The 72,089-nt window shown below is 42.0% G+C and overlaps 2 pseudogenes; one reads left to right on the forward strand and one right to left on the reverse strand.

The window, feature by feature from the left end:
- Positions 1-29,735: 29,735 nt before the first annotated feature.
- LOC107536713 (suppressor of cytokine signaling 2 pseudogene) lies at positions 29,736-30,326 on the reverse strand (annotated as a pseudogene).
- A 6,988-nt stretch (positions 30,327-37,314) lies between these two features.
- Positions 37,315-37,590, forward strand: LOC107536714 (HIG1 domain family member 1A, mitochondrial pseudogene; annotated as a pseudogene).
- The last annotated feature ends 34,499 nt before the right edge of the window (positions 37,591-72,089 follow it).

Here is a 72,089-nt window from a genome sequence, read left to right on the forward strand (position 1 = left end):
GGAAGAAAAGTGGAGACTTCATAGAGACTGGCAGGAAGTACAGAGGCTCGAGAGGGCTGGCTGGGCTCCCACAGGCAGCAGCTGGAGGTCCGCAGGGATATCTCAGCTGTGGGGGTTCCCGCTGAGGACTCTGGGGCCTGAACCCCAGGCTGGCTTCCCAGCCAACAGCACCAGCACTGAGAAAGGCGCCCACATAACATCTGGCTGTGAAGAGCAACCCTGTTTCTCTCTGCCAGGGAGAGAGGGCTGGAAATGCAGGCACCCTCTTAAAGGGCCAACACACAAAGTCTCCTGTGCAGCCACTCACCTGTGCTCCAGCAGAGGGAGGGCAGAGTGGACTGGAGCTGTGTGGGGAGAACCAAGAGGTGCTGACTCAGGGATTAGAGCTCAGAGGGCGCCCATCTGGATTCCTGTGCTGAGTCATTCCCCCGTAAGGCAAAGGACATCTTTCTCAAGCAGACATTTACCTTCCAAGCAGCTTTTGCCAGGGCGGGAAGCAACTGCCCCACCCTGCTAGAAAACCTCTCACCCTACCCCGTGGAGTTTCTACAGCCTGAGGCTCCTTAAGAGACTGATAGCAATCAGCCGGCCACTCGGTGGAGTTTCTACCGCCTGAGGCTCACTAAGAGATTGAATAGCAGCCTCAGGGTGCTTTGAGTCTTTGCCTGATTTGCTTCTGGAGCCAGGCCTTGGAAAAGCAGACCTTGGTTCACATCTTGGTCCTGTCCAAACACACTCAACCCCGCAGAGGAAACCAGAAGCTGTGGAGTGTGGAGAACTTCAAATAGGGTACTCAAGGCCAGTCAGAGAAACCCAAAATACTAATTCAAAAGAATATATGCACCCCTATGTTCATTGCAGCATTACTTACAATAGCCAAGATTTGAAAACAGCCTAACTGCGCATTAGTAGATGGGTAGATAAAAAAGCTGTGGTACATTTACACAGTGGAGCACTACTCAGCATAAAAAAAAAAAAAAAAAGGAAATCTTACCCTTTGCAACAGCATGGATGGACCTGGAGAGCATAATGCTAAGTGAAATAAACCAGTCAGAGAAAGACAAGTACCATATGATTTCACTTATATGTGGAATCTAATGAACAAAATAAGCTAACAAAATAAAAACAGACTCATAGATAGAGAACAGGCTGACAGCTATCAGAGGGGAGAGGGTGTTGCAGGGGTGGGTGAAAAAGGTGAAGGGATTAAGAAAAAATCAAAACAAAAACCTCATAGACAACAATAGGGTGATTACAAGAGGGAAAGTGGGATAGGGGAAGGTAGACAACTGTAAATGGAGGGTAAATGATGATGAAAAGAGACTTGACTTTGGGTGGTGAACATATGATACAGCATTCGGATAATGTATTATAGAATTGTACACCTGCAACCTATATAACTTTATTAACCAATGTCACTCTAATAAATTCAATAAAAATTTTTAAAAGAAAAGAAAGTTAAACAGTTAGTTTAATCACTTTCAGAAGTTTTGGATACATCTCTCTCATTAGGTCTAGATTATTGAAAATTCAACCTGACTTGTCATTGTCTTGTTCTAATTGAAGATCTAACAAGTTGGCACAGATACCGTTTTGTCCATTTCTAACTTCAATTTGTATTAGAATGCAAAATCCAATATTGGTAGACACAGTAAGACACAGTAATGAATTATTACTGTAATAAATTACAGTAATAAATTATTACTGTGTCTAGCCCAGGAAAAATTCAGTGAATTAAAAAACCATTTGACCAACATCTACAAATTTCATATTTGATTAAGTCCCTGATTTTATACTTTAGGTAAAGATTGAAGTTTGCTTATTAATCTTTGTTCTTGATTACCAATTGTTGTCTGACTTACAGCATAATAGAGGACTGGCTGTCCTCCCTCTTCATTCATTAAGTCCAAGTTGAAACGTACGATCATTATTAGGAGGTTTTATAGTTATAATGACTCCATGGTAGTTCCATGTCTAGTAAAGGTTCAAAAACCCTCTTCGGTCATAAGATTTTTGAGCAGCATGGTGACTGCATTTTGGTGCTGTATTTATTTTGCATTTGAATTTTTAAATTATTTTCCTAGGACTTTACAGAAAAAATACCCACAAAATTTTAAGCCACTTTTATACCAAGATTACAGAATAAGTATATTCTAATTAGGTGATACTATCATTTGAATGATAATGAAAATGGCAGTGGTATAAAAACAACAACAACAAACTATTCTTTAAAAATCAAATCCCTTCTGTAATAGATCAATTCAGGTGCTCATTTTTATTTCAGCTCCCTATAAAGTCTCAACATTTCAACTATTTCTAGGTAATCTACTGTAATGGAAATATTATCACCTTCAATTTATCATTCCAGCACTGCCTTTATTACTTTAAATCTTTACTGGTTTTTTTTAATTATAAACATTGTCTTTTTAAATTAAAACATACACATATATAATAGGTTTATCAATGATATTGCTTAGAGAATAACCACTTATCTTGGGAGAAAAAAAACACTGTATTTCAAAATTTACCCAGTTGTAGGTTTTTGAAGTGAATGTTTCTGTAAAGAGATTACTTGAAACTTTAAAACCAGCTCATCACTTAAATATATTTCACAAAGTTTGTAGTTTTTGTTCAGATAATGAGGGTTTAGATGGCAAATTTAATATTTTTAGGAAGTCAGCCTTTATCGAAAACAATACTGCTACATGCGTAATCCCTGTTTAGAAGTACAATGCATCAAAGAAGGAAAAAGCTCTTCTTTTATGAGAAATCCAATAAGTATGCATGGTACAAATTTTCTAATCAAATAATATATGTATAAAGATATAAAATGAAAGGTACAACATTCCATAACTCCCAAATCCCCAGCCCCATTTGTCTGAGGTAACTATTGTTAACAGTTTCTTATATGTTTTTACAGAAATAGTGTGTGCATATACAAGTATATATCTGGCGTCTTAATTTTTAATCACTTGGATAATACCAATTTATTTTTGCTTTTTCTACTTAATATACCTTGGACTTCTTTCTATGTTAATACATCTAAAGTGATGGGTATACATATTAAGTATCCTATTGATGAATATTTAGGTGGTTTCCTATTTTGGCTGGAATGTTGAAGTGAAGTATTAGATAGAGATACAGATTACACTTTGTGAATGAGTATATTGGCAGAATAAAGTTCTAGTGACAGGAACATGTACATTGAAAATTTGACACATATTCCTATGCTGCCCCTTGAAGAGTATTTAACCCTACCAACAGGGTATAAGACAGCCTGTTTCTCCACACTCTTGACCACATTGTATATTATTGTACATTTTCATCTTTACCAATCTGATAGGTGAAAAATGGTATCTTACTCTTTTATTGTCTTTCTTTTGAGTAAATTAAATATCTTTTCATATTTAAAACCCACTTGCTTATTTTATAAACTGAAAGTTCACATCTTTCCCCATTTCCATTTTTGTTTTCTTGCATTGGACTTCATCATCTTGATTTATGAGTTCTTTCAATAATGAGAAAATTAGCTACCTTTTATATTATGTGTATTGAAAATATTTTCCCTAGGTTTTTCTTGTTTCTGCCATATAAAAATTTTAAATTTTTATGGATTTAAATTTATCACTTATTCCTGCTGATGTTAGTGTTTAGTAGCTAACTTAGGAAAGACTTCACCATTCTAGAAGATTCTTTATTTTGTTTTCTTCTAGTACTATATCAGTTTCTTTTTTTTAAATCCTCACCCAAGGATATTTTTTCCATTGCTTTTCAGAGAGAGTGGAATGGAGAAAGAGAGAAACTTTGATATAAGAGAGACACATCAGTTGGTTGCCTCCCTCAGTCTGTGGGCCAGTGATCTAACCACTGAGCCAAACTGGCTAGGGCTATCAACTTCATTTTTAAAAAATATACATTAAGATCTTTGAGCTGTCTAATGGAAGAAGTAATACAGCCTTATTTTCCCCCAAAATGTTAGTTATTTTAAAACCATTTATTTGAATAATGTGTTTTCCTCTCTGATTTGAAAAGTCTTCTATTATCATATACTAAACACCCATATAAGTCCACTTGGATATAAGTTTATTTCTAGACTATCACGTATTGTTTTTTTCCTTTCCATGCCAGAACAAAATTGTTTAATTGCTATAGTTTTCAATTTTAATTTCTATATGAGGTAGTCCAGTCATTAGAACTCTTATTTTTTAGTCAGACTTTAGCCTTTTAAGGTTAATTTTTAAATTTATTTTATTTTTCTTTATGGAATTTCAAACCAGCTTGTCAGGTTCTGAAGAAGAAAGACAAAGAGAGAGCAAGAGAGGGAGGGAGGGAGAGAGAGAGGAAAAGAGGGAGAGAGGGAGAAAGGGAGGGAGGAACGTTATTGTGATGAAGATCACTTTTGGTTCAATTGAGGGTGAATTAATATCTCTACAATATTAAGTGTGCATGCTGATGGTACAGTTTCTATTTACCCAGGTTTTCTTTTTAGAAGTAGAGTCACTCAGAGCTTTTTAGAAGTAGAGTTTTAAGGTTGTCTTTGTATATTGTATATATATTTGGCTAAGTTTATTTCAGATATTTTAAATTTTTATTACTTTTATAAAGGTGATGTGTGTGATTCCTAAATTATTGTACTATAAGTTACTTTTCTTGTGCCAACCTATATTGACTATTAACAATTTTTATTGGATACTGAAGTCTATCAAATGGATTTTTGGTGTCTGTACAAAAATGGTCAAATGGCTTTTCTCCTTTGACTTATGGCTATGGTTAATTATATTAATACATTTACTATTATTAAACCATCCTTGCATTACTTGAATATATCCCACTCTATTAGTATGTATTATGCTGTACATGTGCTGCCTGGTTCTATTTGCTAGTGTTTCAGTTGCAAGCCACCCCAAGTTTTCAGAGCAAGCAAGAGCCATATCTGTTTTATTCACTACTTCATATTCAGCACATAATACCTGGCCTTGTATCTGATGCACAGAAAATTCTCAGTAAAAATTTGTGAAAGTAAGGGTGGTTCCATGAGTCATTTGATTTGGTTCTCTCTTAACTCTTCTGGTCTGTTCTAGAAAGAGAATCTATGACCAAAAGTAGCATAAAGGTCAGTGAGTACATCCAGGTCCTTTGAAAAATTCTTTGTGTGTTCACATGACCCTTTTAATTACTCATAACCCTTCTGGGTCCTTTCTCCCCTGTTATGAGTAACTAGACATGTTTTTCTCCTTGAGCAATCTTCTAGACATCAACAAAGATATATCTGACAAGAGCAAGCCTAAATTTCAAAACAAGCTGTTCTGAGCTCCGGATAGGGTGTCTGGCCTGGACCAGACCCATGTGGAGCTGAGAAGAGAGCTTGGGCCTGACCTGGGCAGATGCCTGTGTTGGGTCAGTGGCCATTATTTTATTTTATTTTATTATTTTATTTTATTATTTTTTTGAGAGAGAGAGAGAAAGGGAGAGGGATAGAGAGATAGAAAGATTGATGAGAGAGAAACATTGATCAGCTGCCTTATGCACACCCCTCGCCGGTGATTGATGCCTGCAACCCGGGCGTGCATATTGACTCCTATATGCCCTGACTGGGAATCAAACTGGTGAACTCTTGGTTCAGGGGTTGATGCTAAACCACTGGCCCACATGGGCAGGGCAAGTGGCCAAAATTTAATTGGCATAGCTAAATTACCTGGACAGGATTTCCAGCAGCAGCTTAGAGGCCTCACCAGTTAGCTTCCAGCAATTGAAATGGAAATCTGTCCTTGGTGGCTCCATGAGCATCTCCATTAACACCTCTGAAGAGCTCACTGGCCTGGGTGTGCAGCCCAATTCTCTAACTAAAGTCACATGTAGAAACCAGAAGGGTAAAGAAAAGATATGACTAAAGATTACTTTGTGGTAAAACAGCTGTGAGAACTGAGGCTAGGAATGAGCAGTTACTAATTATGACCAATCAGCCCTCTCAATTATTATTCAGATACTCCCTCAGTTTTTCTTTTTAATATCGATTATAATGTTTATAATTAAAATAGGAATGTTTATCTCCATTGTACCCTATAATATTGTGATTATATATTTATTACTTTTATAAATGGGATATGTTTGATTCTTATAGTACTTGTGGCAAACTATAATGACTATTAACAATTTTTACTGGATACTGAATTCTATCAAATGGATTTCTGGCGCCTGTACAGAAATGGTCAAGTGGCTTTTCTCCTTTGGCCTATGGCTAGCTATGGTTAATTATATTAATACATTTACTATTATTAAACCATCCTTGCATTACTTGAATATATATTTGATCATTCAGGTGGTTGAAATATATTTCTCAGATATATTTGATCTTCAGTCACAGTTCCTGGCTCACAGCTCCCTCCCTCAGTTTCTCATATACTATTGTGTTTCTTTTCTCAGCCTTTCCCCATGATTTCTGTCTTATGGTCACCAAATTAACTCAAATTTTTCGAAGACTTCCATGTATCTCCTGTTTCCTTTTCCTAGTGTCCCTCAATTCTATCTAGTTCTCCTCTTCTGATGTTTCTTGTGGCCAGTTATATTTACTATCTGGTTTCAGTCACTACCCATGGGAGTCTTGTACCCAGACATATAATACTTCAATTACACAGACTGTCCAGTTGAAAATTCTGTTTTCAATGAAATCTAATCTGTTGTTTGTTATTTCTGATTTAATAAATAGGGACATATTTAAGGAAATCGTATCAAAACGCTTATAGCTAGTTAAAGGGCAATTAATATTGCTGAATAAATGAATACATTATTTGAAAGTCTAATGCAATGTTAATTTCCTTCCTAGGTATAGGGCCACATAAATTCTAGGGCAAATACCTTTATAACCAAGAATACTCTGAAATGTCACTGTGTTGACATCTGTTCGGGGACGACAACTCTTTGTATACAAAGTGAAATACATTATTGCGTTGGTTATTGGGATAATTAAAGCTACAAATGGCTATTTCAAGGAACATTCTGATAAACTGGTGAGTTCAGAGCCAGATTATTCAGTCTTTAAACCTATACTTCTGAACAAGAATTATCTATGTATTTTGTTTATATGGGTCACATTAGCTGAAAGATTCCCAAATTTTTGTTTCATCTTATGGTGCAGACTTGGCATGGTACCACTTAGCCTGCTACCCCTAACATCTTCAGTTTCAGCAGGAACCACAGCCAGCAGATGATTGCTGTGGAGTCACTCCTGCTTCAAAGATGAAGCCCTGCTGTCCAGTGCCAATACTCAGTTTTTCCACATTACATAATGCTCTTTGTTTCCCAGCATTTCCAAGTGGCTGTCTTATAAGTGGAACCAGGAATGTGGTTTGCTTAATGCTTCACATTGATATCGATGGACTTGGACTACAGAATAGTAGGTCCCTTGTTGCCTAGCAACTAAGCACAGTGCCTCAGGCTACTGACCTCAGTATGGGTACCACTTGCACACGATAAAGCTCCCTCATTGAATGGATTGTTGCTGCCCTGTTTCTGATAATCCCCAGCCATATTTAGTTCCTCAGCCCACCCTGGTGAAGCTTCTGATGGAATTGTAATTATTGTTCTGCTTTCCCCCCTCATAGTCTGAGTTTAATCATAAAACAAATATCATAAACTAATGTAAATGTTTTTATTTACTAACTCTGTTGTCACTGGACCTGAGACCAGGCAGCTTGATTTAGAGACATTGATGGAGAAGGAGGGACCATTTGCTTATCAACCTAAACAGAGGGATTAAAATTTACTTGGTACAGGGCTTCTTTGCTACTAATTTTCTTTTTTAATTTTCATTAAAATTTCCACAACAAGAACAACTGACTTGCTGACTTCGTGCTAAGCATTTAATATATGTTATCCTTTCAATTGTCACAACAACACTATGAGGAAGATACTAGTATTAGCCCCACTTTTAGATAAGAAAGTTGAAGGTTAGTGAGATTTTGCTGTTGAGACAAAACCACAAATGTCGTTAGATAGCAGAGCTGTGGCTCAAATGCAGGTTTCCTTGACTCTAAAGCATGTATGTATACATTATATATCATACCAGAAGGTTAAGGGCCAATGACAAAAATTATGCACAATGGTAGAAATTATATTTCTAAGAACTCATCCTCTTTCCCAAATCAGAATAGTTAACATTACCAGTTTTCAAAGTTCTTACTGGCAGTGCCAGCTTACAGTGGCAAACGTTGGAGCAGATGATGGACCTCTGTGAGGCTAATTGTTCAAGAGTAAGTCAGAACAGCCCAGCCTAGCGTGGCTCAGTTGGTTGAGTGTTGCCCCGTGCACCAAAAGGTGGCCAGTTCGATTCCTGGTCAGGGCACATACCCAGGTTGAAGCTCGATTTTCAGTAGGGGGCGTGCAGGAGGCAGCTGATCAGTGTTTCTCTCTTTCTCTCCCTCTCCCTTCCTCTCTCTAAAATCAATATAAAAATAAATAAATATAAAAATAAATAAAGCCCTAGAAAAGGGCTTTAACTCAACCATTAAAAAAAATAAGAGTAAGTCAGAACTAACTAAAAGGAAATTCAAATTCATTTAACAATAGTTATCAGTAATATTACTGTGTGCCATCAGAACCAGCCTCCCCTGACAGATACTTTGTTTTCCACAGTTACAGAGAATTAACTGGGATTTTACTTGGAGGAAACTGAGACTCAGCAACTCTTCCTAAGTTACACTGTTAATAAGTAGTAAAATGGATATTTAAATCCAGGATTGTCAAACTCTAAAGATGACCTTTGGGTGTTTTGGATTTACTCATGAGAAAAAGAAAACAAAAATCGCTGGCAGAACACGTGGACATTGTTCAGAGAGGGAACATTCTTAACGCTCTTGAGTTACTTTGTAGCTATGGGACATCACTAATTATCATAATAATTATAATAACAACCAGGGGGGAATATTCGCCCAGCACTTTACTGTCTGGGTATCTGAGCCACAACCGAGCAGTTGCACGTACCATATCTCTGGAGCTCCACAGCCACCTTGGGCTTTAGGTACTGGTGAGATCCCCATTCTGTAACTGAGGGAGATAATTGTCCTAGGCCACAGGGTAGCAAACATGAAGTTGGGGTTAGCATCCAAATCAGTCAAGCCCAAACCCCAGCTTTCAACCCTGACATTCACTGCCGCTGAATGCCAGAAGATCCACAGGGTCCCCTAGGTCTCTCTAAGGAAGTGTGAGAATGTTTTTTGCTTTTTCTATTTAAAAGCCACTTCTCTCAAGAACACTTTTGCCCATTGGATCCACTTTAGCACTGGACACAATACTGGATGAGAGAGCACATCTCTGTGGGTAGGAAACAGCCAGAGAGAGGCTGCCCACACGGGTGCGTTAACCAAGGAGAGGCAAGTTCACGTTGGACAATGCCATGACTTTCTCTGAAGCACAGACAAGTGAGACCAAGATCCAGCAAGGGAGATTTCTACTCAACCCATCTGCAAACCACAAGTTGGCAGGCCCTTCCCCATACAGTTTATTAAGTTCAAATAAAATGTCCAAACTGCGCAGCACTAAGTGAGCATACTTATTGCTCTTGCAAACCATTACCATTTAAAGTGGAATGAAAATTATCCTGGGAACACTGGCTCTGTTACTATGAAATTATTTGTGCCTGACTCACTGAAGGAGGCTCAAGGGCCCCAAAGCTACATGACCAAGATTTATGTTCCGATCTTTCTGTCCCTGCTGACTACAGGTGAGAGAGTAGAGCAACAAAAGGTGGCATTATTTTCCCAGGAGCCAGAGAATGCCCTCTGTCTCTTTGTTGGCTTGGGATGGGATGGCCAGATAACCAAGTTTATTAAAATTGTTTGATACAAAATCAGAAATGGTTTCTGGGTGAGAACTGAGGAACTCCCTTATTAGTTAAGGGTACACAGTTCACTGCTGGGACATGGTAACATCTGTTTTGTTGCTGAAAGAAATCTTATGCTTCTTTAAGACCAGTGGTTTCAGATGTGCTCCTCAGTTCCTAAGAGCTCCCAGGAGATGCTTAAAGGGTTTGTTTTGGGTGAGGGGTGCAGGAGAAGAGCTCCAGACAGGCCCCTGCTACACCCATAGCAAGCAACGCCTTTTCTCTGAAACCCATTGTATGAAATAGGGTTCTGCTGGGGTACCTGTTATTTCACTACCTTTCTTCTGGTAAAAGCACCCTGGTTTTCTTCTAGAGATATACCCCCCCTGCCTACGTGTGTGGATTCCTCTGCCAGGTGCAGGAATGAGCGTGCATCCTCCTCAAACTTAACTAATCAGAGTCTCTAATCCATTTCATCCCAGACGCTGTCCCAGAAAGGGCAGTTGACCCAGTGAGCACTGGGCTTACCCAGGTTCCAATCTCGGCCCATTACCTTTCCAGCTGTCTGATATGGCTAGTGCCCTGCTTTCCTTATCTGTAAACCAGGGGTGATGCTACTTATGGTTAGATGGTTCCTGGTAAGTAGTATATATTTTACAAAACATGAGCTATTATTTATGAACCTGCGTGGACAATTCATTGCTCAATTTTATTAGATTCTTAATTTTTCCATTTAACAGTTACCCAAAATGCCCTTTATAACATCCCCTTCCTCCCAAAAAAAAAAAAAAATCACAGCATCTAATTTTCAAGCCAACTGTCTCTCCACCCACTCGAATTCCTGTCCAGTTTGCTTTCACTTCTCGTCTCCTGATCCTTCTCCTTCCTGTTTTGTGTGCTCTGTGCATCAGGGATGTAGCGAAAGTCTGCTGGCCATGCGATGCTCACGGTACCTCCCTGCCCAACGTGACGATTCCTCATCTCTTCATTCATCCCCACCCTCAGGTTGATGCGTTTCATTTGCTACATCATCTTGAAGGTATAACCATGGTTATACACAATGCCCAATTCCCTGGCTGAAATTCCACCTGTGTCCAGCATTATCTTGGATCCACTTCAGTTTACTTCAGTTTTGCCCTCTGCACATTTTCCAAAGCCCTTCTCTCAATCTTTGTATTCCATGCCAGTTGATGGGCCTTTAGTATGTCCTTGGCTTGGAGAGCAGAAAAAAACAGAAGCCCTTTGAAGACAAGGGTTCCTCCTGTCTTGGAAAAGTTGAAACTCTCTGAGGATATGATGCTAGATGTCCTGAGAAAGGAAGAGGGGGCAAGCAGAGAAATGCCCTTGAGCATGGGGCAAGAGAAAGGGGACATGTTGTTGAGTCTGGAAAGCGGAAAAGTGACATGGCTTTTAAGGAGCCAGCATTCAGTGTCACCCCACAGGGGTGGTAGGACTGGGAAAGGATGGCTGCCTGGTACACCTGAGGAAGCTGGCCCTGAGCAAGGGTTCCCCAGCCTTGGCAAAGTTCCCTTGCCATGGGTGGGACACAAAAGTAGAGACTACAGGATTTTATGAGAACTCAAGGCCCAGATCATGAGGATGTTAACAGCAACTATGATGAACTGGTGACTGGGCATGATTTTAGCCCCCTGTTACCCAAGGAGGGAAGTGTCCCAACAATGACTGAGGTTAGCTTCCTTGCCATGCTGGCTGGTACAGTGGACACTGAGTCAGAGAGTTGAAATAAAGCACAGTAAACAGAGGATGCCTGCACACGCTGGGATTGATACCCACATGTCAGCAGCCACAGCTTGCTGGGAGGCACCAACACGTGTGGACATTTCTGTGAAGGGCTGTATCAGGGACATCCCCAGCCAGGAATGTGGACGCACACCACCTCTCTCAGCTAAGACATCTTCATCAGAGGTCCCAGGACTAGCTCTCATGTGGGTAAGAGTGCCGACAGCGAAAATACCACCTTAGGGAAAAAATCCATTTTCTAACCCCCAGGAAATTCTTCCAATGTCATCCATCTGGAATTTTCTGAAGCCAAACCCACTCATCAATGCCAAAACCAGAATGAGAGGAAGCTTTTTGGAGAAACACCCTCCCATCCTCTTATGTCACAGGTGAAAAATGGCCAGCTTTGTTTACTTTGCTTGTGAAGGGAAAAAAATCAAGGCAGATCAGGATGCTTAGTCTCAAGTTGCCTCACTTCCAGATCCCTTTATCGTCCCACCAAACTGAGTTACAGCCCTATTAAAGTGCCACACTTAGTATTTTCTGTCTAATCCCCTAATACTCCAATCTCTGTCAGCAGACATGCCAGGACACTCCCCTCTCCAGAGGATTTGGTTTGGGTTTATTCTGGCCAGAAAAAGAAAGGAAAGGAAGAAAGACTCAGAGAGAACAGGGCGGTTGGCAGTGGGGAATCACTGGCCTTATTTATTCCGGCAGTCTCTGCAACCCATGGCCCTTCAGGCTGCTGACATTACAGGCAGGCAGTTAGCACCTACCTCCCCTCCCCGAGAACCATTTGAAGGAGAGATGTGACCAGACTGATGGAGAACCCATTTGCCTCCCAGTGGAGGGCATGAAACCTGTTAACCATTCATCAGCTCCTCGCTGGGGAGAGGGGGCAGGTGGCCCCAGGGTGACTCAGCCCAGCAGATCCTACCCAAGGACAGTTATGGAATGCAAATATTTACAGATCCCATGGCACTGAGCACACAGGCCGAGGCTCAAACCAAGATAAGCGAGTCCTGCCTCTGAAATCCCATAGCCTGGCAGGATTAAAGGAAAGAAACTCAGACAAGGGTCTGTTTTCTTCCCCAGTTTGTGCTTATGAATCTCTGTCACACATGATTGTTTCCGGGCTCTAGGTGTCTTCCTGGTGGGGGCAGGTGGCTTTGTCTGTGGGGACTTATCAGCGTTCCAGTGACTGCCTGGCTTTCCTGGGGAAGGAATTTTGAGTAGGAGCAGGAGGAGGAGGGTAAAGGACTAGAAATTTCCACTTGTTCTCTGCATACCTCTCTGAGCGCAGAGGATGCGTTTCAGCGCCTGTATCTGCAGAATCATGCCTGGCCCTCTGCCTGGGTGACAAAGGGCACCTGATGGGTTAGAAGAGAGGCAGGTGGCAGAGCTCTGTGGGAAAAGGCTGCTGCATCCTTGAGGTCACTGGCTTTCCTCCAAGCATCACCGTGATTTTTTTTTTAATGAAATACAGAATATTAAAATTGTGAATGATTTAGGGTTTTTTGAAGGGACAAATAAGGTCCTAACATGTGGCTAAAAACTATAGGATTTAACAGCTAGCTGCTAAATTTCTTTTCTGGTCAAAGTGAAATGGGGAATGAATTGAAAAATCACCCAGAGCCTTGAATAGAAAGCTTGAGCACGCAGCAGGGCCTCACCTGCCGTGTACCTAAGTGGGGAGGAGACGAAAGGAAAGTGAGGGAAAAGAGCTGGCCAGGACACCTGGCCACACAAACAGAAAGCACGACAAGCTGTGGCTAGGGGAGTGGTGGCACCTTCCCAAAGTTCCCAGGAAAAAAATACTAATGCTGAAACCAAACGAAATCTGTTCGGGAGCACACTGACAAGGGTCAGAATGGGGGGTTGTCTGTCACATGCTGTAACTAATAATTGCTGTGGCAATTTGCCTCCACATCCTGCCCACCAATCTCCCAGGGGTCTCCTACAGCAATCCTCTCTTTCTAGCCTAAACTCTAACTTGCTGTGCCTGTCGACGCACTGTATGAGGTCCAGTGCACATTACGAACCATGCAGTCATAAAATGCGAGAGGTTGGGATAATTGAGAATCAGGGTGCAGTAAAAGTTATATGACTGAGTCATACTGCTTTAAAAAAAAATCTCAGGATTGACAAACAAGCAGTTGGCCTGATGGGATGAAAGTACAAGGTTTGACTAAAGCAGTGGCCCTGGACCAGTAATGTCAGCATCACCTGGGAAATTGTTAGACATGCAAATTATTGAATCCCACCACCCTAGCCCTGCTGAATCAGAAACTCTGGGGGTGGAGCCCAGGGTTCTGTGCTTTCCCAAGCCCCCCATGGGATTCTGGTGCAGGGGAGGGTTTGAGAGTCAATGAACTGAGTTGAAACGAATTGTCTAAGGAATGTAACACAACTTCATATCTCAGAGAGAGTGGCCTTCTGAGTTTCCCATGAGCACTTGCTCCTCAGTGCTTCATTTGTGAAGCAGATTAATTCTTCTCTTTTGAAAGTGTCTTCAAAGACTAGGTACAACCAGAGTTGATCTTGTTTGTTCATTTGTTGTCTTATTTGGATGGTTCTATACAAAAGCCAAATCACACAGCTTCATTACCAGACCCATCTCTCAATGTCTTTGTCAGGTTTTCAAACTAAAATTCAACCTCAGAGGACAAAGGTTTCTATGTGGAGGGTGTTCCACAGAATGAGCTTCAGGTGCTCATCTCAGACATGTTCATTTTGACTGAACTGCTTGTGACTCTGTCTTGTCTTGGTATTTTTTAAGTACAGCGCCTACCCGGAACAGTCTGAGAATGTGGTTCTTCTAGGTAGGATGGGACCCAACTACAAAATAGCAAAGAGTAACCTGATATATTCTAGGAGATTCCGACTGTGGTTCAGAGGCCAGCTACACCAAGAAATAGATGCGTGAAGTATCCAGGACTGCTCAACTTGCAGGACTTGGATTCTGAAGGCAGTTTTGACAGTGATGGGCCATGAAATGGCTGCCAGGTTCTGATGGAGATATAGCAATGCAGGGGAAGCAAATACCATTGAGAGTTTATGGGGTAGTTTGGGGAGCAAGATGTCACACAGGCTAATACAGCAAAATCCACTCCATTTATTACAACTGTCAACACTGGTTTTCCTGTTTGGAAACATCAGTGTTTCCCAGTGAAATGTAGTCCATGCAGATCTAACATCAGAAATACTGAGAGACTGTGATGGCCCAAAGCATCCTCGTGCCATGGATGCCAGACAGTGTGCTGGACTTAAACACAACTCAGAGAGAGGTGTTCCCACAAAGCTCCCATTAAAGCAAACATAATTTCCATATTTCTAAATTTCCTCACGTGGCTGCCCCTCCCATTTTTGTGACAGCCACATCAAGAGGGGCAAGGGGAGAGGTTTCTGTTCTGATACTGACCAGAGGCCTTAACTAATTTCTTTGATGGTCCAAGACTAACGCACTCGGCAAAATGTCAAGTAATGAAAATTTATTATGTCCCATCTCCCTGTTTCCCATTGGGGGAATATTGGGAGTAAATGTTATTCTTAATCAATTACTTAGGAAAATAGAGTTTTTTAAAAAAAGAAACAGCTCTAGCTGGTTTGGCTCAGTGGTTAGTGTATCTGCATGAAGACTGATGGGTCTCAGTTCGATTCCGGTCAAGGGCATGTACCTCGGTTGCAGGCTTGATCTCAGGCCCTACTTGGGGCACTTTAGAGAGACAACCAATCAATGTGTCTCTCTCACACTGAAGTGTGTCTCTCTCATGTCAAAGTTTCTCTCTCTCTCGCCCTTCCACTCTCTCTGAAAAGCAATGGAAAAAATATTCTCAGGTGAGGATTAAAAAAATAATAAATTAATTAAAATTAAATTGAAATAAAATAAAATTTAAAAATAACCAAAAAGCAATTGTTCTAACACCTAATTCTATTCCTCCTGTAGAACCTCAGCCAGGATTAGTAAAGAGAGCAAATTCAAATTCGATTTGCCTTTCAGATTGATTAGACACTGTATTGGTCAGAAATGCATTCAACTTGATTAACACCAACCTAATTGATAGTCATTTAAGCACATAAAGATGTGTTTATCTCTCACATAAGAAATCTACAGAGCAGAGAAGTAGTTTGGGGTCAGAAATGCTTCCAAGATCTAGATTTTCTGCCTTCTTGGTCCATCATCCTTGGCTTGTGCCTTTTGGCCTCATGGTAGCAGCAGAGCTGTATCTACATCATTGCATCTGTATTTTCTGCCAAAGAAGAGGAAGAACTAGCAAAAGCAGACTTCTGCTTACATCTCATTGGCAGGACTGTCACATGGCCATATCTGGCTGTAAGGGATACAATCAGGTTTTCGGCTTTTTAGACTTCTGAAGGAGAGAAGGAAACTGGGACAACTGATCTAGAGTGCATTATTACAGACATCGTAATAAATAGACCTCTGGATTGATATGGCCTATTGTGTTTCCTCGATCATTGTCCAGGGCCTTCTCCTGTTATAGGTTCATCTAAGCAACTAATTATGATACAGTGTGATGAAGACTAAACACCAACCGTGTAGGAGTTGAGCCTTCTGTTTTGCTGGAGGGGTGTAGGGAAGGTTAGGTTCATGCTTCTTAAGCTTTTATGGGATTTTGTTAAAATACTAATTCTGATTCAGCGGCTCTGCGATGTGGTTCAAGATTCTGCATTTGTAACAGCCTCCAAGGAAATGCCACTACTGCTGGTCCATGGAGCACACTATGGATAGCAAGGGTCTAGGTAATGTTTAAACAGCAGGAGAAAAAAGATGAAGACACCTAAGGTTAAGGAAATAGTGTGCACAGATGCACGCTCATATCCCACTCATGAAGTCCTCTGCCACAATATTTCTCAGTTACTTTCTTTTGTTTTTAATCCTCACCCAAGGATATGTCCATTGATTTGAGAGAGAGAGAGAGAGAGAGAGAGAGAGAGAGAGAGAGAAGAAAGATCAAGGTGAATCAATCGGTTGCCTCACGCATGTGCCCCATCCGGGGATTGAACTATACCTAGGCATGTCCCCTGACTAGGAATCAAACCCACGACCCCTCCATGCATGGGATGGTGTTCCAACCAACTGAGCCACACAGGCTAGGGCTAAATTTTTTTCTTTAAAGTTTATACACACACACACACACACACACACACACACACACACACACGAATGGATGTACAGATGAAGAGTTTGGTACGTGGATAGAGATACAGGCAGACATATACAATAAGTAGATATCATATATTTAGCCAACTATACTATACACCAGTGAGTGCTAACGCAAATTCTTAGTCATTGAGCTCCTTCCTGCACTCTTCTAATTCAACATGTTGGTTTTTCTCCTCTGTGGGTTTTCCTTCTGCCATTTATGTTGTATTCTAGGACACAGGTTTGACTCATAATGATTACCAAAAGAATTGCCATTATTAGTCCTGAAGCTGTCCAAGAAAACAAAGAATGCTAGATGTTAAACGGTGAGCTTTGCTTAGTCACTTTACGAATGGTCAAGGGCACGCACAGTAAAGATCATCCCTTACATGTTGTAAGGCCAGTCATACTATAGCTGCAGCTTGGGATGATTGACCAACCACTGTGTGATCCATGACCTAGAAGAAACTATGGCCAGAGGGATGTCATGACTCTGGAGTATCTGAGGAAGTCTGAAGAGCCGTTGCCGGTGTATTGTGTCAGACATGCCTCTCTGGGGAGACCGTGCTGAAATGACCCCACATACTGTTGGTTTGGGTAGCATTTCCATTTCCAGGAGCTCATCCCACACACTAAATGAGAAGTGCCACTGTGGAGCACATTTAGAGACTATAAAGTAGGCTGATACTCTGGCATGCAGGACAAGAGAGGAGAATGGTAGCAGATGAGGCTGTTCTCATCTCAGAATTACATGCCGAGTTCCACCTAGCCTGTGGGCACTGGGAGACTATCAGAGTTTATAAACAATGCAGTGGCACAGTCGCATTTGGGCTGTGGAGGGATAACTTTGTTGACAGTGCAGTGGATGGGTGCAGGGGAAGTATACCAGCCAAACTGAAGTGAGGAAGGTCAGGTAGAAGGAGAGCAAAGGGGGCCCTGCACCAGAGCAGTGACTGTAGGGAGGGAGAAAAGGAGAAATAACAGTCATGTCAAAGGGAAGCTCAAGGGGGCAGAGTAAACTTTAAGATGGGTGGTTCAGGGGAAAAGAAAAGTTGAGAATGACACTAAACCAGGGTAGCAGTTCGGACTAACATAGTATGTCCTTTTAAAATTTACATTTGGAGGCCTTTAGTTGTTCACAGGCCCTCTATACCCTCTTGCCTTATTCTTGGCCACTTCATGCATCTTTGACATCTGCCAGAGCCTGAAAGCTTTTCATATTGATCATAGAGAGGTTTTGTCTTGGTCAACAGGATGGCTAAAATGCCCCTAAATGAAAGAGTGAATGTAGGAGAGGAGCAGGTCTTCAGGAGGAAGCTAATTCAGGATAGAGCTTTACCAGTAGAGGTGAGTGGTTTGGCACTCATGGATGGAGGACTAGCCTGATTCACTTGATTCACTTTTTCTGTGACCTTGAGCCAGTTCCCTTGGCCTTCCAATAACCATAAAGCAGAAGAAAACATCCACCACCCTGTGAATAGCTCCCCAAAGCCACTAGGATCATAGCATTGATTCTAGCCCCGTGCACAGTAATCACTGTCATTCTTCCTCCTCCTCATAGACATCTTTACAAGCCCCCATTTCCCTGCATACTCAGGTCCCTAGACTCAGAAAATGTGTTGATAACAGGACCCCCAGTGCTTCTGCAGAGCAACGCCACCCTGTGAAATCAAAACTGAGAGAGGAGAAACTTGTATCAGGTTTCTCTGAGACCCACCATCCAATTCTTAGTATGCAAGAATTTTTAGAAAAAGTTCAGTGTTTATTTTCATGGTTGCACTAAAGGCCTCTGATAATACCATAGATAGCCACAACACTAATAACTATTTAATTTATTACATTTGCACATGCTGATGGAAAGAAACCAATCTTGGCATAGAACAACTATAAACAAATATAAATTACAAATCAGACAGTCAAACTGGAAATTAAAGTAGAAAATATTTAAAATCCATCTAATGTTTTCCCATTCCCATGTAACTTTAAGCTGTCAATTTCTTTTACATTTTTGCCCTGGCCAGTGTGGCTTTGTTGTTAGAGCACCGGCCTACACACCAGAGGCTCATGGGTTCGATTCCCAGTCAAGGACTCGTACCTGGGTTGCAGGTCTGATCCCCGCCCCCAGTCAGGGTGTGTGTGTGCGGGGGTGGGGGGGGGCCAACCAGTCGACCTCTGTTTCTCTCTCTCTCTCCCACCTCCCCCTTCCCATCCACTCTCTCTGAAATCAATGGAAAAAATATCCTCAGTCCTTGGGTGAGGATTAAAAAAAGAAAAGAATTCTTTTACTTTTCATTTTCACTAATGAGAAGTCCCTCAGCTAATGAGCTTTTCTTTTCTTTTTCATTCAGTTAAGAAAAAACAGGCACTGAGAATGCAAAGATCAAATACAGCCCAGTCCCTAGTCAAGTCGTAGCTTAATCCCATGGCTTATGCAAAGTTTGGGTGTACAATAATTTTAATGGACTAGTAAATGGATGAATTCTTAAATTTAAATCTTTTTTTTCAATTACAATAGGCATACAGTGTTATATTTGTGTCAGGTGTCCATCCCAGTGATTGGACATTACATAACTTACTAAGTGACCTTCCCGATAGATCTTGTACCCGTCTGATACCATACCTAGTTATTAGAGTATTACTGACTCTATTCCCTATGCTTCTGTTTTCGCCTTTTATTGGCTCTCATTTTAGTATACATCACTCTTTGAAGCAATTATCACATTATCCATTATTTTTTTAAATTACTTGGTGACTCTCCCTCACTTGATAATAAACAGCAAGAGAGCAATGACCATGCCTATTTTGGTTCATAGCTGTATCCCTAGGGACTAGCTATAAGCCTTGAGCATAATAGGCATTTAATATATAGTTGTAACATGAATGAAAGAGTATGTAGATAATGATCAATTGTTCACTCAGTCACCATCTACTGTTTTTAATTGTCAGAAAACCTATTTCAGGGATGAAAACTCTGTTCATCTTGTTTAATTCTATAGTAAATATTAGTGTATAAATATTTTGAGGCCTTGATGATAAGTTATCAAGGTGGTCTGTTAAAGGATTTGTATTTTTACTATTCCAGAGAATGGAGGGTGAGGGGAACCAGAGCTGTGATGTATTATGCTCTGAAATGCTCTGTGATTGGCTGCATTTACCTGGTGTTGAATGAATCCTTATCTTTCTAGGAAAATACCACCAGCAAAAGTCATGAATTTTTTTTATATAGTCAAATCATTTTATAAATAATGTAGAAAACATTTTTGCTTGCTTCAGCTTCACTTATGCATTGGCCCACCTTTTCAATTTGTAGTTCAATAATTATGATTCTAGGAGGAGAGGCAATGTGGCTGCAGTCTAGGGAAGTTCCCTCCGCTTGCTCCCAGCACAGGACTGGACTTGTGGCTAAACTGTAGAACATTCAACTTGAAAAACCATTTGAAAATAGCTGATCTTAAATACTGTGGGCAGGGAGGGTGGAGAGGGGACAGGAGATGTGGAGTGGGTGAGCCAACTTGCACAGCTGCACAGTGCAGCTGGGAGGCCAGAGGGAAGATGTGGAAGCGCAACCCCTGCCCCCTGGGAGCATGGGGTCTCGGCCCCATGCAGGGATCCCCAAACCAGAGCAACAGAGAAGGGAAGGGGAGCCCACATACCATTAGGAAGCGGGACTTAGTGGTAATTCAGTCCACCTGGGAGATTCAGACCACACTATCCCAGGCAAAAAGCAATTGCTTTGTTACAGCACCAGCCTGGGAAATTCACCCTGATCAGTGTCTGTGGGAGGGGCCATGTAGAACTCCAGACCGGTGGAGGGGTCTCAACAGTTCTGAGGGTCCAATTATTTCCTGAAAGAGCCGTTGGCAGATAGCAGGACAGGGACCACATAGAGTGCCATGGGAAAGAGGAGGCTCCTCCCCACCTCAAGCAAAGAGGAGGCGTCCCTTCCCCCACTTGTGGAAGGGCTCTAGGCTAGAAATCCTGTGCCCATGAGGCTGGGCCCGGGAGCCTGGGGGACTTGGACATCTGGCCTGGTGGGAGCCTGGGCAGAAGCCCCACCCAGCGAGAGCCAGCCATACTGAAGATTACAGAGCCAAGGCGGGCTGGGGGGGGGTACTTTTTTAATATCCCCTCTTGCTTGGGTGGTGACAAGGGGGTGCCAGTGACCTAGGCAGTGCTGAGGAATTGGAAGAGAGGAAGCACCCAACAGCCCTTCCTACAAGCTACAGGCACCAACCCCAACGTGAGTCTGTTTAAACCATCCTGATCTGGACTCGGCTACCACAGAGCCCGGTTCCATGGGAGAAGGACATTCAAGGTGTGAGTCCAGCCTCTGGGCTAAGGAGGCCCTGCCTGCCGGACTACTTGGGGATCCACCATGCAGGACTGCAGTCAGGTTGCCCAGGGCCAGGCAGGGACAGTGACTCACATAGGCCTGCACCAGATAACTTCTGGGGAGATCCAGACTGACAACACTTAAGGGACCTGATCCAACAACATCAGAGTAAAAGCCAGTGAGCGCCACGAACAGCAGATGCAATGTTTTTGTTTGGTCTAGTTTCTCTTTGTCTTTCTTCTCTTTTTTCTTTCATACTCTCTTATTTCTATATTTGATTTTAGTCTGTTTTTTTCTCTTTACTTTTTTATTTTTATTATTAATTTCTTTTCTTTTTTCTTCTCACATTTTTCTTTTCCTGTTCTATATTTTGTTTTACTAAGTATTGTTATTTTTAAAATTATTTCACTTATGTTTTTCTTTCATATATTTTTATACTTATTCTTGTTTCTTGTCTCTTCTTCGCTTTCATATTCTCTCTTTTTGTTTCTTTTTTTTCTCTAATTCTTTTGGTCTCATCTTTTAATATTTTTTTTGTGTGTGTTTTTATTTGTTTTTTAGTCTATTTGTGTGGTCGTTTTTATTGTTGTTGTTTTGTTTTGTTTTTCATGTTGATTTTGGTTTGGTCTAGTTTTGTCTTTTGTTCTGTCCGCACCTGTATAACAGTTGGCACAACATGGTCAGGATTGAGACGCACAGTCAACAAGCCTGAGGGCTGAGCCCACCCATGAATGAGACAACTGCAATCAAGACCCAAATTCAATAAGAGGGCCCATATAACCCACGCAAGGGACATTCCTAGAGCACCCAGCTCAGATCAAGGAGACTATACCACTGGGTCTGACTAGAAGGCCAACCCACCAAGACTGAGAGGCATAGCAGTCTTATCCAATACACAGAAACAAACACACACAAAAAAACCAGCAAAAAATGGGAATCAAAAAACAGGCCCCAAATGAAAAAACAGGAGGAATATCCAGAAAAAGAGCTAAATGAAATGGAGGCAAGAAATTTATGAGATATAGAGTTCAAAGTAACAGTTATAAGGATGCTCAAAGAGCTTAATTGGAACTACAGGGAACTTGGAACTACATCAGCATGAAACCATGAAAAAGAACCAGTCAGAAATGAAGAATGACATAGAAATAAAGAATACCCTGGAAGGAATCAACAGTAGATTAGAAGAAGCTGAGGAACAAATCACTGAATTTGTGAATTAGAAGACAAGGTGGAAAAAAATCACTCAATTAGAACAGCAAAAAGAAAAAGTATTTTAAAAGCATGAAGACAGTGAAAGGGAACTGTGGGACAACATGAAACGGAGCAACATCCGCATGGTAGGGATACCAAAGAGAAAAGAAGGTGAGCAAGGGCTAGAGAACATATTCGCCAATGATACATCTGATAAGGGATTAATTTCCAAAATATATAAAGAACCCATACAACTCAACAAAAGGAAGACAAACTACCCAATTAAAAAATTGGCAAAGGCCCAGCTGGCATGACTCAGCAGTTGAGCATTGACCTATGAGCTAGGAGATCTCGGTTCGATTCCTAATCAAGGCATGTGCCTGGGTTGTGGGCTCAATCCCCAGCAGGGGGTATGTAGGAGGCAGCTGATCAAATGGGCAAAGGATCTGAACAGACACTTCTCCAAGGAGGACATACAGATGGCCAATAGACATGAAAAAATGCTCCAAGTCACTAATAATCAGAGAGATGCAAATTAAAGTTGCAATGAAGTATCATCTTACATCTACCAGAATGGCTGCCATCAATAAATCAACAAACAAGTGCTGGCTAGGATGGGGAGTAAAGGGAATCCTAGCACACTGCTGGTGGGAACGCAGAGTGGTGCAGCCACTATGGAAAAGTGTGGAGTTTCCTCAAAAAATAAAAAATTGAACTGCCCTTTGACCCAGCAATCCCACTTCTGGGAATATATCCTAAGAACCCTGAAACACCAATCAGAAAGAATGTATGCACCCCTATGTTCATAGCAACAGTATTTATAATAACTAAGATCTGGAAACAGCCCAAGTGCCCGTCAGCAATGAGTGGATAAAAATATCTGTGGTACATTTACATAATAGAATACTATGCAGCTATAAAAAAGAATGGTCTCCTACCCTTTACAACAGCATGGATGAATCTGAAGAGTATTATGCTAAGTGAAATAAGCCATTCAGAGAAAGACAAGTATCACATGATTTCACTTATATGTGGAATCTAATGAATGAAATAAACTGATGAACAAAATAGGTCCAGAAGCATGGGAGCATGGGACAGACAGATCTCAGAGGAGAGTGGTTTTGGGAGGGGGCGGGGCAGGAAGAGATTAACCAAAGAACTTATATGCATACATGTATAGCCCATAGACACAGACAATAGCGTATTGAAGGACTGGGGTGGAGGGAAGAAATGGCGGAGAAATAGGTGACATCTGTAATAATGTCAACAATAAAAATAAACTTAAAAAAATAATTGATTCTAAATAATTGGACCCTAAAGATAAGATTAAGATACAACCATTGTTCTTCAAGAGATCTGAGTCCAGCAAGGAACAATGAACTCTTAAACAATACAAATCAGTAAGAATTGTAATATAAATGTGTGCAAGTCCTAAATGAGAAGGACTTGATATGATAGGAGAGTCTAGAAGTCTATTTTGAGATTTATATGATCCTTGACTCTTTACCAATTCTGTCTATGGCATTTTTCTTCAATGTCCTCTCAGTAATCAACCTTGGCTACTCTGACACTTTTGCCTCCTGAAACAAGGGTAGAACCAATGGATCAACTCCTCACCAGTCCGTAATTCGCCAAGACATGCTTGTCATCTAGAGAGGGAAACAGCTATGAATACAAATAAACTGCAGCACCAAGAAAAGCAAGCAGTGTGGTGTGAGAAGCCATGTACTTAAAAGCATAAGCTCTAGAATAAAAATGAGTTCAAATTTTGATGCCATGTATTATTTGCTGGATGAACTGAAGCAATGTCTTAACCTCCTCAGTAAATTAGAATGATAATGCCTATCTCATAAGTCTGTAATAAGTATTAAGTGAAGGAATTTATGTAATATTTTCAACACAGTGCCTGGTACATAGTGGGCACAGTATAAATGGTATACACGAAAATGATGAACAAAAGGATCATAAAAACATATAAAATGCTATGGGAAACCAAGTCAGGGTATGGGTAATTCTGCTTAAGGAGGGGTTCAATGAAAAAGAGACCGTTGTGCCCTGAACGGTGTGGCTTAGTTGGTTGAGCATCATCCCATGTACCAAGAGGTTGACAGTTCAGTTCCCAGTCAGGGTACATGCCTGGGTTGTGGGCTCCATCCCCAGTATGGGGTGTGCAGGAGGCATCTGATTGATGTTATGCTCTCACATCCATCAGTGTTTCTCTCTTCTCTCTCACTCTCCCCTCCTTTCTCTCTAAAATATCAATAAAAACGTGTTATTAAAAAGAAAAGAGACCTTTGAGCCAAACCATGAAGGGTAGAAAGAAGCCAAGAGAGAGACTGGGAAGATGACATTTCAGAGAAAGGAAACATCATTAAACTAAAAATATAAGGTAGATTTAAGATTTGAGAGTTTATAGAAATAAGTGAGAAGTTAGCGTAAGTCAGGGGCTCTGCTATGGATAACAGAGAAAACTCTGAACTAAATCTTGGAGATATTTCCTAGTGTGGGTTTCAGAGTGATGGCATAAATTGTGTTAAAGTATTATATGTGTAAAGTGTATGCAATTAACAAATTGGACTTAAAGAGACAGGACTATTATTATAGGCTCACCCTCTTCTCTTTGGAGCCCTCTGTTTTTACAGTCATGTTTATCAGTTACTTCCATTGTTGAAAACTCCTCTTGCCATTTTTAAAAAAATCAAAGTGTGTATTTTCAGGCTACATTGTTCACCTGGGCCTAAGAAGGGAAGGTCTCCCAAATTCTTCCAAAATGTGTTTTTGGTCATTAAGTTCAAATAGAGCATTCTCCCAAAAGCTTGCCTCTTTGCATCTCTGTCTCCTCCAATCCCCAACTCTGGCCCTTCCTACTGTCTTTGTCAGTTTGAGTTCTTTCATAATTGACACCCTCACAAATGTCAAAATACCAGCAATTTGGTATTTTACTTGCATTTGGTTTTGGTCTCATATAGTCTATGAACCACCAATACTTTCTATTTCATTATTATTAAGCTGACACTTGAGAAACAGCTTGCAATTTTATTTTCCTCTTTCATTTTTCATACAGCCCCTCCATACATATTTTTCTTACACATTAACCTGGTACTAAAAATACACATCAGTTGAAGGTTCTGTCAAAATCCTTAGTGAACTTCTCCAAAGAGGACATATAGATGGCCAATAGACATGAAAAAATACTCAGTCACTAATCATCAGGAAGATGCAAATTAAAACCACAATGAGGTATCACCTCACACCTGTCAGAATGGCTCCATCAACAAATCAATAAAGGAACGACAAGTGCTGGAGAGGATGTAGAGAAAGGGGAACCCTGATACACTGCTGGTGGGAATGCAGACTGGTGCAGCCACTATGGAAAACAGTATGGAGTTTATTCAAAAAATTAAAATGGAACTGCCCTTAGACCCAGGGACACCACTTCTGGGAATATATCCTAAGAACCCCCAATTACCAATTAGAAAGAATATATGCACGCCTATGTTCATAGCAGTGTTATTTACAATAGCTAAGATCTGGAAATAAACCAAGTGCCCGTCAGTAGATGAGTGGATAAAAAATCTGTGGTACACTTGCAGAATGGAATACTATGCAGCTGTAGAAAAGAAGGATCTCGCCTGGCCAGCATAGCTTAGCAGTTGAGCATCAGCCTAGGATCCAGGAGATCAAGGTTTGATTCCCAGTCAGGGCACATCCCCAGGTTGCGGACTCGATCCCCAGTAGGGAGTGTGCAGGGGGCAGCTGATCAATGACTCTCTCATCATTGATGTTTCTATCTCTCCCTCTCCCTTCCTCTCTCTGAAATCATTAAAGACATATTTAAAAAAAAGAAAAAAAGAATCTCTTACCCTTTGAGACAACATGGAGGGATCTGGAGAGCATTAAGCTGAGTAAAATAAACCAGTCAGAGAAAGACAAATATCACTTGATCTCACTTATTTGTGGAATCTAATGAACAAAGTAAACCAATGAACAAAATAGGCACAGAAACATTGAAGCATGGAATAGACTTAAGAATCTCAGAGGGGGTTGGATGGGAAGAGATTAACTAAAGAACATATCTATTTATATGCACAGTCCATGGACACAGACAATAGTGTGGTGAAGGCCTGGGGTAGAGTTAGGCCTAGGTATGGGGTGAAGGGGCAAAGGAGGGGAAAATAGGGGAAATCTGTAATACTGCCAACAATAAAAATATATAGATTTAAGAAAAATACTTAGTGGCCCGGCCATTGTGGCTCAGTGGTTGAGCACTGACCTGGGATCCAGGAGATTGCAGTTCGATCCCAGGTCAGGGCACATGCCCGGGTTGCGGGCTTGATCCCCAGTGGGGAGGCGTGTAGGAAGCAGCCGATCACTGACTCTCTCATCATTGATGTTTCTCTCTCCCTCTCCCTTCCTCTCTCTGAAATCAATAAAGATATATTTTTTAAAAAAGAAAAAGAAAAAGAAAAATACTTAGTGAATGAGTAATCCAACTTGCCCGAAACCAAAATAAGTGTGTGGGTCCTAAAACAGATCCCTTTGAAGTGAACCAACCTGTCTGGAACCTGACTTCATGGAGACATTATAAGTGTGTGGCTATGGGAAATAGTCACTGGGTCAGTGCAACACTATGTGCACACTTCATGTCATCTTTCAGGAATTGACATCTTTCCCCAAATGTCAGAAGTTCAGCCAGTGTTCTCATGCGTGGCACAAGCATAGCATAGCCTGCTTTCTTTTTTAATTTCTTCCTAGTTCTAATCTTTACCTGAAAGGATCGTGTTTATTTGTTTACTTCCTTACTGTCTTTGTTACCCTCCGGATCGTGACTCCATGAAGGAAGAAGGGACTTACTGTACTGTTTCCCACTGTGTCCCCAGTACTACTAACTCAGTGCCTTGCACAAGATACATGCTCAAATTTGTTGAATTGATTTTCAAAGCCAAAGTCCAATAAGGCCAAACTAATACCTAACTCTTTTTTTTTTTTAAATATGTCTTTATTGATTTCAGAGAGAGGAAGGGAGAGGGAGAAGGAGAGGGAGAGAGAGAGAAACATCAGTGGTGAGTCATTGATGGGCTGCCTCTTGCACGCCCCCTGCTGGAGATCGAGCCCACAACCCGAGCATGTGCCCTGACCGGGAATCAAACCTCCAGCTCCTAGATCATAGGTCAATCCTCAACTGCTGAGTCACGCTGGCCAGGCCCTAACTCCTTTTTTTGCATGCATTTCTCCTAAGAGTAAAATAATACTGATGGCTCTAGTTTATGAGTGCCTGCTACATGGCTGGCACTGTGCTAGCACACTGCAACATCCTGTGCAATCCCCGCAGCTAGCCTGTGTGATCTATATTTGTATCGCCTTTGCAGATGCAACTACTGGAGCTCAGAGAGGTTAATAACTCTCTCAAGGTCATAGAGCTGGGAAGCAGAAGACTTCAACCTTGAACCTAGGACTGTTTTACCACAGCTTCTCAGTTTATCACACTGCTACTCCTTACCGTCAAGTACTATAGATCTTAAAATTATCGGGGCTTAATATCTTTTGTATTCATTCTGGATTGGGACTAAAGAAACAAGTTGTCGGTTTTAGTGGCTTACTGCTCCTTTTCTCAGATGTGGGTTATAGAGATGGCTGGTGACGGATCCTTGTAACTCCGGTTATAGAAACGATGCTGATGCTCCTGCTACTTAACCCTTCTGGCTACCAGTTCAGTCTTCCACATTATTTTGGAAACCAAAATAAAACCAATCCCTTTTCCAAAGTCCATCCATCTTTCCCAGTTACATTTCTAAGCAAGCCTGGAGGGACACAAGCCTCACAGTCAAGTCCCACCGTTAAATGTGTCTAGAAGCTCTCCCTGCTCCTGAGGGATTTTACAATCCACCTGAGGTGTTTGACCAGTGACATCAAGAATGGCAAATTCTCCATCCAAATAAGGGAGGAAACTTCTTTATTTATTTGCTTTGAAGAAATGGGGGGGGGTCCCTTTAGTTCATGCACACATTTTATATGTGTCTTATCCCATTAGATCACCTTTGTGTTTGCCTTGCCTTTATAGGATGGAATAAATTCTAAAGAATTTGGGGGACATTAAAATTCATTGAGTTTCCCTGCATTGATATGTTACTGCCCTGCAATACAAACTCCAAACTATTATTTTAGACCCACTAAAATATAACTTCCATGTAGTATTTCCTGATTATTCAAAGCAGAATTAATATCTGCATAAAAGTTGGCACAAACTCTACAGTATCAATTGCTACACAAAATAATTATCTTTGTACTTATTTATTTACCCGTCATAGACTTTCATTAAATACCTTGTGATCAGGAATCACATCACATTAATTTTTATCTTCCTCGCTGATCACATGGCATGTAGTGGATCCTCAATAAGTTCTGGATGAATTCTATGTACACACAAGTTATTCATACTCTTTTGAAGCACTTTGAATGATAGCTCACTATTTCAAGATCCAGCCCCTTTTATTGTGCAGATATAATTATTATGAGGTCAAATGTCTTTTTAAAAAAAATCAGGTTTTTTATTTAACACATTCTAATCAAAGAGTAACCACAGTAAATAAAGACTTTGAAAAACAGGCCGGTATCCCCCTAGATCTGGAAGAACATAACTGCTGATGTCCATGGTTAAACAATTCAAGGACAACTCGGAGGTTTCTAAAGCCATTTGCAAAAAAAAAAAAAAAAAAATCTATGGCAACAGGTTGCGACACAGCTACTTCAAAGGCTAAAATGTCTATATATCTACGGTTTTATTAACAGGGATTGAGTTGCACCTGTATAGCGTGACATTCCTGTCTTTAGCCTTAAAGGGAAAGCAGTCTTTTCCATTTGCACCAGTTTGAAACATTTCTGAAGTCAGGCTCCCTTAAAATGGATCACTACAGTGCTCCTTCACAGGAGAGAGTTCATACATGTAGCAAAAAGACAAATACAGGATGTCATGGTCCCTTTTTTGGTTGACTTGGTTAATTCTATAAAATGAAAGATAACACTCACACGCATATCTGATCAACAAAAGCCCTAAGTACATCAGGATACAAAATATAACATGTCCACAATAGACTCGAGTCACCAGGCACGTAAAACGGGAGTTAGGCCTGCCTCAGTTTTTTTCCCCTTCTTTGGGACTCCTCCCTGGAGTTCTTTCTCTGCTACGGGGAGATAAAGGAACCTCAGAAACTCAAGACATCCTGATAAAAATGTTACTTAAGCCTTTACTTGGAACATGTCATTTTTAACTTAAAAGGATTAACTGTGGTCTCAGCCTTGGAAGGGAAGCATTATTCAGGTGAACATATCTGAGGGAGCTTGACCTAGCTGCCTTCTCACAGGCCTAAGTTAGAGGCCGCTCTGAGGGTTCCGCGGGGTTATCCAGAGCGCTCACCCAGGTTTTGGTTCTCTTTTACGTGGCTGCATTTGGAAATACTATACATTTGGCACGTTTAGAAAAAGAGAAACACTTATACCTGGAATTTATATTCGTCCAAGTACTCTTTCAGCCTTGTTGGCAAAGGCAGTGCCCAGATGGCCCCGGTGCATCTGTGGATGACGCGTCTGCAGAGATGCTGCAGCGGTGGTGCTGATGTGTAGAGCGGTTTGGTCAGATAGAGGTGAAGGGTGCCCTCCCGGGGGGCTTCGGCGCCTCTCATCTTATCCCTGCACATCTGAACATAGTAGTTGATCAGGTGAACCACGCTGTCAAATCGCTTAAGCTTGGACTTGACACACACGATACAGTCCAACCTGAACTTCCCATCTTGATATTCGATTCGCAGATTAGTTGGTCCAGCTGGTGTTTTAACAGATATTGTTAGTAGGTAGTCTGGATGCGAACTATCTCTAATCAGGAAAGTTCCATTTGGTGCCTCTTTTAATTTCTCTTTGGCTTCATTAACAGTCATACTTCCCCAGTACCAACCTGTTTGACTGAGCTCCCGCAAGGCCTTTGCCAGACGCGCCGCCTCCCGGGACGGCTCCTCCTCGGACCCCGCGGTCGCCGGCTGGCTCCGCATCCCGCCTTTCCTGGAGGGCTCCAGGCACCGCAGAGTCATGGGCGAAGGGTCACCGCAGCGAACACAGGTGGCCGTCCGAGCTGGGGTCAGAGAAGGGCACGTGTCCTTCCTGGAAGTCAGTGGGAACCCCAAAATGCGTCCCTGCGGAGTATCCAAAATCGTGGAGGAGGGGGAGGGAGGGGGAAGCTGCTGGTTCTTCCTCCCCAGGTCTTGGTGGACGGATGGAAAAGACCCTCGCAGGCGCGGTCACCCACAGTTTGCCGGGTCCCACGCCCTGCGTTGCCGCGGAGGTCCCGGAGCCACAGCCGCCGGCCCCGTGCGCAGAAGTGCTCAGAGGTGCGCGAGTTGCCGCATCCCGGCCGCAGGCGGCAACTCGCCGCGGTCCCACCGCTTATAGGGCAGGGGTCGGGGGCGCGGCCTGGCGGCCACTCCCTCGGACGTATTTGATATGTTGAGCTGAGCTCATTGCCCCTCACAATTCCACCTTTGCTCCTTGTTTGGCCTTTGGGGCCCACCCAGATAAGCATTTGGAGACAGAACACCCTACCTGTCTATACTGAGGGCCTTCAAGGGACAGCTTCTGAACTATAGCCATTCTGGCTCCTCTCCCCAGGACGATCTCTAATTACCGAGACCCCTCGGGAAGGAGGGCGCTGTACCACGCCCAGACGTGGTGGCCCTCTGAGCTGCAGGGGGTTCTACTGAGCCGAACACTATATTTTTGCAAGTAGCCTTAATAACATATTTTAAGTATTCTATCCGTTCTCTCTCAGCTCTCTTTTTGTTTTAACTGTAGGGAAGTCAGACTTCTAATGGATCCTGCTACAATTAATTTTGTAACATTAAAAGTAAAACTTCATATTTGTCATCTAAAGATAGCTTGTTTATTTGGGATTTTCGGGTGCTCAGGTATAGAAGACTGAACTCTGAATTCAATCACGTATTTTGTAATTAACTGATACCCCCTCTACTCGATAAGCCTGTAAATAACTGGGTTTTAAACAGTCCCATTCTAAATATATTTCCAGATAGGTGCTGGCCATATTAGTTCACTACTCTAGGTGAGCATCAGCCACAGGTAGGCTTTGGTGCATTGAGTGCCAGGCTCTGTGCTAAGCGCTTTACATGCTTGTCCGCTAGCATAGGCTTTACATGATGATAAACAACCTAAAATTCATGATGGTTCAAAACAACATTTTTTTTATTTTTTTATTTTTTGTCTCACTACACATCCAGTGTGGGAAAGAAGGGGTAGGCTATTACTCTTGGTCACTGGAGAGGCCAGTGAGTGGAAGTTCTTTCTCAACATGTTATTCTTCGGCATCAAGGTAGAGGAAAGGAAACCCAATGAATCCCCTGTTGGTTCTTCAAGTTCTTTCTCAGAAGTAGTACATGTCATTTCTGCTCACATTTCATGATGCAAAACCAGGTACATAACCGTATCTAACTTCATTTTTAAATTTCTGTCTCTGTCTCTTCCTACAGTGCCTGACCCAGAGTCACCACCAAGAAAGTAGGTGTTGAATGATTGAATAAATGAATTGAATCTTTAGTTATGATGCCCCTGGCCCAAGAAATCTCAGCTCAAAATGGCTTAAGACACAAGAAAACTTATCACCTCACATATTGAGTACTTAAAAAGTGGGCAGCTCCAGAGATGAGTGATTCTGAGGCTTGGGGAAGTCATTAAGTGTCGAGATCCTTTCATCTCTGTGCTTTGCCACCCCCCAAATTCTCCCTGGTCTGATAGACCTGCAAACTCATCTCCCCTGCCCCATGATCACAAGGTGGTCGCAGCAGTTCAGGAGTCATATCCAATGACAACAGCGTCCAGAAGAGGAAGAAACAAACTCTTCTGTGGGATCCTCTCTAAGATGAGAAGCTTTGCCAGAAGCTCTCCCAGCAGACTTCCCCTCGTGTCTCTATGGCCAGAGTTGTGTCACAAGCCCATGCCTAAAACCAGCCATTAACGAGTGGCATGGGCTCTGTGATTGACAGTCCAGTCAGATCCATCTCTAGGCTGGGGGGTGGTGGTCACGCCTCTGAAGTCCATGCCTGCGAGGATGAGGGTGAACCCTTGAATACAACTGGAGTTTTGTTAACAAAGAAGAGGGAAGGGATGGATGTTGGGTAGAGCATATCAGAGCCCCAAATCTCTTCACATTAACTGCTCCTCGCCATCATAGCTTTGATGGGTCTGTTGATGACCTTCTGAGCTTGTCCTTTATTTAGTTCATCACCACTCCCCAATGGCCTTGATTAAGTCAGAAGTTTGTCAGGATTGGCTTGGTTGACTTTGGAAGGGCCAGGCTCATTTTATATAGACTAACTTGATATTAGCTGTATGAAAGTCTACCACTTAACATATACAAGACATAGTAATCCAAATACAATTTCTTCCCAGAATCGTTGTAGACCACCGGTCTACCAGCATTTACATCAGCTTAGTTACCATCTGGGCAGGGAGAAATTACTCAGCGATGTGATGAAGGGCGTTAGAAAAAGAGACTGGCATGGATTCTCCACTGCATTGATCCAGAACCCGGCCGTGCTTCATCATGCTGGGATGAGATTGCAAGCCTGCCAGACTGTTTCTACTTATAAGTCTCTCCCTAGAACCTGCTCCTCTGTCTCATAATCCGCTTCCCATTCCACTCCCGTGTCTGACTCCTAAGTACCCTTTGGGTCATCATGTAGATATGGGTGACTCCTGAGGGCACAGTAAGTACCCAGCTGTATTCTCTTAGACCATCAGAAGGCTGTCTATCATAGTTCCTATCACACTTGAAGCTCGTCTTGTCTCTACTCTTTAGACCATAAATAAGCTCATGAACCACAGAGACCACATCTGTGTGATCCCCATTACACCCCCACTGCTTTGCACACAAGATAGGCTCACTGATATATTTTTTAAGTTAATGAGTGAATAACCAAATAGCATCTATCAACATTACAGCACCATGTTCTCTCATATAATGTGCCAGATTTACTGTTTTTAACTATACACCATAGAATATAACTACTCATTGTCTTGCTCTGATCCATGGGGCTGGGATCTACAGAGGAGGCCCATCTGATTCCTGCAGGGAGAGGGCTCCCCAACATGGTTTATACCCCATTGTTGGTACCTGCAATGATTTTGAGTTGTACAACTCCTTTATTAGGTTTGTATTCATTTCTATGGTGAGTTTCTATTTATGGCAAGTAATATTTATTTTATATTTTCATTAGTAATTTACTTTCTTTTTGTTTCCCTTTTTTTAAAAAAAAAAATATTTTAATTAAGTTTTGTAATAGCCCCAAATTGGAAACTATTCAAACATCTATCAACAAGTGAATGGTTAAACAAATAGTGGTATATCCATACAATGAAATATTATATAAATGATAATTTAACAAAAAACAGTAAAAAGAAGCAAGCTATTTATATATGCAACAGAATGGATAAATTTCAAAATCATCATGCCCTGTCAAACAAGGCAGGAAAAAAAGTACATATATTTATATAAAATTCTGGAACTTGCAAACAAATACATCGTGATAGAAATCAAATCAATGCTTGGGTATGAATGAGAAAGGAGACATGGATTTAAAAGGGGCACAGTGCCTGGCGAGTGTGGTTCAGTGGTTGAGCATCGCCTTATGAGCCAAGAGGTCACCAAATCAATTCCCAGTCTGAGCACATGCCTGGGTTATTGGCTCGATCCCCAGCTGCAGGAGGCAGCTGACCAATGTTTCTTTCTCAGCAATGTTTCTATCTCTCTATCCCTCTCTCTTCCCCTCTAAAAAAAATCAATAAAAGGGGCATAACAAAACTTTAGGGAGTGATGGATATGTTCTTTATTCATTAATTCAAGTTGTATATTTTAAAACAACTTAAAGTTTTTCCTCAAAGTTTTTAGGGGGGGAAAAAGCCAGATTGTTTAAGGTGAGGGGGCCATTGGCACAAAGTTCAAATTGAAGTCTAAATAAAATGGGAAGCTACTAATGGGTTCTAAACAAAGGATGGGCATAACTAGATTAAATATTTAGTGTAATAGAAGCGCTTAGAGCATGTTTTTAAAAATCTTGTCTGAGATAGTCTCACAAACCTCAAAATTTCCCCCAAATAAGGCAGGCACACAACACTGATACTCGCCTATACGAATGGCTGACACCTAGGATAGGTCAGAGTATGTTCCCCTCTAAATGGGCAGGGAGGTCAAAGCTGGACTGGGGAGACCACATTAATTTCGGTGCACATTTACTAAGCAGTGAGCAGAAAATGTTGACCCATGCATCCCTCTTCCTGCAGTCGATTGAGGAAGAAATCGCCAGAGACAGAGCACAGCTACAAGGTGCTTCCTGTATAAAGTCCACAGCATAGCATCTGTTCATTGGAATGGTCCTTTGGAAAGAGTTGAGGTACCCAGGAGACTTGATGAGGCAGATCTATGTCCCAGTCCTTTCAGACAGGATGAGGGGGCCAGGAAGTTTTAGACCAGGAACTTTGACACTGACAGCGAGTGAGGATCCCAAGAGATGGTGCGGAATGAGGACCACCCTGGCTCTGGGCTTGCCACAGCCCGTCTGGGAGCCCCAGGGCCAACCTGGGAAGTAAAGCATAACAAGAAGTAGTTGAACATCAAAGATCATTGAACACTGGGATTTAAAACCTCCTAAAATCTGAAAGCACTATCTTAAAGCTAATGGCTTATTGAGTCCTTGAGTTGAACTGTTAATGACTAAGGATTAAGAAGAAAGGAGGGACTGACTCCCCCTCAACTGTAACATGTTTCTAAGGCACTTGAAAGCACTTGAAGAAGCACTTTTGAAATAGCTTAAACTTACTAAGTTGTCACTGACAGAACCTTTTCCTAACACCTGACAGCCAGGATCCTGTTCTGGTTGAGGGAGGAATTGTATACATTATTTTATCGCGCACTTCATCGGGCACTGTGTAAACAACCTGACCAGACCAAATCCTTTGTCAGTGCTGGGAAGTGCCTCTTACCTCCCGCTCCGACAGGAAGTCGCCACTGTTGGTTTAGCTCATAGAATGCCTTAAAAGTTCCTTTGGCACACGGCACTGGATGTTAGACTTTGTCCTCTTAAGGAGCGAGACTCACATTTAAAATGGTCACATTCAGGCACAAGTATGAAGTGCCTACTGTGTGCTGGATCAGAGGCATTCAGGAGGGTGTGCTTTCTGGCTCGAAGAGGAAGGGTGTACGTGGCACCTGGAGTGTCTGCTGATGGGTAACAGTTGATGAATTGCAGAATTCATGAAATCACATCCCCACCCGTCTGAATGACAAAGGCAAAAGAGACACTTTTAAATGGAGCCTAGCTTTAAGGTAAATACAAATCTAGTTGAGAGGGTGGACTTTTCAAGGATCTGCTTCAGGCAAAATAAATAAAATTAAAACATAGTTGCTTCTGAAATTTTCAGACCTGGGAATGGCGATGGGTGATAGCGCTGCCTGTCTAAGATTATAAATTCCTAAAAATAAAGGGAGGTGTCAAAATTGTTCTTTGGCCAATACCCAAAAGACATTTTATTCATAGGAAAACAAAGACGTAGACCCAACTGCATAAAAAACCAAAGACTTCCCTTAAGCTGGTTACTAGAAGTCCATCCTAGCTCCTCTTCTCTCCCTCACTGAGAGATTTAGACACAATAAAATTTAATTAAAACAGATTTCCTCTGGCTTCTGTATAAATACAGTCATAAAATAAGAAACTAACTTGGGGAATTCTGAGTCATTCTCTAGTTTGAAATCATGAAAACATGAGCTCCACAATGACAGGATCTTCGTATTATTCCCTGCTGTATTCCCAGTGCCCGGCACCTAGTAGATGCTCAATAAATATATACTTATTTTTTAATTTGTCATTGTTGAAAGTATTACAGATGTGCCCTTTTTCCCCCTTGACCCTTTCTGAGCTGCACCTGCTCCTGCCCCAGGCCTTCCCCACACTGTTGTCTGTGTCCGTGGGTTATGTGTGTATGCATAGAAATTCTTTCATTAATCTCTCCCCACCCCCTCACCCCCTCCTTCCCCCTGAGATTCGTCAGTCTGTTCCATGCTTCTGTGTCTCTGGATCTATTTTGTTTATCAGTTTATTTTGTTCATTAGATTCCACATATGAGTGAGATCATGTAAAACTGAATCAGGAAGAATCAGAAAACCTGAATAGGATAACGACTAATGAAATTGAAGTAGTAATCAAAAAACTCCCAGCATATTGGATATTGGATTTCATCTAGAGCTGACGTATATTCCTCTAGACAGCTGGGCTCTGATATCGTGCGATTAGGCACATGCTGTAATTAATCATCTTTATAAAATAGCTCAGAGGCTTACACCCATCAACTAGCTATCCATCCAGCCTTGTTATAGTCCTCACAGCCTTTCCTTTATGTGTTGGTTTGCTTCCTAAAATAAGCCAACCTTGTCTTGTAGCAACTGTAAAAGATGCAGGACTTGTTTATGTACACCTTGTTTAGAAAGCTCCATACACACGTGGAAAGAAGCTTTTTGGCTGAGACAAAACAGCTCATCTAAATGTACTCAGCAAGTGAGCGTTTAATAGAAAGGAAAGTCTCCATCTATGGGGGAGAAGTTACAGAGGGAAAGACTAGCAGAAAGGGGAGAATTTCCCTGACTTGTAAGCTTTAACACCAATAAATACACATCATGAAGTATAGCATCGTGCCTAAAATGAAGGCTGTGCAGTTCATTCTACATTTTACTGTATGCACATAGGGATAATACCTCTCTTGTGAAACTTGTCTTTAATAGGGTTGGACAAAAGTAGGTTTTCACTTGTGAGCACACAAAACACAGAGTTTATTCTTGTATTATTATTTATTAATAATTGTGTTTTCCATATAAACAACTGTAAACCTACTTTTGCCCCACCCTGTAGTTGTTTATCTTTGGAAAGGAGTCTCATTGAAACACGTGGCAAAGATAAAATTCAGTCTGAGAAGCCTGTTGGAGTTTGGGAGGTCCTGTTGATCTCCGAAGAGTCTTCAATCACTATGTCAACCGACACAGATGTTTCCTTTTTGTCATATTACGGTCAGGGATCTAAACTTGTCCGAAAAACTAAAGTGGCACCATTTGTCCCTATTGGAATGGCGGGTTTTGCAGCAATTATTGTGTCTGGATTATATAAATTGAAGAACAGGGGAGAAACTAGAATGTCCATTCACCTGATCCACATGCACGCAGCCCAAGATTTTGTCGTGGGAGCAGTGATTCTTGGTATGGACTATTCCATGTATAAGGAATTCTGGGCAAAACCTAAACCCTAGAAGAAGAGATGCTGTCTTGGTCTTGGTGGTGTTTACTATAGTTGAGATGTCTAACTATATGTTTAGGTTGAAAATAAATCATTTGAGTGGGCCAGGCAATAACATGATAAAAAAATAATAATAATAATAAAAATTCAGTCCTTTATGACCATTGATGCAGAAATGCGAAAACTTCTGGGATCCACCACAAACTGCGCAATAATCAGGAAAGCCAAAACCACAGAAAAGATCAAAAGATATTTCTCCGTGGCAGTGGTAAAGAACGCAGGTATCCCCTGCTTTTTGAAAATTTGCTTTACGCCACTTTGCTTTTATGAAAGACCTACATTAGTACTTGTTTTCACTAACATTATAGAGGCATCGTAAACCCTGAGCAGCAAGAATGGCTCCGCCCAGCTCCTTCACAGGAACCACACTCAGCATCTCAGCATCCAGCCGCCATAGCTTTGAGCTGTGCCTGTGAGCATCTGTGCTTCATTATTTATCTGTGCATCTGTTAGCAAAATGTGGCCTAAGGTAATTGCATAGGAATACTCTACTTTCAGACAGCAGGGAGAGCCTTTATAAATTAAATTTGGGTTTTGGTATAATTATTATTAATAATGAAACAGATAATTTGATAAACAATAAAAATATCATGAGTGTTTTCTCAGAAATGTAAGAAGAGGACATCTGATTGAGATTAGAAAAAAAAAAAAAAGATTCTCTAAAGACATCCCAACCCCATTAGGAGCATTACTGAGTCATATCTGATCTGGATGCTCCAGACTCCATTTGCCTTTTTTGCACTGTATTTAAATTTTTTATATTTTTTAAACTGGCATGACCATATATATGAAATGCAACAACAGGAACTTTTCACTTTTCACATTTTTATTTCCAATATGTATTTGTCAAATTAAGTAGGTTTTTAATTAATGGTGTGTATGTTCAATCCCATGAAATGAACTCAACTGTTAGCAGGGAGAATCCAGGAGAGGGAGAAAGCTTGATGATACCAGAAAGCAAGAATCACTGGGAATCCTCATTCCCAATGTTTGCGCTCATTCATTCCATCTACATTTATCGAGCTCCTCTCCCATGTCAGGCATTTTTATAGACACTGGAGACAGAGGCATGAACATAATGAAGACTCTGCCTCCTGGATGAACTCCTCTCGATAGAGAAGGTAGATAGAGAAGAGAGAAAAGCTGAGGGCAGAGCTCTGGAGCCCAGCATTTAGAGTCTGACCGAGTAGTAAAAACAAGGCAGAGAGGCTTGGCTCACCTTGTATAACAGAAGGGAAGTAAGGGGAGCTTGGCACCATGAAAGCCTTCAAGATCATGGCTTCGAGGAGGGCGTGATCAACCTGGGCAATGGCTATACAGCAAGAGGCCACGTACAATAGAGGCAAAGAATTCGCCACTGGATTTTGCAAGATTTCAGTCAGCTAAGACATTGAAAAGAGCAAATTCGCAGAGAGGATGGGGGCAAAAGCCAGCTAAAGACGGGGGGAAAAGTGGAAACATGTTTAAGTAACTCTTTTAAGAAGTTTTGCTTTAAAGAGAATTTGAAAAATGAAGCTACTCTGGGAGCTAAATAGGTCCACTTCAGAAGACAGTAAATCCCAAGGGTGTGGTAAAATGAGAGAGACCCAGGCCACCTCTGCTGCGCTCTGCTCCTGCCTAGTGTGCCATACAGAAATGGAAGCCTGGTGTGTCAAGTTTCCGATTTTTCAAGAAAATCTAGATTTCCCAATTGTACATGTTGATTCAGTTTATGTAAAAAATGTATTGTGACAGTCAAATCACATCTGTAGGCCAGATGGTTCATGAAAGGAAAACCTCTGGTCTAGTGATTAGAACTGGAAGGGAGGGAGATGCCTGTCTGCTCTCAGTTCTACCCCGTTCTCTTTCTGAATATTATCCACCTCACATACTCACTTTTCTATATTCTGTTTCAAAGTGGAAACAATTATAACCACTTAATTTTTGTTGAATTGATACAAAATAACTAGTTTTACCTTTTCTCAAGTGTATCAATTTGTTTTGATATATTCAATTAACTCTTTATGAAATGAACAATAAAAAAGTACAAAAGAAAACTTTAAAAGCAATAACATTTAACTTTTTTTTTTCTTTTTTTTGTGGTGAGAACACCCAAGATCTATCCACTTAGCGGATTTTAAGTACACAATACAACATTAACTGTGGTCACGTGGCTGTACACCAGTCCTCCAGAACTTACTCATCTTGCATAGCTGAAACTACACCTTGCCCAACGTCTTCCCATTTCCCCCTTCCCCAGGCCTTGGCAACTACCATTCTACTTTCTGTTTCTATGAGTTTGACTATTTTAGATTTCACGTATTAGTGAGATCATACAGTATTTGTCTTTCTGTGATTGGCTTATTTTACTTAGCACAGTGTCCTCCAGTTTCATTCATCCATGTTGTCACAAATGGCAGAATTTTCTTCTTTTTTATGCTAATGTTCCATTGATGTGTATATATGTGTATGTGTGCATCACATTATCCATTCATCTGTAGATGAACATTTAGGTTGCTTCCACATCTTGGCTATTGTATGAATATATGGTAAATATTTCACAATGTATACACATATCAGGCCATCAGGCTATACACCTTAAATATCTATAATTTTTATTGGCAAATATACATTAATAAAGCTGAGGGGAAATGGTAAGATATTACCTGTAGCATACGTAAACACTTCATGTGCATAAGAGGACAATAGAAACTGTGTACCTGGGAAGCTGCCAGGTATTCCAACAAATTGAAGATGCTCTACTGCTGTGAAGTGTCCCCTGTCCCATTCTATAAAGCTAATTAAGTGTAGTATGAGATTAAAACAAAAAGCAAGAACATTTACAATAGCAGTAAGTAAAACATCAGATACCTAAAGTATAAACTTAACAAAAGATGGACAAAACCTCTACACCAAAATTATAAAACATTAGAAGAAAGTAAAGATGATGTTGAATAAATGGAAAGATATTCCATATTCAGTGATTGGAAGATTCAGTATATAAATAGTATCAGTTTTCTCCCAACTGATCTATTAATTCAATAGCTGACCAAAATCCCAGAAGGTTTTTTTGTGGAAATTGACAAAGAAATTCTAAAATTTGAGTGAAAGTGCAAAAGGCCAGCAATGCCAATGTAACATTGAAGAAAAGGAAATTGGATATTAAGATTCATTGTCAAGTTACGATTAAATGAGTGTGATGTTGGCACTAGAATAGACAAACAATGGAACAGACTACAGAATCCAGAAATAGATGCAAACATATGTAATCACTTGAATTATGACAAAAGATGGCCTTTTCGTGGTGCTAGAACAATTAGATACTGAATTTTGACCCCGTCATACACAATAATCAATCCAGTTATATCTTAGATCTAAGTGTGAGAAGCAAAACAAAAAGTACCTATAGGAAAACACAACAGAGTATCTTCCTGACCTCAAAGTAGTCAAATATTTTTAAACAAGACACAAAGAGCATTAAAGTACCATAAGAGTTTGAGTAATTGGATCACATTAAAATAATCAGTCCTATTTATCAAAAACTTCCATTAAGATAGTGAACAGGGCTCAGCTGGGCGTGGCTCAGTGGTTGAGCATCCACCTAAGATCCAGGAGATTGAAGTTCGATTCCCAGTCAGGGCACATGCCCGGGTTTCGGGCTCGATCCCTAGTGGGGGGCGTGCAGGAGGCGGCCCATCAGTGACTCTCATCATTGATGTTTCTCTCTCTCTCTCCCTCTCTCTCTCTCTCTGAAATCAATAAAGATGGATTAAAAAAAAAAAAGATAGTGAAAAGGCAAGTGGAGCGGTAAAATATATTTGTAATACCTATACCTGAACAAGGGATTTATATCCAAAATATATGTGGATATATATATATATATATATGGATATATATAAATATATGTGGATATATTTCTCCTTCAAAGAGAAAAAGTACCAAACCCCAATTAAAAGAAAAAATGGGCAAAAGATTTAAAGGGCACATCACACAAAGGATTTTCATATTACCTAAAACATTTGAATAGGTGATTCATATTATTAGTCATCAGAGAAATGCAAATTATAAAGCCACAATGAGATACCACTACAGATCCACCAGAATGGCTATTATTTAAAAGACGGGTAATTTCAAGTTGTTGGCAAGCATTGAGGAGTAACTGAAACTCATACTGTTAAGAAGAATGTAAATTGGTACAACCACCTGGAAAACTTTGGTGGGTTCTACTAATGTCCAACACATGCATGGGAAAATTTACTCACATTACCCAAAAGTTCTATTTCTAGGTATATTTCCAACAGAAATTTGTGCGTGTGTATGCCAAAAGACATAGTCAAGAATATTAATATCCATATTACCATGGGTCCTTACCTCATGAGACTTAGTCCAATGAGGGATTAAAGGAGCTCACTGTTTTTTCCTTTGTGTAGAAACAACAGACTGTCTTGAGGTTCAAAGACAGATGTACAGAAAATCCAAATTTAGTTACTACTCCTTTATTTGGGTATTTGTATTGGATGGATGGATGGATGGATGGATGGATGGATGGATGGATGGATGAAAATGTACAACTTCTATGTAGAATACTTAAGAGTCTTTTACTTCCAATGCATCTTAAAAATATATTTGAACAACAAGCCTATAGTCAGTTCCTGGTATATCAATTGATTAAAGACTGCGAAGAAGGAGTATCTTCTGGTGAAACAAAGTATTTACTTCTCATAATTTCAACACTGTCCAACATGTGATGGTTGAGTCGCATCAGTCGCCAAGTGACTCCAACCTGTGTTAATTGATTAGCTACTGGCACAGTTATGCTACTAAATATATCTAAAGGAAGTACAGTTGACCCTTGAACAACAGGGTTAGAGACATTGCCTCCTCCCCCATTAGAAAATCCAAATATAAATTTTGACTCTCCCAAAACTTAAGTACAGTGCTCCCTCAGTATCCATAGGGGACTGGTCCCAGGGCCCCCGCAGATACCAAAATCCCTAAAGCTCAAGCCCCTTATATAAAGAGCAATGTATACTGTTGGCCCTCTGATTCCACATTTTCCCAACCACGGATTGAAAATACTGTTTTCCACCCACAGATGGTTAAATCCACAAATGTGAAACCTCGGGGATATGGAGGGTCGACTATATATTTATTGGGGGGGGAAATACACATATAAATGGACCTGTGCAATTCAAACCCATGTTGTTCAAAGATCTATACTTTATAGCCCTCAAAATGTTCTCTTTTGTAACCAGTATGACTTTACTACAAGTTCCTCAATATGAACTCTCATAGCAAATAAATCAGGGGCATGACCCCAGAAAAGTGAATTAGTGACTTGGTAATTAAAATAGCATCATCCATACCTAGAGAGCCAGTGCCTCTAATAGTTTGGCAAAAGCATCTAATACATATTCTTGTTTGGGATACTTTTTGGAGTGTTTCCCACAATAACGTTCCTTATTCTCAACCTGAATGTGTCCTCAGTAGTCATTTGCTGCTACAGGACCCCATCCCACTGGCCACTCTTGACTGGACAGGGGCTGGAAACTGGGCACAAATTGAGCTCATCAGAGTCCCTTAGGTCATTTGAAATTAGGATAGAAGGAAAGAGTCTCTCCATTTGACTAGTTTTGTCATATTTTGGTTTGAGAGCCATGGGCTACCAGATTCTGCCATGAGAACTGGGGAGCAGCAAAAGCAGGACTACAGAGAATTAAAATGAGATAGAAATGTGGAGCGAAGCAGATGCAGGAGATGGAGGAAGGCCATGGCCTGAGCCCAGTGGTTTCACACTTCCAGATATTCCTGAGGCCCAGCTGTGTGTTCTGCCATTGGGTTCCATATCTCATCTCTTATAAAAAGATATTCCTTTAGGTTTAGCTTGAGTTGGTTTTTGTAACTTGAAACCAAGATGTCCTAAGTAATATAAATTCTCATTCTGTTGTCTTGAGAGAACATTAGTGGCTTCTAAACCTTCCATTAGGCTAATCTAGCTTTAACTAATTTTGATTTCTATATAGTAAAAATTGATCTGTGATCGCGACATAAGCATATGAAGTGAAAAGTAAAAAAAAACAAAAACCTCTCTCTTTCTTCTTTCCCTAAATAACTACCCTTAACAGTACCTTATAGATCTAAGAAAATTTTTATAAATATACAGGCAGATGTATTTCTATCTTATTTTACATAAGCGAAATCATTTTATAAATATCCTGCAACTTGCTTTTTATGTAGTAATACACATACTATATGTCCCAATGTCACAAAATATAGATCTATCTTATTATTTACAAAAGCTGTATGATATGGAAATATGGCAATTTATTTAATAAATCCCTTAGGATTTAGGTTGCTTTTACTTCTTTAGTATTGCAACCAATGCTGCAATGTCTTACCCATGTATGTTTGAGTACTTTTGTGGCTCTATCTGAAGTATAAATTCCTAAATTGGAATTGCTGGGGCCCATCATTTAGGCATTTATAAGGTCAATGAATATTGTCCAATCTCCCCCCCACCACCACCACCACCTATCACACTATCTATGAAGAAAAGGGCATTAAAACCTTCTTTCAGTGGGGCCAGAAAGGGTGTGGAGTAGTGAATCAGATGAAGCTCAGAACATTGAAGTGTGAAAGAGAATGCAGTTTTGTGTGACAAAAGCCAAAAGCTGTTTGACTCTTCCTAATCTGATGTAACCAAGGTGATTTTCTTCTTAATGGACCATACTGAGTCACTGTCATGTAGATTAAGATTCACCCACATCCTGCCCGGTAAGTGAGATGTGACAACAAAAGCACAGTCCTTCTGTGGTTGAGAATTCATGAACTCTGAAGATACTTGGAGATGGGAAATCTTTTGTCTTTCTGAACAAAATGGGAAAATAGTAAGGATTTCCCCACTAACTAAAGGTTTTATATGGCACTCAGTGGTTTAGAAAGTGCATTTCAGTTCCTATAGGACTCTGGGGTAGCTATAACTATAACACCCATTTTACAGATGATGAAACTTAAAAACTAAAAGTATTTGATGACTTTCCCACAGTATTAGAACCAGTAAGTTTTAGAGTCTGTATTCAAACCAGGGGCTTTTGGTTGAAAAACAGACTGCCTTTAAGCAGTGCCACTTAGCTGAAATAACTGATTTTACCCCCTAAATAAACCATTTATTTGTAGCTAGTACAAACTGTTAAGTGATAATTTGCTTTTCAATCATGGAAACACAGCTCCTGTTATGGTTTGAATCTTCAAGTTTCCCTCTCAAGTTATTAGATCAAAACCCACCATGTGTTAGAAAACAACGAACTTCACTTAGCTGAGAGTTTAGCATGAGCTCTTTGGAAATGGATGAGTAAATACTTCTGATAATTAGTCCAAAAGTCTTAAATTAGCAAAGCTTTCTGAGAAATTTTTACATGTTAGGAAACCCTTACAACTATAGAACAGGTTTTCTGCAACCACTTACCACCCCCCTTCCACCCCCCCCCCCAATCCCTCCCACCCCACCTCACCCCACACACTAACTACCAAAGGTCAGTCTTAAATTTCCGGTGGTTTGAGTTCTGTTGCCAAATCAGCAGCAGTAAATGTTGGCACATAGGGGCACGCCACTCTCTGTGTCCAGTTGCTGTGGGTCTGTGTTGGGAAACAGTTCTTTCAAGTGACAAGGACATTGCCTTGCAATCATGAGTGTTAAAAATAGATGTGTACAAGCAAGAGGAACAACCATGGGAAGTGGGCTTTGGCATTTCCCTTGGTTTTGTGTGCATCTGTTACCCACCAACTGATTTCTAGAATGTGATTACGGATAGCTAACAATAACAAGTTTTATACCAAATACCTCATTAATAAAAATAGGTGACTCTTCAGAGGTACAAATGCAAGGTATGGTGAAGAATTGAAATAACTATCAGGATGATTCAAACCCTAAATTAAAATAAATTAGCATAGATTATAGGCTAAAATAGCAAAGATGTTTTTCTTCCTTCTCTCTACTCCTTAATCTGCATACTTTCCATGAATGACCTCATTCAGAACCTTGGAGTTAAGCACCATCAATTACATTGAACTTGTATAGCCAACTACCCTGGACATCTCCAAATGATTGTCTAAAAAGTATCTCAAATTTAACAGAAACAAAACAGAACATTACAGGATTATTTTCCCTCAAGAACCTATTTCTTTCCTGTTTTTAACCCAAAAGAGCAAATGGTCCCATTATTCACCCAGTTGCCCAAACCCAGCCTTAAGAGTAATCATTGACCCCACGTTTCCCCTCATATCTAATTTGTCAGTCAGCAGGTCAACCTACTTCTTTTCGTAGCCACAGCGGCTCTTCTAACCCAAGCCTCCATTTCTCACCTCTACTAAAATAGGCTCCTGATTCCTGATGACGACCCATTCTCCCCTGCTAAAACCCTGCCTCTTCCCATCACACTTAGAATAAAGGACAACTGCCTTATCAAGACCTGGAATGCAGCACAGGATCCAGCTCCGGCCTCCTTGTCCAACTTAGCTCATTCCAGTGTATGAAAGCTCAGAACCCTCCAGGGAACTTACTCCTCCGCCTTAAACATACCAAACTTTCCCTTAGGGCGCTTGCTTCTCCTGCTTCTTGGAATGCTCTCCACCCAGATCTTCACAGGGTTGGTTCCCTTTGTCATTCAAGTCTCAATTCAACCACCACCTCCTCCACAGGCCTTCCCTGAGCACCCAAGTCTGTATTATTCCTTCTAACCCTTAGTCTCTATCACAAACCTCACAACATGGTTCCCATCACTACCCTGAGATTATGTTTTCTGCTTTTTAATTTCTGGTCTTCTCCATTAAAAGGCAAATTCTTTGAGGATTGGGCACATTGTCTAACTCCTTACTGAATTCCCAAAGCCTGAGCCAAGTTAAATGAACCCTTGACTAACTTTGTAGACATGGGCAAAGCCTATGATTGACTGTTGACCAATACAGAATGAAGCTGCGTTACTCCAAATGAGAAGCTGTTTATTCTGTCTCTCCCTCACCTAGGAATTTCTTTTGGAGAGATACACAAAAACTCCGGTCAGGTCATTTGATAAATTGAGGCACTTTTGTCACAAACTTAATCCAGTTTGCTGCTTTGTGTTCCCAGAAATGTAAAGAGACCAGACAGTGCGTGACAGATTCATGCTTTCATTTACTCTGCAAATATTTGTTGAGAGGCTACTGTATGGAGAAACTAGAACAGGGAGTGGTGAACGAGACAGAAATAGTATCTGCTGTCTTGTCTGGTGAGGAGACAGCGTTAACAATTAACTACACAAATAGCTGTTTAATTATTTTGTGAGGGGGACTAGGAGGAAAGTACAGGATGCTAATACAGGGAGACCTATGTACCCTGGAGATTCAGAGGAAGACTCTCTGAGGAACCGCCATGCTGGGTTGGCACTGAGACAAACTGACAGAAAGAACCACCACCACTAGGCCAATCCTTAGTCCTGCCTCATTTCCCTTCTCCTTCCCTCTATTGTCGTTCCCTTTACTAGAAAGGAGGGCATTTTACCTACACAAGTAGCACAAAGTGAGGGGACCCCATTGTACCTGACAATTGGTCTTGTAGGACCTTTCTAGGCCAGCAAGGGGAAAGCAAATGGCCCACTTGAGAGAACTTGTCTGTGATCTGCTCACTTTTGTCCTTGCCTATGCTCACTAGAAATCAGCCAAGAGCTGACCCAGTGAGGAACCTACCACCATGACCACCAGTGCTACCACCCCATCGTGCTCGTGGGTAGCATTCTCTAGAACATCATGTGTACTGTGTAGCGTCTTAAGCATTTACTCTCCTGATCTCCTTCCATCTTAACCACTGTTGTGGTCACTACAACCATTCATGTCCCTTTTCAGATGAGGAAACTGAAATGTAGGGAATTTAAGTAACTGTCCAAGGCCACACGAGAAAGTGACAAACCCAGAATTTCTACTCAGACCTGTCAGGCCACTCTCAGCCATCACTCTCATGCCACTTCTCCGTGGTTGAAATCAACAAGTGGAGCCTTCTCTAGAGCAGTCTGACTTGCTCAGGAGGGTGTGTTGGATATGTCCAGGGTCCCATGATCCCGAGATAATTTGAGGTAGAAGGAGAAGCTTCACTTATATTCAAAGTTTTGGGTTACTTGATTATACCGGATGTGAGCTCTCCAGGGTAATCTCTTTACGAGTCAAAATTTGTCCTTTCAAGCCACGGTGTACTTTGAAGATAAGGCCTCATTTATTCTCAGAAACTTTATTTGAGTCAGAAACTATTGTTACCACTTTGCTGATGAGACAGCTGAGGCAGAGAACCAACAAATTACTGTGGCTCAAATCTCATAGGTTGTATCAGAAGTGGATGACAGACTGCGGGTCCCATCTCTTGTGGCTTAGACTGGTCACCCACCATCTCTGAGCTTCAGCTCCCTCATCCATAGCACCAGGGATCCAGGCAAGGGCTTCTCTGAGAACCGCCCTTTTCCCCAAATTCACATGCCCCAGTGTTGGGCGTAGTGGTCACCAGTTAGCTCTGCCTACCCAACAGGGGTGCTCTTCTCTTCCCGTGCCAGCTTGTTAATGGTCCTGTGGGGCACTGTCTTTCCTTGAGAGCCCAAGAGCAGCTTCCAGGTTAGGGGAGGGGAGGGAATGTGGATCATTAACACCCCTGCATCCAAAGGGGGAGGCGTGGTTTCCCACAGGAAAATGAAGGTGTCATTAAGCAGAACCCCCTGTGTCCATCACCAGGGACTACTCAGTGTGCCTGAGGACTTAAGCCTTCTCCAAACCTGGATGCGAGAAGCCCCAGGCCTGGATTCAGTCAGGAAGAAGAGAGATCCCTTGAGACAGGAAGACAGGAAAGACATTGGAGGGAACAAAGGACAGATGTGGAGCTGGGCAACTTGGTCAAGGTGAGGCTCTGAGGAAGGAGAGCAGACCACTTGGCTCTTACTCCAATTTTTTTTCTAACTGCTCTGCTCCTTGGCTCCAAAGTCTGCACAACTCTGGTTCTCCCATTGTACAAGGAAAATTTGTTTTTGTTTTTAAACTTTCCATAGGAAGACTGCTAGTGTTTCTTCCTGCATTAAGGAATGAAGCAAAAGACTCTGGACTGATTTAAGGCCGCTTTAGTGAGAGGAAGCAGACGTGACACCAGGCCAAGAAGGACCTGGTGAGATAACGCAAGAAGAGTAGTCGGTCATTGCCCAGACCAGAAATGGCAGCGGGGGCCAGAAGACTGGTTCAGGCCTCTGACATGTGGCAGTCAGCTAGTGCAATGGGTCTTTTTAACTGAACTAATTGCCAACATTTAAAAGTCAGAGTATTTCATATAAAAAGATTTTGTGTGGGAGCATTAAGCTAAAAATTGAGGAGCAGCCTGTCTCCTCTGGACTCCGTATAAATTCTCTGTCCTTTGTGTCTCTCACAGCCTTCTCTGGCCCTGGCCGAGTGGCTCAGTTGGTTGGAGTGTCATCCCGTACACCAAAAGGTTGCAGGTTCTAATTCCAGTCAGGGCACATACCTAGGTTGTGGGTTCAATCCCCGGTCCAGGTGCGTATGCGAGACAACTGATTGATGTTTCTCTCTCTCTCCCATCTTCTCTTTAAACATATCCTTGAGTGAGGATTAAAAAAAAAAAAAAAAATCCCCACTCTTCATTAATATCAACTGCTAGGCCCCCAGAGCCATCTGTATTTTGCAGCCTCTCTCTAGATAACTCTACAGCAGCAGCTGCAGCCGCGGGGAGCCAATGCAGACATGTCCCTGAGCTTTCATGCCACCCTGGAGACTGAGCTGCTCCTGAGAGTGCTGTCAGTGCCTGCGCTGTTTATCTTGTCACACTTTGTCAGCCTCACTTTGAGGAAGAGAACCTAGATCAATACTAGTTGGAGCAAATAAGATCCATTATGGATGGAGTTTATGTTTCACTTAGGCTTCTGCTGCCAGACCCAGAGTTAGATAGGAATGGCATGAAGGAAGGTAAGCCAGTGAGGATGGGATAGAGTGAGGTTAAGAACTGCTCCCTGCTGGAGACTTGCCAGGCAGAGGACCCAGCTAGCTTCTAGAAACTGCCAAAGCCTGCATGGGGCAAGGTGGAAGAAAGGGCCCTGGTTAAAACTCTGAGCCTGGTAAAGGAGCTGGAGTATAACACAGGAAATGAACACGAAAGGTGTCTGAAATATATGTGCAGGCATACCTCAGAGATACTGCATAATTCTTTATTCAATAAATAAATCTGTATTACAAACCACCACAACAAAATAAATATTGCAATAAGGTGAGTCACACAAAGTTGTTTCTCAGCATATAAAAGTTGTTTACGCTATACTATAGTTTATTAAGTGTGCAATAGCATTGTCTAAAAAACAATATACATAACAACTTAAAAATACTTTATTGCTAAAAAATGCTAAGCACCATCTGAGCCTTCAGGGAATCGTGATCTTTTTGCTGGTGGAGAGTCCTGCCTCAAAGTTGATGGCTGTTCTGATGAGGGTGGTTGTTGAAGGTTGGGGTGGTTGTGGCAACTTCTTAAAACAGAAGAAGCTTCCCGCGTGGATTGACTGTTCCTTTCATGGACGATTTCTCTGTAGCATGTGATGCTGTGGTAGTGTTTTATCCACAGTATAACGTCTTTCAAAACTGGAGCCAGTCCTCTCAAACCCTGCCACTGCTTTATCAACTAAGCTCATTTCATATTCTAAATGTTGTGTTGTCATTTAGCATCTCCACCAGTATTAGATTCCAGCTCAGAAAACCCCTTTCTTTGCTCATCAGAAGAAGCAACTCCTCATTCATTAAAGTCTTATCATGAGATTACAGCACTTTAGTCACATCTTTGGGCAGCTTCTTTCTCCACTGAAAACTTCAGCCTTCAGAGTCATCCATGAATATTGGAATCAACTTTTTCCAAATCCTGTTAATGTTGATATGTTGACCTCTTCCTGTGCATCATGAATGTTCTTAATGGCATCTAGAATGATGAATCCTTCCCAGAAGGTTTTCAGTTGGCTTTGTCCAGGTCCATCATAAGCATCAGTTGTCTGTGGCAGCTACGGCCTTACAAAGTCTATTTCTTATTAATAAGACTTGAAAGTAGAAATTACACCTTGATCCATGGGTTCCAGAATGGCTGTAGTGTTAGCAGGCATGAAAACAACATTAATCTCACTGTTCATCTCCATCAGAGCTCTTGGGTGACCAGGTGCATCGTCGATGAGCAGTAATATTTTAAAGTAAATCTTTTTTCCTAAGCAGTAGGTCTAAACAGTGGGCTTAAAATATTCAGTAAAACTTGTTGTAAATAGATGTGTTGCCATCCAGGCTTTGTTGTTGCATTTATAGAGCATAGGCAGAGTAGATTTAGCCTAACTCTTGAGGGGCCTAGGATTTTCAGATAGTAAATGAGCATTGGCTTCAACTTAGTCACCAGCTGCATCCCCCCGTCAGCCTGTCCTTTGAGGCTTTGAAGCTAGGCACTGACTTCTCTAGCTATGAAAGCCCTAGATGGCAGCTTCTTCCAGTAGAAGGCTGTTTCATCTACATTGAAAATCTGTTGCTGAGTGTAGCAACCTCCATTAATTATCTTAGCTGGATCTCCTAGATAACTGGCTGCAGCTTCTACATCAGCGCTTGTTGCTCACCTCGCACTTTTATGTTGTGGAGACAGCTTCTTTCCTTAAACCTCATAAACCAGCCTCTGCTAGCTTCAAACTTTTCTTCTGCAGCCTCCTCACCTCTCTCAACCTTCACAGAATTGGAGAGCCTTGCTCTGGGTTAGGTTTTGGCTTACGGGAATGTTGTGACTGGTTGGATCTTTTATCCAGACTACTGAAATTTGCTCCATATCAACAATAAGGCTGTTTCACTTCAGTATCATTCATGCGTTCACTGGAGTTGCACTTTTAATTTTCCTCAAGACCTTTGCCTTTGCACTCACAGCTTGGCTAACTGGTGCAAGCTGCCTAGCTTTCAGCGTATCTCGGTTTTCGACATGCCTTCCTCACTGAGCTTAATCATTTCTAGCTTTTGATTTAAAGTGAGAGACATGCCACTCTTCCTTTCAGTTGAACACTTAGAGGCCATGGGAGGAATATTAACTGGCCTAATTTCACTCCTGTTGTATCTCAGGGAATAGGAAGGCCAAGGAGAGGTAAAGACATGGAGGAGGCTGGTAGGTAGAGCAGTCAGAACCAACACAACATTTATCAATTAAGTTTGCCCTCTTATGAGGGCATGATTCATGGTGCCCCAAAATGATTACAACAGTAACATCAAAGATCACTGATTACCGATCATTATGACAAATATAATAATGAAAAAGTTTAAAGTGTTGTGAGAATTACTAAAATGTGACACAGGGACATAAAGTGAGCAAATTCTATTAGAAAAATGGCACTGATAGACTTGGCAGGGTTGCCACAAATCTTCAATTTGTAAAACATGCAGTGTCTGCAAAGTGCAATAAAGCTAAGAGCAGCCCAGCTGGGCATGGCTCAGTGGTTGAGCATCGACCTAGGATCCAGGAGATTGTGGTTCGATTCCTGGTCAGGGCACATGCTCAGGTTGCAGGCTCGATCCCCAGTCGGGGGTGTGAAGGAGGCAGCTGAATAATGACTCTCTCATCATTGATGTTTCTCTCTCTCTCTCCCTCTCCCTTCCCCTCTCTGAAATCAATAAAGATCTATTTAAAAAAATAAATAAATAAAGCTAAGCGATAAAATCAGGCATTGCCTGCAGTCAAGTGAGTGTTTAACAGTTCTCTTTATTGGTAATAGGTACATTTTAGGTCAGAATTAATTTTCTTTTTATTCAATAAATTAGTTCTTCATTTATTTATCCAGCAAACCTAATATGTATCAGGCATTTTCCTAGGCTTTAGAAAGTCTGAGCAGGGGAGGGGAGCACAAGTTTAGTTTTACCTTATTATTTTTACTTGTTTTAGTTTATTGATATAAATTTGGCTTAGAGTTTTTCATAAATCTATGTAGCATATGACAATAAAATCCTAGAACTTCAGGGGTGGGGTCAGAGTAGCTTTTGCCACAAGGTAACAGATTCACAGCATTAGAGGAAAAGCGACCCTGACAGTAAAAAGCTTTCTATCATCCCATATATGTATATTTGTTTGTTTATAAATTGCATGTGTAATTATATAATGTATAATTATCATTATCCTGTGATATGTAATAATTTAATACATTTATATATCATTAAAATTACATGTTAGCGTGTCTGTTGTACATTATAAAATATACAAAGAAATGAATAATTTGACAAGAATAACATTTTTCTCTTTCTTTACTATTTTTAAGACTAGAAGACCTAATATTTTCTTGCCGCCCTACAATGAATTGTCCTGTGCACTCTCTGGCATGTGTCATCCCATGGCAGAGACCAGCTCCTAAACTTGTGCGGCTGTATGGGAGAATATCAGCCACTCATATCAACAGGAAATCAGATGGTCGTCATTGATCCAGTTTAGTGAATGACAAACTGCCAGCTCAGCACCTGCCCAAGGCTGCTAAGGTCCCAAGTGCTCCTCTAGCCCATTTCACTCCCAGAGCCCAGGGTGACCTTTCCAAAAAATAAACCTGCTCAGGAACTCCCCTGCCGACAGCCCCTAGGAGGCTGCCCCTGCATGGACCATAAAGCACAGGACCCCCAGGGTGTCTCCAGGGCCCTGACTCCGCCTGTCCCTGCAGCCTTGCCGCCTCCCCACCCCCATTGCCTCTCCCCACCCTGGCTTTCTTTCAGGCCCTGCAGCTACAGGGCGCTTCTTCCCCAGGCCAGGCTCAGGGCTATTTCTCTGCCCTGAAGGCCCTTTACCCATTCTTCACCTTGGATGTCAACTTTTCAGGGCTACTTCTCTGACCCTCCCATTCTAAATCCAGTCACCGATTAGTATTCTCTCATCACAGTTTTTATTTTTCCTTCACAACACTTTAATAATTTGGAGTAACAAAATATATTTGTGTGCTTTCTATTTAATATCTAGCTCCCTAATAGACACTGAGCTCTACAAAAAGGATTATTGGGCATTTGTAGCTGCCTGTGTGGCCTGACCAAGTGGGTGGCATTTAGCGTATGCTCAATAAAGATATATTAGAGGAAAGAAAGGAAATGAAAGAAGAACAAAATTAAATCCCCCATAAATATATAGGCACATGCACATGTTTTTCAGAGTCCTGAGAAAATTCCTAGGAGGTAGATTCTAGCAAAAGCGTTGGTGAGGTTCCCTAACAATACCTGCCAGGGAGACAGATCACTGAGTGTGTCTGTAATTACAGGAAAAGGGAAAAAAAATCGATTAAGCCAGGCCAGAAAGAAGTGCTCAAAAGAAGTCATTCAAGTGTTCTTATGTTCTGGGTTCATGATAAATACTAAAAAAAAGGTTGAAAGACTGAATGAAAGAGCAAGTGATTGAACAAAGTATAAAGAAACCAGAAAAATATTAAATGCCAAAATGATAAAGTAATAAAAATAATGTCCAGTGATGATAAACTAGCTAAATAGCAGGAACATAGAGGTGATACCACAAAGTGGTAATACGTTAGGATTAATTATAAAGTACTTAATATTCATATGTAAGTTCCTTTATGCAGATACCACTTCAGAAACTTTACATGTATTAACTCATTTAATCTTTACAACCGTCCTTATAAGAGAGGTTCTATTGTCCCTATTTGATAGACAGGGAAACTGAGGCACAGTGAGCTCATGAGGGGCCTACTGTTTTGTAGCTGGTGTGGACGAAAAGGGTCCACCTACTAAACCTGACAAGCCCAGAGCAGGCCTGCGTGGCCGCCTTGCAAACTCAAGAGACCTAAAATAACCACAAAGGATGGTCTGAAATAAAAACTTTTTAAACAAGAGCAGTTTATGGTTGCTAGCCATGTCCCGAGTCAGTATTTTTCCCTAACAAAGGTTAATTTTCACCTTAGCCTGTCGGTTGTCTTTTGCATCTGAGATAACATAGCTGATTAACACCTGCCTTTGCAAAACAAAGGAATCCCCCCGCCCCCCCACCCCGTCCTCAACGCACCGAGGCAGAGACCAGGAATCTTCTCTTTGTTATTGATATCTTGTTAACTATCCTGCACCCACCTATGTAAAAGAAGCATCTGTCTATCATTTCACTTTTTAATACAATCCCAGAGGCTTCCCCACTTTGCTTTCTCCTACCCCCCTAATATATCACCAGTGAATATCACGTAACTCACTTACGTCTTCCCCTTTGATCGTAATCTATAAAGCAGGGTGCAAAACTGCCATTCTCTAGAGCATTATCTCATTCCGCTGAGATTTTGGCTCTCAGGCATATGTCAACACTTTGGCTCAAATAAACACAAAAATTCTTCACAGGTTTCAACGTTTCTTACGTTAACATTGGTAAGTGACAGACTCAGAATTCCAGCCCAGGGCACCTGGCTCCAGTCTCTGAGGCCTTAACCATTGCACTGATCCCGCTGCTTTTAATTAAATGGAAATACGTACATATACTGTAGCACGGGTTGTTTCAAAGAGCAAGTTTATTCTCACGCATGGCCCATAGAGAGATGTATTCCAAATTGTTATTTTTATGATACTAAAAAAGGTCTGTTCATCTTTGAGGTCAAAAGTGTGTGAAAAAGGATGAATGCCCTGTCTTTCTAGGATTAGATGAATGAATGCCACCCAAAGATTAGAAATCTTTATAGAAGGGAGTAAATTTATTCAGAGAATTTTAATGTTTTATATATACTAGTCTGAGTCACTGTTGGGACCTGGGGATTCAGCAGTGATCCAAATAAGCATAGCCTCTGCCCTGGAGAAGCTTATGGTTGGGCAGAGGAGAGACGAAATAAACAAACAAGTCCTCATTAATTCCTGTTGTGAGAGCAGTTAGAGTGCTATGAGCAGGGAGAGGTCAGCCTGGTGCGCAGTTTCAGAGTAAAGGGAGGCTCTCGAGCCTTTGTCTCAGCCCTCAGACTCTCTGGCCCCTCTGGCCACCGAAGATACTTCTTAGCTCAAATCCTGCTCTGCTCCTCCCCCATTGTCCACCCAGTGTGTGACCTTGGGCAAGCCAGGGCACCCCTCAGTGCCTCCTTTTTTTCACATCTGTAAAATGTGGATAGTAATACTCATCTCATGAAAGTATTGTGAGGATTCCATGAAATAGTAATTGTATAGATCTTGGAACTGTGTTGAGAAGGCCGTCAGCACTAAATATCAGCTGCTATCATTATTAGTGTAATAGTATTATCTCAAAACCAGAAATCTGAATCTAGCAAAATTGGAAAGATATCAAGGGGCAGGGTATTAATATAAAGGAAAACTTTAAACTCAGAACCAAGATGAGTTTTCATACCAAGTCACTAAGGGGATTGCTGAAGCACCTACAAGGTCTGTCAAAATGGCTCTCCTGAAAGTGCTCCTGTGTGTCCCATGTTCGTCCCGAGTCAGAATTCCCAGGGTCAGAGAGAGAGGAGTCTATTTTGGCTTTTCCCTAAAACTTAATTGAGTGTAGCTGGTGTCCCAGACACCGTGCCCTGATATTTCAGAGATCAGTAAAGTTACTCAGGTTTTGTAGGAGGGGTCTAGGATTCCCCTCTGCCTTGTGTCAATTTTTGATGTATTTATTATGAAGTGATGGTAACCATATATCTGTATCATTTTAAGTAAATTGAAAATTGTTTAACTTTAGTGTTTATCATTGCTTTAAAACACAACAAAACCATATTTGAACCAACTCATAGTACTTCAGTTTCCTTGTGGCTAGAAAGCATGTTGCCTTGAATTTGATTTTGCATTTGCCAGGTTTCTAGATTTCCAGTATCAGAAAAATAACTGGAAGTTCCTATCTTCTGTACTAAGTTGAAAAAGTCCTGATGGAGTGAAACTTCCTGGGAGCATCACCCTTCCTGCCAGCGTGGTTTCCCAGTGAATTCTCAGGCCTATCACATAGGGGGAAGATGGGAAATACCCACCTCAGGGACTGACAAGAAGGTATACAGGTAGGAGAGCAGAGAGTTGGTCACCAGGCCTGAGCAAAGGAAGAGAAATATTTACCCCTCCCCTGAGTCATCAAGAACAGTCTCTCCAGCATACTCAGGGGCCTCTTGAACTCTGAGATTTGGATTTAGTCCAGACATGAAATATGGAAAGGCACTCTCTATACAGTGCCTTTATCACCATCACCGTTTCGCCTCTCTTCCATCCCAGTTAACAGACATAAAACAGGTACTTGTAACCATCCCTTGTGATTGCCATGATTACAAAACTGTTTATGAGGAAATTAGGAAGATTTCAGAATCAAATGACGTGGACATTGTAATCAAGACAATAGCTTTATGCCCACAAGACTGTGCCCATATGGTAAACATTCCATTCAGCTCTAATTCACCTCTTTCCTGGTGTATTGAATAGTGCTCAGCGTTGCTGACTGTTTAGTAAGAGAGTTAGACCTGTGTTTCTATGAGGCCATAATGTTGGCTGAACGAGTGACTGATGAGAAAGAGCATTCATAGGGATTACAGAAAAATACACCCTCAAGCAGGCACTTGTCAGATAACCCTTCAAAACTCACTTAATTCCTGATGCAGAGACTGCCAGTTCTAAACCAGTAATCCCAAGCACGCCGCGTGGACAAGTGTCTCCTTAGCAGCTGGGCTCGTGCTATCCCCATCCCAGAGAAAGGGGCTAAGAACCCTGCAGAAAGCAGGTTTTACCCTGAGAACTACAGTCTGTCCTACCAGGTGTTAACATAAGAAACATTCAAACCCGTGAAGAATTTTTTGAGTTTATTTGAGCCAAACTGTCAACACTGCTGGAAGCAGAATCTCAAGGGACTGAGCTAATGCTCCAAAGAATGTTTTATACAGTACAGTTAAAGGACAAGTGTGTTATATGAAATCTGTTCAATATAGATTAGGGAGGCGGAAGAAAGTGGGTGGGGGAGAACCTCTGGGATTGGATAGAAAGTAAAATGACAGACATCTTTGACGGAGGGGGGTACAGGATAGTTAATAGTTAACAATTAACATGATAACAATAATAATGAGAAGCGTTATGGTCCCCACCCTGGTGGGTTGGTTGTGCCCTAAGGGGTCTGGAAAAAAGGGGAATTACCCTCGAATTCCAAAGGAATGTTATTGAAGTTGCAAAAGACAGTAGACAGGCTTAGTTAAGGTAAGATTGACCTTGTCAGGGAAGATTCGGGCCTAGGACATGACTATCCACCATAAACTGCTTTTAGTTAAAAAAGTTTTAATTTCAGACCATCCTTTGTGGCTACTTTAGGTCTCTGAGTTTGCAAGGACACCATTCAGGCCTTCCCTGAGCTAGTCAAGTTAGCATGTGGCCCCTTTTTGTCCACACAAGGTTCTGTCCCCTTTAAGCAAATCTTCCCTGAAAAAGAAAGATGTGTTTATTTGTATTTTCAGTTTAGTTGACTATTTTTCACATTTCCTGCTGATGAGTCATTTTGCAGTTTACTGAAAAAAATAAATAAATTGAAAACTACAGCACTGCAAAATTAAGGATCCAAGATGCATAACTGACGTAAGCCCCAAATGGGTATGGGTTAAGAATTTAATCAGCAAACAGATCAGTCAGCACATCAGGCCACCACTGCGAGGGAGGCTGAGTTTTCAGGATTTTGCCCTGGGGTCAGCACAGCCTGCCTCTGTGGAGCACCGCTGTTGGTTTTGCTCATCAGATCCTTGTAAACAAAGCCTGCACAGGTATTTGGTCAAGGAATCAGACCATATTTGCCTGGAGCCTATGTGAGGAAAGATCTGTGTCAGGCTTATTCCACGTGGTACCTGTACACAAGGTGTGTATGTTTGTCTCTGTAAATCAGAAGCCCGAGTTCAGGGTAACTATAGGAAATTTGCCCCCTGTTTACAGTGTGCAAAGGTAGAGAGAGGCACAGTCCTGAGCATGAGCCTGCTGACTGTGCAGCTGGGGCAGCAGACGCGAGGTCCCCATACCCACCTCTAGTGGCTGTCTCTGCATTCCACACACAGACTCATTGGTCCTTTTCAAACTCTAGGGCTCATTGACTGCAGAGCTGGAGGCTGAGTGTTTTCATTTCTTCCTCTGGACACATTTTATTCAACATTTAAAAAAAATCAATCAGAAGCAGATATAAGCAATATACATACACATACAGTAACTTCACTGAAATATCTAGAGCAGTTGAAATATCTAGAGTATTTGTATCCATTTCTGAGCTCCCTGGAGCTTAGTGAGCATGTATTATGGACCACACGTGTAACATATGTACCTGTGTTAATTCTCAAAACAGTCCTATGAAGGACTTGCCATTAGTACTCTCTTTTCATAGATGAAGAAGCTTGTGATGTGACTTTGCAGGTGTCCACAGAAAGGAAAGGGTGATCCATTTTGACTCCAGGTTCTTAGCCACTAAGACGCTGTCTCCCTTTGAAGATTAGTCAAGTCTGTCTGCATCTTATTGTGTTATCATATCAAATCCTTTCTACTTTGTAAAGAACCAATTATCCAAATTAAGAGCTAACACACACAATCTATAAAGTACACCTTTGAATCGTCATGTATGTTTTCTCTACAATGAACAAGGAGAAGACAGCTTTTTATTCAACCAGTTGAAGCACTGACCTTCACACGTGGCCTAACATAGCACGTGAAGTTGCACAAGCATGTCATAGCCCCTGTTCTATCTCTGCTATTATAACCTCCAGCCCTTAAAGCCCACGAGGTTCTCTGGAACGCACAGCCTGCATTCACCAAGTGCTCAGCTATGTATATTAGGTATGTTCTCAGCAGTCTCAGGTGTCCCTGAAGGGAAAAGACATTGCTGCTGCTTCTCTTTCTTCTCCTATGAAACTACTTCCAACTAACCCTCTACTGGTCTCCTTCAACTTCCTTCTTCTCAGATGTGCATGTTCCAACAAGTGCAGTACCACTGAACCACAGTGAAGATTCCACTGTTGTCCAGGATCACATAGTGCCTGTGGCTGTCACAAGAGCTGAAGTATCCGATTTAAAAGTCAAGCCTTGTGTTCTCTCCCCTTTTCTGTTGTCTGCCTGGGCACTCCCCCCCCCCCCCCCCCCCCCCCCGTAGACTGTGACTACTGTGACTAGTCCCGAAAGTGAGATAGTAGACATTAGTCTTTATTTTCTAATGCTTGGTTTAAAATATCTGAAATGGAATCAGTTACATATGAACTTCCGGTTTGCAAGCCAATAACCCACTCTTCTTAAACATACATTCATCCAAAACTTTCCTCAGCACAGCATTTTTATAATCACTCATGGGATCAATCTGTCCCACTCACTGGGACCCAGTTTGCCTGTCTGTAGAATTAAAGGAGGTGGGTTAAACCATTCTGAGGTCACTTCCAGCTCTAAGACTCTTTGATTCTAATCTAGGTTTTCATTTTTCTACACTGTTGTTTCCTTCCATTCATTCATTGAAAGAAAATGTATATATACAGTGCCTACTGTGCACTAAATAGGCAGATGGATCAATATCAAGACAGATGACATCTCTCCCCCAGGGGGTTTATAATCTCCATTTCCTCTCCTCCAAATCACTTGAAAATTTAAAGAAAGCCTGTGGTAGAGTTGATCCAACAAGGTTGCATAATGGAGTGAAACCTGAGTTCAAGTCCCCTTACTGCAGACATAACCTTGTGTAAGTCACTTAAGCTGCTGAGACTTTCTTTAAATAGAAAAAGAGAGAAAAAACAAACAACAAAAACAAAATAGAAGAAGAGACCAAAATCTCCATCCAGAGTTGTTATAAAGAACGGAGATGTGTGTCAAGAGACCAGCACATAGAAAGCGCTTGGTCAGTAGGTGACACCGTTACTGTTGTGGGAAGTAAGAGCTATCAATGCACCCAATGTGCTCCCTTTAGGCTACCCTCCTTGTTTTGGCTTAACTGATGGGCTCTTTGCCACAAAGGACGAGCCTGTAATTTAATCAGGTCTTTTCCACCCTCCTCCTTTGTTAAAGAACGTGGGGTTACAATGTGATTACCCAACGGGATTTACCTGTATTAGTTTTCTGTTGCTGGTGTAACAAATTACCACTAACCGAGTGGCTTAAAACAGTACAAATTAATTATCTTACAGTTCTGTGGTCATAAGTTTGAAATGGGTCCCACCGGGCTAAAATCAAGGTGTCAGCAGAGCTGTGCTACCTCTGGAGGCTCCAGGGAAGAATCCACTACACTGGCTTTTTCCAGAGGCCCCCTGCACTCCTTGGCCCAGGGCCCTTCTTCCAGCTTCAAAGCCAGTCTTCAGTCTCCCTCTGACCCTGACTCCGCCTTACCTCCTCCCCCTGAAGGACCCTGCTGATTACGTTGGGCACCTAGATAAGCCAAGATTTTATCTCCCTGTTTTAAAGTCAGCTGAGCAGCAGCCTTAATTCTATCTGCAATCCTAATTCCCTTTTGCCACCTATACCAACACACTCACTGACCCTGGAGATGGCCCTGGACATTTTGGGGAGGTCACTATTCTGCCTGCCGCACTCCCCACAGGTGTTGCTCACCCATCTCCACCTTTGCGTTCCCATCACCAGCTCCCTGAGTGCCTCTAGTTCTCACCCTGTGCATCTCCTGCCGGGCTTTTCCTCTTGACCTTTTCAGTTTTTTGCTCGAGGCCTGACAGGTTTCTGCTTTCCCCACAGCCAGAGCGTCCCCACAGCTGCAGGCTGAGCACAGACTTACTCAGAGAGGCAGCTTCCTGTCACGTGGGAGACTCCGGAATTCGTTCTCTGCCACAGTTGAACAGCCTAGAAGGGCCTGAGCCCACTTCTGTTGATCCTCTGTCCGATCCCAAGGTCCATAGTCTCAAATGCAGTTCAGCCCTGGCTGCCCAGTTGCCCTCTTCCCAGTGGGAAGGAGACAGTCTGGTGGTTCTCAGGCCTCTGCTGAGATGGGTGAGAGAGGGACACTGACGGGGACTGTCACAGGGCTTCCTGTGTGGGAGCAGGAAGAGAGGTCCCCGTGCCAGTTGGGAGCCTGAGTGTGGGTGCAGAGAGCTCACCAGGGTTGAAAATAGGACACCATTTCTTGTTCATTTCACAGCTTACATTGCCACATACAGGTGTAAGGACCACCTGCAAATGTCCAACTTCACAGCGGGATGGATAACTTTATCACTGGTGTTTAGGAGCCAATCTACCCACATGAAGTCAGAGGGCCCTAGCTCTGCCACTCCTGGTTTACTCATCTAAGTCCCTTAAAAGCCCGGAGCTTCCTCGCCGTGAAATGGCCATAATGCCTACCTGATGGTGCCAATATTGGTAACTAACAATGTGTGAGCACTCACAATGTGCAGACACTGCAGTAAACTGTAAATGTATTTCATCATTGAATGAGGGAGAGCCTCTTTTTTTTTTTAATATCTTTATTGATTTCAGAGAGAGGAAAGGAGAAGGAGAGAGAGAGATAGAAACATCAATGATGAGAGAGTCATTGATCGAGCCCGCAACCGGGCATGTACCCTGACCAGGAATCGAACCCTGATCACCTGGATCCTAGGTCGACGCTCAGCCGCTGAGCCACGCCTGGCCGGGCAAGGGAGAGCCTCTTATTATTCCCATTTCAGAGATGAGGAAACTGAAGCTGCAGAGAGGGTTCAGCCACTCGCCTAGGGTCACCGCAGGTACACAGTGACGGGATCCATATGACTTTCCATTACCCTAGAGGTTCAGAGCTTGGACTGCGGAGCCTGATGGCACAGATTAAACCAGACTCTGAGCGTAATAGCTGGGTGACCTTTCTCTCTTCATTCATTCCTCAGCCTGGCCAGGCAGCTCTGTGGAGATTATGTCCCCGGAAGCACCCTGCTCACCTTGATGGTGGCCCCAGCCGTGTGAATGACGGGGTGGTAATTGACGGGGAGCTTGCTTCAGCAGTAAAGCTGTCACCCCTCCCTCTGGACACACAAAGGCAGCGTTCTAAACTAAGCCTGCACTACGGTTCATTCTCCCCATCCTTCGGGTCGGTCTTCTTTCAGACACAGGAAGCTCAATGTACTTTTTATATTCGCCTTCTTATTCTGGCCTCCTAAAGAGGACCAGGAGTAGGTGGGGTTCGCTGCAGTCCACAGAACTGCCGGAGCTCTAACCCCAAAAGGGTCCTCTATGCAGTGCAGGAGAACTGGGAGGACTATAAAGCAAAATTGTCCATTGTGGCAAAAATCAAACCAGATAGTGTCTGCTTGGGTGTCTTTTCTGTAAACAGTCTGAGATCCCGTTTCCCCTAGAATTACCAGCTCATTGAAATTTGCTTTCAGCATTTACCAGATATTTTGAAGACATGGATTTGCTTCAGGAAACAGAATTCCACCAGGATGCCCCAAATTGTGCTGCCCCCACCCTGCCCCCAAACCAACCTGCCTTTACCGTTCAACCCAAGACATTTCTCTAGCCAGAAAAGAGGCCTTTGCTGGATTTAAGAAGATAGCTGAGAAGGAAAGCTCTGGATGAGATGAGAATTTCAGGATGATTCTGCTTTAAAAACAAGCCCAGCCCTGGCAGGTTTTGCTCAGTGGTTAGAGCATTGGCCCTTGGCCTGAAGGGTCCCAGGTCCGATTCCAACCAAGGGCATGAACTTAGGTTGCAGGCCCAATCCCTGGCCCCACTTGGGGTGGGAGGCAACCAGTCGATGTCTCTCTCACATCGATGTTTCTCTCCCTCTCTCTCTCTCTCCCTTCCACTCTCTCTGGAAAGCAATGGAAAAAATATCCTGGGGTAAGGATTAAAAGAAAAAACAAAACAAAAAACAAGCCCAAATGGTTTTCATCAATATGCTACCAATCATGCAGGGAGGACATGGCAGGCACCGTGCTAGGTGCATCTCATCCTCACAGCAACTGAGTTGTAGGATACGCTCATGTGCAGATACGGAAATGAGGCCGAGAGGTCAAGGAGCTTCCCACAGTCACAGGCAGGACTCAGGTGTGTTACTGTGAGTGCAGGCAGGACTCAGATCTAGGTCTTTTGGGCTCCAAAATCCAGTGTTCCTCTGTGCATCCCTGCAAGCCGGAATGATTTTGTCTCTTGGGATGATTTATGTCTCTGGGCCCCCTTCACACTCCTGCCAAGGAGCATCTTCAAGGATTCTTGGAACAAAGAGCAAGCCGACAATTGAGTTAAGAGCAGGAGAGCGCTGGGCACATTTTTGGTTATGTCTGTACAAGAAGGGACGGCTGTTGGTGGAAAAGGGAGCGTTGCAGTCTAATGATTGGGCTTCTTGTTGGCATGACAAAAAGTAGAACTGGTTTGACTGATGTTACCAATGAGCTGCACGGGGCCGGAGAGGCCCAGGTTTGTAGTTGAAGTAACTGGTGAAGTGGACTGAACTTCCCACTTTCCAGGTTGTCTCTGTGGCACCATATAGAGAGACCAAGGAGCTCAGCTTGGAGGTCTCACACATTCGCTCAAGCTCTGCCATGCGGCCAACTCCCCAGAACTCTCAGTTTGACTCTGAGAGGTTAGGTTCAAGGCTGCTTCCTCACAGGCATGTTCAAAGGCTGCTTCTATGCCATTAAACTTTCCCAAACTTCACTGGAGATTGTATTCCTGCCTAATGCCCAAGGTGGTATTTTCGATGCCAGTGGCATTTAAAATGTAATTTTTATGTTTTAGCAAAAGTTTTACATGAATACATGCTCAGAATAAAGAGACTTAAATGATACAGCAATATACAAAGTAAAAGTTAATAGGCCTTTACCTGTCCTATTCCCCATTCCCAACCTATCTCCTTTCCTAGAAGTAGCTGCCATTAATAAGTTGTACACATCCTTTCACCCTTTTTCCATATAATTAAGTAGGTAGGTAGATAGGTAGGTAGATAGATAGATAGAATGTGTATGGGGTAGGATTTTTTAAAATCATGGTTGAAATCAAGCTCTGTAAATTGTTCCAAGCATGCTTTTTAAAATTCAATTATCCCTTTCCATTCAGAATATAGTGGTCTGTAGTATTCTTGTAAACTGTTGCATAACATTCGATAACTTATTTAACCATTTCCCTGTAATTAGACATTTAAGTTATGTACAGTTTTTCACATGAACTTACTTATACATTTTCCTTGTACACTCTTCAGAATGTATCTGAGGGAAGATTCCTAGAAATAGAATTACAGAGTCGAAGGATGTGCTTTCTATGTCCATTTTTTATTTTGATAGGAAAACTGCCAAATTAGTTCTTTCCTTAGAAAAATAAATAACAATTTTCTCTCCAACCAACCCTACATAGAAGAAAATATGGAAATTTTGCAACAGCAACTTCTCAAAACACTGTATCTCAGCTTAAATGTTATTCTTGGTATCAGAGCTTCCTGGCCTCTGATAAGCTCTCCAGTGCCCAGCTCTGTGGTGCATTTGGTGAGCTGCCCCTGCCCTGCCTTAGCTGGAAGGGCCAGCAGCAGTCCCCTGCTGTCTTGGCTCCCTCAGTTCTGTGTTCTTTATAACACCCATCTTTCCATATTGGAACTTTATCTACTCCTCTTGTGGCTCCTCAGCTAGGGAGAACCTCCTCTAGGGGAGAAGCCAAGCCTTAGTCCCCTTTGTATCCCCAGCACCTGTCAGGGTGTCTGAGACTTGTCAGTGCTCCCTCAGCTGTTGTTGGAATGAATGGCAGAGGGAGGAGAGGGAGAGGAGGAGATATGAACGGAGGGAGAGGAGAGAGGGAAAGAAGGTAGGTTGGTTCCCTGACAATGCTGAGAGGGTCCCAGTCCCACTGAGATTTGATAAAGCCCCATGTGACGTGGAGAGACTCAAGGTCCTGCTGTACCCGAGAGATCTGAGCACTTGGAACCTGAGGAATGTCTCTTAAGACATTCCCCAACCACACACCCCAAGTGGGTGGACACTACCCGCCTCCAGTCTAAGAGCTGTGAGATAAAATGCAGGAACTTTTGAGGCAGAAAAGCCACATCCACTTTGTTCTTAGGAGTTCTCCACACCCGCTTCACTCTCTGCTCTCCCTGCAGCTGTCTTAGGTACTGACAAAGCTGGGTGTGGAAAAGTGAAAATCCGGGGAGATTCTGGTTTGACTCCGGTCTTAACTCTTTGCCAGGAACTGTCCCCTTAGCTCTCAGAGACTTTCCTACCACCATCCTGTCGTCTTTCCTACTCAGTTTTCCAGACATCCTGCAAGCCTCCTGCCCACTTCATCCTGCTTTAACTGTCTTGCCTACGCAAAGGAACCCCTGAAGGGAATCTTGTCATCATTCTTTAAACAGCTGGAAATCTCCTTTGTCTTCTCTCTGCCCACATGTTATATTCAGAGCTCAGAGGACATGTTTTATCATTGACTCTTGGGCTAACTCAGGCAATTTCCAGGAAATATTCAAAAGTTCTCGAATGCATCAACTCCAAGGAACAGACTGGAGCTGAACTTGCTTAATTAAATCGTATCTAAGGGTCCCTGCATTCAGTGATCTCAAGTATAAGAGGAGGATCCGTACATAAAGGCCAGCATCTACAGACAAGGGAGAGAGGAAAACATAAAGGACAGGGAGCTGGGAGGGAGGGAGGGGGAAATATCTTAAAAGAAGCACATAAAAAATAAGGAAACCTTAAGTGTACCATCCAGTGAGTGTTGATAAATGCATTCCTAGTGTAATCTTTCCCCTAAAGTTCCCCTTCACAATTAATCCTCCCTCTTGCCCTCAAAACAACTATAGTTTTTAAATTTTAATTTTTTTTTTCACTGATATTAGTTTTGTTTGTTCTGCAGCTTCAAATAAGAAATGAATACACTATGTTGTAATCTTTTGGGTTGGGCTTCTTTTGCTCAGCATACTGTCAGGTGAGATTCCTATGTGCTATATCAATAGTTCTTTCCTTCTTTTTCTGAGAAGTATTTCCTAATATGTACATATCCCACAACTTGTTTTTTTCTCTCCTGTTGACATTTGGGATGTTCCCAGACTTTGCTGTTGTACATGAAGCTGTTATGAACATTGCTGTACACACACAAAAAAGTAGGACATGAACCTTGATTGTAGTTGAAGGACCTGGCGAAAGGTAGCATGTCCTGTTTCAATCAACTAAAATGATGGATCCACAGATACTGCCTTCTCTGGAGGACCCTCTGATGTGCTAGGTTCAATACGTTACATTCCCTACATTCGTGCAACTGAGCTGCTCTTGTACCTGGAACACTTGTTTTACTGTTAATGATAAAATGGTTCCCGTACCCACCAGCTGCCTTAATACCCAGGCCTCTGAGATGGCTGTGCTAGGTCAGCAACCCTGGGCATTAGCTTCACAGGTTAGTCCAGTCATATTTTAGCATTTCCTGTCCAAACCTACCACCTGCTATCCATAGGGGCTTTCTCTTCTAGCAATACCTTTACCGTTACTGTTCCTGAACTCATAGCTTGATGACTGGAAGACCTCTCCAGACTCTTCATATTTTAGAGCCTCATATAAGTATGTCCTCATTTGGAGCTTTCATTTGCATTCATTTCACATGAATATCATAGCTGCTCTCACCACCCCAATGCAAAAATAGCTTTCTGAGTGCTCTTGCTTGCTTTTTGATTTTATATTTTTATATGGCATATACTTATATATAATATAATAATTTTTATTATTGTGAGCATATTATTATTTAATTCATTTGTCAAACCAGTCATGCATTTCAACTTCCTCTAAACCAGAGGTTCTTAGCCAGGGATGAAAAACTTATTATGTGTATAGGTGCTTTGGGGGACATGTTCCCAACACCCAGTTCAAAGTTGGGAATGCATTAGCTGCTATAACTAAAATACATACATAAATAGATACTTGTACACACACACATTGTAATTGTATGGACTTTAGACATATTTTTATTGGGCTCTAGCTCCTTTGATCTACAATTCTTGGCTCCGCTGGCTTCATCTCAAGTTGACTCCATCATGGTTGCCAAATGACAGTAGCAGTTCTAGGTTTCACATCCTCACTGCACTGCACCTAGAAAACAGGCTTCTCTTCCTCACCCCTCCCTCTACCCATCCCATCAAAAGGCAGTCTTGGCTTTCTCTCCAGTGAAGCATAGGCCACTTACCTGCCCCAGAACCACACAGATTAATGAGGGGTTTGCTTAAGTCAGTCAGAGCCTGGAACTGGGGATGAGTCACTATCCATCCAATCCCATGACTGCTATGCACTGTGGGAGGTACGAGAGGGGGACGAGGGGGCTGACAGCAGTGTTCACAACGGAGGGCAATGGAGGAAAGGGAGGATTTGTAACTACTGAGCTCAGAATTGCACATGATCTGCAGAGTGTCTTATGAGTGTCACAGTCCAGAAGCATCCTGAGCAGTAATGGGAATGGGTTGAGCATGTGACATATTATCAAATAGGTATGACTCAAAAGGGTGAGAACCTGTGTTCTAAACCATCAGCTACTCAAGGTCAGGAGTTGTGTGCTATGTATCTTCGCTGCTATAGCATGTGGCAAATGTAAGCTGAATTTATTCTTGTTCTCCCTTACCACCTGACTGTCCCTCTCTGTTTTCTCTCCTTTAATATCTTGATGTTTACTCTCCTCTTTCCTCGAACTGCCTTCCACCTGCTCTAAAGTTTCACTGTAAGGGAAAATAATTCCACCCCCACCCCCATCCCACCAACTCCTTTCTGGAGAATGTAATTTGGAAAAAAGAATATTGATGCTTAAATGTGTGATCAAGTGAAGTAACTTCATTGAGAACGTCATAGAGAGTGGTGTATTTCCTGTGTGAACAGCAAGAAAAGGCTCCCATGCATGGCCTTAGATACCATTTGTCTGTGGAGCAGTGAGGTACAGACCTGGAGCTGCATAAGGCTTTGAAGCAATTGGATTTCATCAAATAAAAGTTTTATTTTGAGTGAACATGTGCCACTTGTCACATGTAGGGACCGTACTCTGGCCCTCTATTTTAGGATGTGCATTTCCCATTATTCACTAAGAGGAGATGGGTTAAAGCTGAGCTGCAGATGCTTTTCCTCAGCCCCCCTGGGGCAGGCACTTGTAAAAGGTCTGTTTGTATAGTCTGGGGTCTAATCTCTGGTCGTGGATCAGGATTTCTTCTACTCAGAGGGAGCTGGTTTAAAAAGAGCTGAATTATGATATTTAAAAACCACAAGCATTGACAGATTCTGGTGCCCTCTTGTCTGTAATTGAAAAAAAAAGCAGTCCTTAACTGCAAAATAGAATATTTACATGGTTGTGGAGATCAGAATGACTTCATTTTGGATTTAGAGATGGCAAAATTCTTAATAAATTCAATTACTCTGGATCCTTCTCTCCTCTCTCTCTTTACATCTTTCTTTTACTGCCCTTGCTTTGCTGGTAGGACTTTAGGTACATACCTATTGTCTTTATATATATATATATATATGTTTTTATTGATTTCCTAGAGAGGAAGGGGGGGAGAGAGAGAGAGAGAGAGAGAGAGAGAGAGAGAAACGCCAATGATGAGAGAGTCATTGATCAGCTGCCTCCTGCACGCCCCCTTCTGGGGATGGAGCCCACAACCCGGGCATGTGCCCTGACCAGGAATTGAACTGCGATCTCCTGGATCCTAGGTTGATGCTCAACTGCTGAGCCACACCGGCCGGGCCTATTCTGTGTTTTGTACAACCCAGCCCTGGTCCAGGAGGAAATCAGAAAGCTACCTTTGTTCAGCAAGTTTCACTATTCTAACCTGCCTAGTAAACTTTCCCTGGCAAAAACAAAACAAAACACACACACACACAAAATAGACAGGTAGAAAGCCTAGGGCAGCTTGGTGCTAACAAAAACAATGTTGAGGTCACTGAAAGGATTCAGCCTCCCAGAGACCCAACGCTCCAGCAGCTGCCATGGTGACCTTGTGTGGAGAGAAGTACCCTCTTTAACCAGGAACTCTAAGAGCTACTCAAGAGTTCATTTCCCTCAGCCCCACTGGTGGACAGAACTCTTATCTGTGCTCCTATCTAAAGTCAGTCCTTCCTCTTATGTGCACTTGACCCAATCCCCTCTAGCCACTCAAAGACAAAACTTCAGCGAGTCTGTCTCCTTTTCCCACATCCTCAGAACTCTCTCCTCTTTACCGGATCATTCCCATCAGCCAACAGACATGCCATTATTTCTCTTATCTTTAATAATAAGGTTAATAACCTCCAACTCCTCCACAGACACACTCTATATCTCTACTCTTCTTGGCAATAACACTCCTCAAAACAGTTGTCTCTTCTGGGAGACTGGAGTTCCTCTCCTCCTGTGAAGTCTTAAATCCAGTCCAACCAGGCCCCGCCCCTCCTGCATCAAAAGAGCTCTCTTCAAGGTCACCAGTGACTTCCACATTACTAAATCCAGCAGTCAGTGTTCAGATTTGACATGGGTTCATAGGACCCATGGGTTCCTCCCTTCCCAGGCTCTCTCCCTGAGTCTTTCACTATCTCTCCTCTTCTGCTCTACAAGATGGAAGTGCCCTATTTTTTATTTCAGCGTGTCTAAGATGAACTCTCATTCTCCCTTTCACCCACATCTATCCCTGTCAAACCTGTTCTACCTGCAGTCTTCCATCTCAGTTGATGGGACCCCCAAATTCTCTTTTGCTCAAGACCCTAACCAATCCATCAGTATATCAGTATCTTAAAAATAGAGCCAGAGTCCAGCCTTTCCAATGATTACTACCTAGTCCAGACCTTGCCAGGATTACTGGCTGCCTCTCTTCCACCTTGCCCCCTGTAGTCTACTTTCAACCTAGCAGCCACACCAGTCTATATAAAATGTAAATCAGATCGGGGTACTCCAGTGGCTTAAGGGCAAAGCCAAGGTCAGCTATATTATCCTTACACAAATGGTTATGTAGTGTACCTTTAATTCTGCAGTTTGCTTTCTCCATTCCACTTTATGTTGCTATAATAGATCTAAGTGAATTGTTTCAACTGCTGAATAGCATTCTATTGAATAAACTACAGTTTATTCATTTGTGTATTGATGGATACTGAATGTGTTTCCAAAGTTTTACTATTGCAAAAATTGCTGTAATGAGCTCTCCTGTACCTATGTATCGTTGTGTGCATGTGGAGACTTTATATTGTGTGTGTGTGTGTATACTGTGCATATCTGTGCAGCTTCAACTTCTCTTGACGTTGCCAAATTAGTCTCCAAAGTGTGTGCACCAACTTACATACCTGCCACCCCCCTATCGGAATCTCCTCACATCCTGGCCAGCAATAGTTATTGTCAGAGTTTTAAAGCATTCCCCATCTGATATGTGTGAAATTGTTCTTTTAATTAGAATTTTCCGATGACTAGTAAGGATGACCATCTTTTCCCCCTTGTCTGGCTGGTCAGTTTCTCTCTTCTGGAAAATGCTTATTTATATCTTTTGTTCTTTTCTTTTTTTCCCATAGGAAGGTTTGTCTTTTTATGGTTCATTTGTAATTCATTCTATAATCCGGAAACAAATTCTTTGCTCATTATAACAAGTGCAAACATCTTCTCCCAGCTGATTGCTTACTTATTTAACTGCATTTAGGGTGCTTTTAAAAAAAAATACAGGAACTGATTTAACACAGTCAAATGTATCAGTCATTTCTTCTGTAGTGTGTGCTTGGTGGATGTTGTTTGAGGAACCCTCTCTACCTGAGAGGATCCTTCGAGGTGACTTAGAGGCCACCAAGGAAGGAGGGAGGTGGGAAGGTGACAGATTTATAGGCCTTTCTGTCTCTATTCCACCTAGAATAGCACCTCGTATGTCTGTTTTCTCTTTGGACTTCTACATGATTGAAGAAGTCATCTTGCTGTTTAAAGAATTTTTTAAACTTTGAACATTGTTGCATTTGCTCTGAGATTCCTATCCACCAAGACAAAACAAGAAGGACGGTGAGTTACATTAACTCATAAGAGAAAATAAAACATATACACATGCTTGACAGGAGGACGGCCAGGTTGCTGGGAGAGGAAAACTCAGCACTGAGCCCTCATGCACCATATCACATGGACTCATGGAAAGGAAGGACACAGTGAGCAATCTCATAAACAGCAGGTTTGGGAAGGTTCAGAGAGAACCTCACAGGCCTTGTTTATGGAATGAGAAGGCAACAAGGAGTCCATCTCAAAATGCAGGGTCCCTTCCGGGCTCTACTGAAACAAGAACGTGTGTGTGTGTGTGTGTGTGTCTGTGTGTGTGTTCTGGCTGTGCCCCAGATCTGCTGAGCTCCATCTCAGAGCTCTGATTGGTGCCTCAGCATCTGGTGAGTCCAAGGGTTGGGCTGAGACAGCAGTTCTTCCCTCACCAGACACTCCTCCTAGTTTTCCACCTCTGCTCTCCCCTTCCTCTTCTTTCCACTATGCGCAAGAGCGCTTCCTATTGAATGACCTTAAATCCTTCACGTTTTGAAGGATGTGCATGTTCGGCAGCCTCAATGGTGAAATAAACATACACACATCACTGCTACCTTCCAGTTTATGAAACTTTTCCCACCCACCATGCCACGTTTACTGGTTTAGTACCTGTCCCTT

This window comes from Miniopterus natalensis, chromosome 4 (genome assembly GCF_054644295.1).
Source record: "Miniopterus natalensis isolate mMinNat1 chromosome 4, mMinNat1.hap1, whole genome shotgun sequence".
Taxonomy (NCBI): Eukaryota; Metazoa; Chordata; class Mammalia; order Chiroptera; family Miniopteridae; genus Miniopterus; species Miniopterus natalensis.